The 72,089-nt window shown below is 37.9% G+C and overlaps 3 protein-coding genes and 4 non-coding genes across 14 annotated transcripts in view; 5 read left to right on the top strand and 2 right to left on the bottom strand.

Annotated features, from left to right (window-relative positions):
* Positions 1-5,431, top strand: part of LOC106086004 (histone-lysine N-methyltransferase PR-Set7) — a 10,709-nt gene extending 5,278 nt beyond the window's left edge. For all 3 annotated transcript variants that reach the window (XM_059364032.1, XM_013250501.2, XM_059364033.1), the window contains one exon: positions 3,246-5,431. In XM_059364032.1, the coding sequence (XP_059220015.1) occupies positions 3,246-5,362 (2,117 nt within the window). In that variant the 3' untranslated portion in view covers positions 5,363-5,431. The remainder of the gene's footprint in view (positions 1-3,245) is intronic.
* A 16,233-nt stretch (positions 5,432-21,664) lies between these two features.
* On the bottom strand, positions 21,665-40,900 carry LOC106086005 (mitochondrial dicarboxylate carrier). 3 transcript variants are annotated; one of them, XM_013250505.2, is made up of 5 exons: positions 40,772-40,900; positions 35,306-35,496; positions 25,064-25,571; positions 24,858-24,990; positions 21,665-22,755 (listed from the first exon to the last, which is right to left on the bottom strand). In XM_013250505.2, exons 3-5 carry the CDS (start codon positions 25,474-25,476, stop codon positions 22,432-22,434), a joined length of 870 nt encoding a protein of 289 aa, XP_013105959.2. In that variant the 5' UTR covers positions 25,477-25,571; positions 35,306-35,496; positions 40,772-40,900; the 3' UTR covers positions 21,665-22,431. The 3 variants fall into 3 exon arrangements, with proteins under 3 accessions (XP_013105959.2, XP_013105956.2, XP_013105958.2); XM_013250502.2 differs by lacking the exon at positions 35,306-35,496; XM_013250504.2 differs by lacking the exons at positions 35,306-35,496; positions 40,772-40,900 and adding an exon at positions 25,903-26,181.
* LOC106086006 (uncharacterized) lies at positions 26,303-56,490 on the top strand. 4 transcript variants are annotated; one of them, XM_013250506.2, is made up of 2 exons: positions 26,303-26,430; positions 55,573-56,490. In XM_013250506.2, exon 2 carries the CDS (start codon positions 55,595-55,597, stop codon positions 56,354-56,356), a length of 762 nt encoding a protein of 253 aa, XP_013105960.2. In that variant the 5' UTR covers positions 26,303-26,430; positions 55,573-55,594; the 3' UTR covers positions 56,357-56,490. The 4 variants fall into 4 exon arrangements, with proteins under 4 accessions (XP_013105960.2, XP_013105961.2, XP_059220017.1 ...); XM_013250507.2 differs by lacking the exon at positions 26,303-26,430 and adding an exon at positions 41,082-41,171; XM_059364034.1 differs by lacking the exon at positions 26,303-26,430 and adding an exon at positions 46,042-46,142.
* Trnai-aau (transfer RNA isoleucine (anticodon AAU)) lies at positions 54,625-54,698 on the top strand. Its single transcript has one exon. It is a non-coding gene; the product is annotated as a tRNA-Ile (tRNA).
* Trnai-aau (transfer RNA isoleucine (anticodon AAU)) lies at positions 55,090-55,163 on the top strand. The gene has a single exon. It is a non-coding gene; the product is annotated as a tRNA-Ile (tRNA).
* Positions 56,491-62,274: 5,784 nt separating the features above from the next.
* Positions 62,275-62,346, bottom strand: Trnac-gca (transfer RNA cysteine (anticodon GCA)). The gene has a single exon. It is a non-coding gene; the product is annotated as a tRNA-Cys (tRNA).
* Positions 62,347-68,787: 6,441 nt separating this feature from the next.
* On the top strand, positions 68,788-69,006 carry LOC131995390 (small nucleolar RNA U3). The gene has a single exon (XR_009397454.1). It is a non-coding gene; the product is annotated as a small nucleolar RNA U3 (small nucleolar RNA).
* Positions 69,007-72,089: the final 3,083 nt, after the last annotated feature.

Below are 72,089 nucleotides of genomic sequence, written 5' to 3'. Positions count from 1 at the left end.
GATTGCAGGGTTGCTCTATATGCCGCATACTTGGCTTCAGTAGCATCTCGACACTCTTGGTCGTACCATGGGTTTTTTTAGAGGAGGCTTTCGGTACCGAAGTACGGATTTCGCGGCATTTTCCATGGAGTGGGCAATAGTTTGCCACTGCGCCATTATATCATCGGAACAAGGAGTGCTTTCATCAAGCAGTTGGGTCAGTCGAGTGGAGTATGCCGCCGCCATTTGTTGTGTCTGCAGCTTTTCAATGTCCAGCTTCCGTGCAGTGTCAGATCGTACTTTCCTCGCCATGTTCAAACGGGTGCGAACCTTTGCTGCAACAAGGTAATGATCCGAATCTATATTCGCTCCACGGATCGATCGTACATCTAACACGCTGGATGAATGCCTTCCATCTATCACAACGTGATCAATTTGGTTTCTCGTGTTTTGATCGGGTGACAGCCATGTAGTTTTGTGGATATTTTTATGTTGAAATCTGGTGCTACTAACTACCATGTTTTTTGCCGCGGCGAAATCTATCAGCCCCAACCCATTACTGGACGTTATCTCGTGGAGGCTAAACTTTCCGACTGTTGGACCAAAAATGTCTTCCTTCCCTATTTTCGCATTAAAATCTCCCAGAACGATTTTAAAATCATGGGCGGGGCAGCGGTCATACTCTCCCTCTAGGCGCTCGTAGAAAATATCCTTGGTCTGCTCGTCTTTGGCTTAAGTCGAGGCATGGGCACAAATAAGGCTGATGTTGAAGAATTTGGCTTTTATGCGGATTGTGGCTAGCCTCTCATCCAACGGAGTAAAGCTGGAGACTAGGTGTTTCAGTCTCCGACTAAACACAAATCCGCAGCCAAATCCATGCCTCGTGTTATGGCAGCTATAGTATAGTTCATCACCGTTTGGTGTTGTAGTGACGCCATTCCCAGTCCATCGCACTTCCTGTAAGGCGGTTATATCTGCCTTGTACTTCTCTAATACATCCGCCAGCGCGTATACTGCACCTTCTCTATAAAGAGTGCGGACATTCCAGGTGCAGATCCGCAAATCTTGGTCCTTTTTTTCGTTTGAGTGGGTCGTCAACGTTGGGGGGGTCCGTTCTTACTATTCCTTTGTTTTCCATAGTAGTTCTATGTTTTCCGGGGGCGGTTTACTGGCCCAGCGCCCCAACCGCATGCGTCTCTGGGATTGCATGTATCCCTCGTTGTGGCGAGCCGCTTGCTCCAAGATCCGACGCTTGCCGCCAGCCGCCCCTAACTTGGGAGCAGACGTTGATGTTGGCTATTGGTTATTTGAAGGCGCCAATAACTCGCCTTGTCATCTCGAGTATCATTGGCACTCAGTATTTAATTAAGAGCCAGTGCCACCTGACTCCTCACTGAGACTCTCCTCTCGAAAATCGCTGACTGCCCGCGGCCGCATTTCGAAGGAGTAAAGCTAGCCGCTTGAAATTTTGCACAAATACTTCTTATTAGTGTAGGTCGGTTGGGATTTTAAATGGGCCATATCGGTTCACGTTTTGATGAGTTTTGAGTCTTGACTTCTTGAGCCACTAGAGGGCACAATTTTTATCCGATTTGGCTGAAAGTTTGCATGAGGTATTTTATTATGACTTTCAACAACTGTGCTGAGGATGGTTCAAATCGGTTCATAACTTGATAAAGCTGCCATATAAACCAGTCTGGGGTCTTGACTTCTTGAGCCACTAGAGGGCGCAATTATTATCCGATTTGGCTGAAATTTTGCATGAGGTGTTTTGTTATGACTTTCAACAACTTCGCTAAAAATAATTCAAATCGGTCCATAACCTTATATAGCTGCCATATAAACCAATCTGGGGTCTTGACTTCTTGAGCCACTAGAGGGCGCAATTATTATCCGTTTTGGCTGAAAGTTTGCATGAGGTGTTTTGTTATGACTTTCAGCTGATGCGCTAAGTATGGTTTAAATCGGTCCAAAGCCTGATATAGCTGCCATATAAACCGATATCATGAGCCTCTAAAGGGCGCTAGTATTATCCGATTTGGCTGAAATTTTGTACAACGCCTTCTCTCATGACCTTTAACATACGCGTCGAATATGGTATAAATCGGTTTATAGCCTAATACAGCTCCCCTATAAACCAATCTCCCTATTTTACTTATTCAGCCCCTAAAGTGGGCAATTCTTACTAGATTTGGGTGAAATTTTACACAATGACTTCTACTATGGTCTCCAATATTCAATTCAATTATGGTGGTCCGAAATGAACCATAGCTTAATATTGTTCCAATAACACAGCAATTGTTTTCGTTTATCCTTTGTTCGTCTAAAAAAAGCTACCGGGAAAGAACTCGACAGATGCGATCCACGGTGGAGGGTATATAAGATTCGGCCCGGTCGAACTTGACACGCTGTTACTTGTTGAATTCCTAGTGCTTTAACACTTTTTGTACGTTTGAGTTTATTTGATGACTCTTTTTGCTAGATATGTACTTGTCTCATATCAATGAGTGCAATCCGATTTTAGGTTACTAATCAGCAACCCGATTCCCAGCGATGCACTGCTTCAGGGCACCCCTAAATGGCTCAATATATATCACAAACGCCACTAGCATTAACCATTGCAAGATTTATACTGAACATGTTTTCTGAGGGTCCACCCGGGATTTTAACCTCGTCATACCAATACTGTGTGAGGCGTTCGCCGGGTTTGTAACCCCTTTTTTCAAAGAAATTCCCAATTTGTGATTTTTTTTAAATCCCTTTTTTGTATCCCATTTCAAAATATCCCAACGGTAACCCTGGTAGGTGCCTGCAGATCGTAGATAGCTACTTTTTGTTCTGGTTGCATTAATTTTTATCCTGGGAGTGGTAGAGCCAAAAACTTTTTTAAACTTCCGTTGCTTCAGTGAGTTTTTAAGCGTCAAACGCAAGGCGTCAAATTCCCATTTTGTGATTTTTTTTTAAATCCTTTTTTTGTATCCCATTTCAAAATGTCGCAACGGTAACCCTGGTAGGTGCCTGCAAATCATAGATAGCTACTTTTAGTTCTGGTTGCATTAATTTTTACCCTGCGAATGGTGGGGCCAAAAACTTTTTTAAACTTCAGCTGCTTTCAGTGAGTTTTTAAGCGTCAAACGCAAGGCGATTTTTTTAAATTATGTTGGTTAATATTTTTAGTTAAAATCACTATTTTCGAGTTATTATTTTTGTCTCTTAACACCAAGCAGCTATAAGTAATTCTATGTTTGTTAAATTTCTTCCAAAAGGTGTTCCCCTTGCTACTCGTTCTCAGACGCGCACCATTGAGAATTTCTTCAAGGCCAGCGCTGCTGCCAAACAGAATAAAATTACCAATTATATGCAGGGTGCTGTTGGTGGAGATTGTGATGATTGGACCAACGCCGCCGAAACACAAAAAATCATACAACAGCCGATGTTGTCTGCTTCTGTTACACCGCCACACATGAATAAACTGCAAGAGCACATTGAACAGCAAAATCGTCAAATACACGGTGATCATAACTATCAGCAACCACATCAACTTCCAATGGTTATAAGTCGACGCAGTTTGGATCATGTTTTTGTGCCACAAGAGTTCATATTTGATCTCAGTGAGGACACCAATGATAGCCAACAAACAGATATATCCGAGGAGGCACCGCTACTGCATATAGACTCGGTGCACACTTCTGCCGCTGTAGTCATAACAAATGGATTTGATTTCACCACACATCGTTCTTCGCAACGTTCGGATAGTCATTCATCGTCGCACAGTAGTTCGAATACAAGTGGCACTGAAAACATATTCCTGCAAGAGCCTGTATTGACGCTTAACGTAGACAAGTCTCCCAATCAGGCGTCATCGATAAAGATAAATAAAACTCTAGAAGTACTACCGAAATTCTCTTCACCCAACAAAGCCTCGTCGTTGTTAACAACTCAAAGTCTAGATATGCAGCCAAAATTTCCATCACCGACATCTCTAACTGCCGCTGTCCTGCATCGACGTTTCAATCAAGTTGTAACGATGAATACGTCGCCTTGCAAAACCGACCCGTATGTCTCGTACGAGAGGAAACATTTGGAATTGAATTGTCATGATTACGCTATGATGATGATGCCAGAAAATGACAATAGTTCCTGTGATAGTGGTGTGGCATTCCACACAACCGTCACCACCACCACCACACAATCGAATGATACCGCAACAGTGGAAGCAGCAGCCCATGTAGCTTCCCCTGCAGCTGCAGTGGCAGCAAATCGCAGGCGCAAACCTGCAACTCCACATCGCATAGTCTGTCCATCACCAATAAAAGCGCCGGAAAGGGTCATTTCGCCGGCTAGCTCTCCATCGCCCCGGAAAATGGCTTCGGCTCTATCGCCTCGAAAGTCACAGAGACATGTAACAACCACAGCAATGGCCGCAGCCGGTGGTGGTGCGGCCGCTTTTATGCCAGTTACCAATAAAACAAGACGAAGACTGAATGTATCGCCTCAGAAAGAACAACAATCTGCCTTAGAAGATGATCAAGGAAATCATTTGGTTAACGGTCTAGCCATTGAGCAGGATGATGACGCGGTGGTCGTGCTGGTTGACGACGAAGTCGAGGTGGACGACGATCACGATATTGAGTGTGAAAATATGACCTCAAATGCCACAGATATGAAATTTACCCATCCCTCCCAAATCAATGGTGTGACAAAGTCAATTTTAAACTCTGCCAAACATCCCACAAATCAACAAAATGCCACAAACAACAAGGGCAGGCCGAAGGGTCACCATAAAACCAAATACACTGTACAGAGACCACATCATGCGGCTCTGAAACATCAGGCCCCTCAACCTCTGGCGGCCACAAATGGCAATCGTGAAGTTCTGCCTGTGCGACGAAGTGTACGAAAGACCAAAACTGCCGTAAAAGAGGAAATGATGCGCAACTTGGAACAGGCCATTCTCGAGGAACGCTGCGAAGGTCTAAAAATAGCCCTCTTTGAGGGCAAAGGGCGTGGTATTATATCGGAAAGGCGTTTTGAACGCGGCGAATTTGTCATCGAATATGTGGGCGATCTCATATCCACCACCGAAGCGGCCGAACGTGAGAAACGTTATGCCCTGGACGAAAATGCCGGCTGCTACATGTACTATTTTAAGCACAATAATCAGCAGTATTGCATAGATGCCACAGAGGACACAGGAAAACTGGGACGCCTGGTAAATCATTCTCGCAATGGTAATTTAATGACCAAAATCGTGGTGGTCAAACAGAAACCTCATTTAGTGTTAATAGCCAAAGATGATATTGAGGCAGGGGAGGAACTGTGTTACGATTACGGAGATCGTTCCAAAGAATCTTTGTTGCATCATCCGTGGTTGGCTTTTTAGGAAATAAATACGCATTGTTACCTACATTCTTCTTATTTAGACGCAAGCAGACAGAAACCAACAAAACAACAACCATTAACAATAACATTATTTTTTTTTTTTTTAATGTAAGAAGAAAAACAAAAGTTCTTAGAACTTGAAAATGTCTCACATCCATTACACACCCACACACACACACAAACTTACACCAATTCTTATTAGAGAAGTTTGATTAACATTAAACTAGATTATTATTATTATGTACAACATTAACACCACCACCACCACCACCACCACCACCACCACCTTTGTTTGTATGATGATCATGTTAAAGTTAAGGCCATAGACATAACATTTCTCTGAAGACATGACATAAGCAGCGGCATATGCAAAAAGTAAAAGAGAGTGTAGAAGCACTCAAAGTCGTTCAGTTTTTCACTGCACATTTGCGTTTTCTCAGCTGCTTTCAAGTTTCACAATGATAAAAAATCACCCATCAATTCCACCATTACTCCCAAAAACATAGTTAGCCAACCCACACCGACCCTAGTAATTTTTAAAATTTTATTTTTATTTTTATTTGCATTTTATGTTTTTAGGTAGAAGAGATAGAGACTTAAATTTTATATTTGTAGACCCCTTTAGAAAAAAAATATTAGCTACATGCTTTGCCATAAAGTCTAAACATTTTCAGTCAATGACAGCGATTTTTCATTCATTGGGGACGTTATTTTTTTACCACACAAAACTATTTTCTATCAGTCCAAAAACTCTATCCGTTTTGGAACAATGGAAAACTCACCTAACAACAAGTGATGTTAGATTCAAAATTTTTTCAATAACGGTTATAAGTTAGGTTATTTAATTTTTAGTCCATTGTGATACCACAGTTGGCGACAGGGCAAAAGCTATGGTGGGTGTTGAAACCACGACGCCTGCGTTGGGTAGATAAACTGCATAACACCACTGCTATCGAAGCCTATCTAATGGCTCAATTGATTTAAAACTTGACGGAAGGTCCTACTACGCAAAACAGTTGGTCACAGGGTCTTGGAGAGTCAGCCTGCAAACCACGGTGCCAGTCCGCGCCTTATTCGCACGATTAGTGATTCGCTTCGTTTGCCGCCTTTCCATTATGGCCCGGGAACCAGTAGAGCCTGACATCCTTGTCCATGGTTCGAAAAAACTTTGCATATCCTATCGAGTCTCGACCTCCAATGGCCATCGCCATCGCCTTTAGCCACCCACCTGACATTCCACGTATACCTTGACAGTCCGATCGGGCATCTGTTCTTGTACAGAATTCGTCTTCAGTGCATTCAGACTCCCCAACTAAAAGACTCTGCACTAGTCCAAAATCTTATATGACTTCATTAGACTAGGAGCTGAATGTAGACTACAGTCCCGCTGCCACAATCCACCAAAGGTAATGGGTTAAGCATATACAGAAAATCTTATCGGCAAGTCAGAGCTAAAACTTTCTAAAAACCTGATGTTCATTGTTATGGAAGCGCTACGTTGGTATAATACGTGGAGTCATGCATGTCTTCAAACCACCACATAAAATATGGCTCGAATAAGAATATCATCAATAGAAAAGTCAAATTAGAGCATCAATTTTATAGATGCTCTAAGTTGACTTTTGGATAAACCTAGAAGGGTTTTTGGCGTCCGCCAAGGACTGAGTATATTCGCTCGGTAAAATGAGGTCGCGGAGGCCAGCGTAGCGCAGAGATTACCATGTCCTCCTATGATGCTGCACGCCTGAGTTCAAAACCTGTTGAGTATCCAGATCAAGTAATTCTGCGACTAAGATGGAGTGCGTGCAGAGGGATCTGGGTACTGCTGAGCAGTTAAACAGGTGACGTGTGTCGTGTCGTTCGTCTGCTTGATTCTGTCGAGTATCCAGATCCAGGAACTCTGCCAAGAAGCTGGGGTGCCTCCAGAGGAATATGGGTTTGAGACGAGTGGTTGGCTGGGCAGAGGTGACTTATGTCGTGTGATCCCAGATCACCATCGGGGCACATATGCTGCAAGTTGGGATCAATCCTTGCTCTGAAGATGTTGAGGCGGCAGCATCTGCCGTATCGTAATTGAGCTACAACTTCTCTGGTTTGCCGGGGGAGGTGAATTACTTCAGGGTCAATGGCAAGCGGTGGCTTTTCAACGCATCTGCTACCATGTCTACATGAATGTTGTCTAGCCCCGCTTGATCTACAAGATGATGATTTGGATGACCTCTGCGATAACAGTCCAGAAGATATTGCTTAGACAGCATGTAGTTATGTCTTCCCACGGGTAGCATCTTTGTGATACCACAGACCCTAGACCTTAAATTGAAAGCCGATCTGGGCCATAATACAGAGAGATGTCGAGGGTCCTAAATTAATGCATAACTTACCACAGACCGGCCAATTGCTTTCTACGTTGTCAACAAGGTCTGTTTGTCAGCACCCCAAGTGCTGCCGGCAAATGACTTGAGGAATTTGTTTCTGCTTTAGATTTTTTCGCAAATTGCTGCAGCATATGGGGAGAATGTCAAATGTAACGCCAAGTACTTTGGCACACTTGATGGTCGGAATCATTTCTTCCATCGACCATCGCATTCACCTCACGCGTATTTGTGGTGAATAATGTGCCTGAAGATTTGGTAGCAGATATCTTTAGATCTTTTGCAGCGAAATAAGAGTCAAGTTTGTTGAGGTAGTCTAACCTATCGCAGATGCCATTAATGGGTGGGGGACTGATGCCATGATCGCTGTCTGAAGGGGGTGGAATGGAGGGTAGTTGGCTACTGGTGGGAGAAGCGACACCGGTCTGTATGATTGAGCTTAAATTTGTATGGGACAGCACACATTCATATGGGAAAAGTTTGCTCCTGCTCCTCCTTAATGGATTGTTCATTGGCAAATTTGCATTTGCATGATGAAATCGCATTGATTACAGCATCCAGGTGTATATATATCCAGCAAACCGCTTTGATTGCTGCGGTTGTGAGTGCATCGACGAGGTGTGGACGAATGGCATCTTAAGCATCCAAATATACTTCTTATATAACATTATTAATTTTTTATGAGTTATATATTAAAATATCCTAAACAACTATTGTTGTGTAGATTGTCCCTCGTCCAACATATTATCTGTGCAGATGTAGCAGATGTAGATGATGCATAAGTGTTGAACACTCTGCACAAACTAGATTGTTACAGGAATGGCATTAGGCCTTTGTTTTCCACTGCCGTCTGTACTCAGAACGGCATAGACGACATGACGGTCTGTTCGTTCTAAACACAAATGACGGTGCAGCTCCTTCTGCAGGCCTTGATAATATCTAAACAAAACAAAATTATGTAGTTATTCTGCTTTTGAACATTATAATTGTTTCTTCTTACCTTTACATTAAAAGATTCCATTGCGTTCCGTATCCTAGGACAAACAGTTATGAACATATAAATATATCGCCTTCGTTGAAGTCGAACAATGTGCTGTTGATAGGACGCGTATGAGTTTTTTTGGAATTCCCGAGGCACACATGTATTATTCTTATCTCTGCTAAAGTTGAAGTACAACATTCTGCCCTTGATTCATCTCTCGTGCCTGGTCAGGCAATTTCCTAGAGTAAATCATTCCTTTGATAGAATAAAATGATTTTGAGTCGCCGCACTTGGCAGGCTCCGATGGAATGTATTGTGTGAAGCTGGTGCGGGCTTTGTATGGGAATAACTGCCCATCAACGCTTACTGCATCATGCAGAGTGTAAGCTGCTGCCAAGTTAGACTGCAACATTTTCCAAATATCATCAATAGCCGCAGTTTTGCTGTTGATAGGTCGCTGTTGTCGAGTATTTCCATTGCCGAACCGAAGGCATTGTTTTATGCACTTCATACGATCAAATGATAATGCAACTTTATATATTGTACAGCGCGTTGGGCCCCATAATCATAGTCATATCGAGCCACACAACCTCTCACTGAGACTCAGCGCTATACCGCTGATTGTCCGCGAATCCCAACTGCTCTGTATGAAGCATTCCACCATCCGCAACTTGTGGACGCGCCCTGTAGCTCGCTGCTTAGCTTTTCGTGATAGTAATGGACACCACGCAGATTGGACTTCAATGTTCCAGTCTATGTGATGCCCACAACTATCCCATGCCGTGCCTTTGTGTTAATTGGATTTGCCGTTCACTTCCCTGCCTTTCCCGGTAGCTCCCAGCTTAGCTTTTCGTGACCGCAATGAACGGAAATGAGCGGAATATGGTAAAGAGATTATATGTGGTTCCTACTGGTTCCGTAAAACAAGCCAAAAAACAGTGCATTTATTAACGATTTCTTGGAATTTTAGTACAAGCGGATCTTGTCACACGTTCTTAGTACTTGAACGTGTGACAAGATCCGCTTGTACTAAAATTTAAATCTCAATAGAAACTATTGATCGGATCGCTTTGAAATTTTTTTAAACAACTCTGGATAAAATTTCCTTGGAATACATATAGAGGTCGAGTATACTTCCCATGGACCATCAAGAAGTAATTTCAGTTTGAAAATCACAAACGGGCCCCATGGACCTTCTCACCCGCCAGAGGTCTTTTCTCGTAGATGGGCATTGTTTGTCATTTAGGTCCTTACATATCTCCACTGTGTTTTGCTCACACTGCAATCCTCACTGGAGCGGCGTAATTCATTTCTGGTCGGGGCCTTTTCACCTGCCGGAGGTCTTTTCTCGTAGATGGGCAGTGTTTGCCATTTAGGTCCTTACATTTCTCCACTGTGTTTTGCTCAATCTGCGATCCTCACTGGAGCGGCGTAATTCATTTCTGATCGGGGCCTTCTCCCCGCCGGAGGTATTTTCTCGTAGAAGGGCAACGTTTTTCATTTAGTTCCTTACATTTCTCCACTGTGTTTTGCTCACCCTGCAATACTCACTGGAGCGGCGTATTACTTATTGGCCATGTAACGACTCTTACAAATTGGCCAGTTTTCGGAGGTAAATATTTATTTGTTCACATAGCTTATCGATGCCAGGATACAACACTCATCCGCATATGATATTTTCGTCTTCATTTAGCCAACAATCGTTGGCTAAATTAGATGCTTCCAGAGTGTTCTGATAGACAGATTAATTGTGTTGTATTGTCCCTGGTTGCATGCGGGCCACACATCCTGCATATTGGCGTTTTCCCTTGCCAAAAGGGGTTAAGGTGGCTGAATCGTAATACAGAGGTTTGCTTCTCCTTCGTTGTCATAAATGCTGTGTTGTGCCTGATACGCCGTTTTATCTAAAGGCCTACTTTAATGGAGATAGAACTTGAAGATCTAATCGACATTTGCGGGCGGCGGCCGCTTTTCTTGATGGTTGGGACGCCTGCTGCCTATGGATTTATTCTTTCTGCTGTGGAGTAAATGCTGCCAAATGTGACGCCAAGTATCTTTGAATAATTGCCCGCAAACATTCCATCAAGGAGCAGGCAGAAGACTTCTTGCACATCCTTGAGTGCCGCCAGATTGTACTTAAAAAAAAAAAAAAAAAAAAAAAAAACATTAAAATTCACAATTTTTATACCCTCCACCATAGGATGACGGTATACTAATTTCGTCATTCTGTTTGTAACTACTCGAAATATTCGTCTGAGACCCCATAAAGTATATATATTCTTGATCGCCGTGGCATTTTATGTCGATCTAGCCATGTCCATTCGTCTGTCTGTCGAAAGCACGCTTTCTTTTCGAAGGAGTAAGCTTTACTCCTTCCTTAAGCCGCTTGAAGTTTTGCACAACATATCGGTCCATGTTTTGATATAGCTGCAATATATACCGATCTTGGGTCTTTACTTCTTGAGCCTCTAGAGGGCGCAATTCTCACCGGATTTGACAGAAATTTTGCACGTGGTGTTTTGGTATCACTAACAACTGTGCTTAATATAGTCTAAATCGGTCCATAACCTGATATAACTGTTATATAAACAGATCTGGGCACTTGACTTCTTGAGCTTCCAGAGGGCGCAATTCCTATCCGATATGGCTGAAATTTTGCATGACGTGTTTTATTCTTACTTTCAACAACTGTGCCAAATAGGGTTAAAATCGGTTCATAACCTGTAATAGCAGCTAAACCGATCTGGTATCTTGACTTCTTGAGCCTCTAGAGGTCGCAATTATTATCCGATTTGCCTGAAATTTTGTACGACGCATCCTCTCATGACCATCAACATACGTGTTTATTATGGTCTGAATCGGTCTATAGCCTGATACAGCTCCCACATAAATCGATTTCTCTATTTTACTTCTTGAGCCCTCTTGAGGGCTCAATTCTTATTCGAATTGGCTGACATTTTACACAGGTCTCCAAGGTCTACCATTTCTTGATATCGCTCTAATAGCAGAGCAAATCTTTTCTTATATCCGTTTTTGCCTAAGAAGAGATGACGGGAAAAGGACTCGACAAATGCGATCCATGGTGGAGGGTATATAGGATTCGGCCCGGCCGAACTTTGCACGTTTTTACTTGTTTATCCTAGCTCCCTTTTATTTGTTTGGGTGAATTTTTCCCAAGTTTTACCGTCTCATTCTCCCTTTTATATCGATTCAGAATAGCTACTTTTTTCCCCGGGAGATATTTTCCTTTTTCAAAGTTTGTTTAGAATTAGGGAATAAACTCCCAGGGAATTGTTATTCAGAATAGGGCTGATAGTGTTGCTTTGTCTATACAACTCTTGCATTCACACTTAGCACTGGATGAAGTCATGTTAACGAGCCAGTAGAAGCCGATGTGTGGTTATGAATTGTATGAATCTGCCTAGAAGAGTATTTAAACAATGGCAAGCAGTGTTCTGGTCTGTAGTCCCCAACATTTACCTTCGCTTACACATTACAAAATATACTGCCTATTGACTGAATGAAAATCGCTCAATTGGATTTTCCCAATTCTCAAATGAACTTTGTTGTCCTAAGAGTAGATAAACCAAAAAAAAGCATTTCCTCTTAGCCCCCTAGTCCCTTTCATTCATTCGTCTTTCAATTGTTTGCAATCATTTCACCACATTTTCCTTTTACTTGGAGAGAGAGAGGGAGAGATTTCTCTGTCTTATTTCTTTGAGGAGAAAATCTTTAATTAATTAAATAAATAAATGATGGTTCTCTTATAAGATGCCTAAGCCTAAAGTAATACCTAAATTATTGAAGAAGAATTGAAATAGAATTAAATTTAGTTTTTACTAACAAAACACAAACACAAAATAAACATAAAATAACAAAAATAAAAATAAAAACTATATTATTTGAATTAGATTAAAGATGTAAAGAAAACAACAAACAGAACAACAAAGAAAAAACTGAAAGTAATATAAAATAAATACTATTAAGAAAAAACTTCTACGTTTATATAGAAAAAAAAACAAATATATATATATTTAATTGTTAATACAAAAAAAGCAAATAAAACGGAAACGAAAGAGAAACATTTTCGCAAACTCTAGACTTTAAGTTAAATTAATAAAAAAAAAACTTAACACAATCATCATTATTATTATCATTAATTTTTCTAGCATTAATTTCATTGTTATAAAATTTGTTTGAATGCAAGAAAAGAAAAACCGAAAAGAAAAACAACATCTCAGAATTGTAAAACATATGCACCGAAATGAAAATGTTAAACAAACAGGAAGATGTTGGTCTGGTACCTTTGTTTTCCATGAAAAACTCTTTTTTTCTTGTTATTTCTTAAGTTAATAAGCTTTTGCTCCTCTTCAATTTCTATTGAATGTCTTGGTATACCATAAATGTTTGAGAAGCTTCATTCATTCATACGTTTGTACGCATCCATCCAAAAGGAGGGAGGTGAAGATGAATATGTTGTTCTATTAACATTTAAATATATTATTATTATAGACTTTGATCTTGGATTCAATTCTCGCTTGTAGATTTGTAACTATCGTTGGTCGTTATCCATGCTTGGTCCCCACCTACTTCCCACTCACTTCACTTACATATATTCAACTTTTTACTCTTATTCTCACTATTTACTAAAAAAAAACACACACATACAAAAACTTAAATGTACAATAAACTCAAATATTTTTATTAGCATTGACATGTATAAGTGATTATTATATTATGATAAAATGATTGTTTATAATTTTATTCAAATTTTTTGTTTAATTTATTAAATATTTTATAAATAAACCACAAAATGACACATAAGTTTTTGCTCTTTATTAAATATGGCCCACCCAACAGAAGCAGCCCCCTACCTATAATTTCAAATTGTCTTGACTTCAACTTGATTGAAGAATAAATCTCATATGGCATAGATTTATTTTAGTCAACCCGTATTGCACCAACCAACCAGCAACAATCATTCACAATAAATCTTTCATTAGTTTTGCTCTAATATCATTTACTTCTCTGCTGCTTTTTCTTACGCACCCCCACTAGGACAAGTTTCTTTCTATTGCAACCCCCTACCTATAATTTCAAATTGCCTTGACTTCAACTTGATTGAAGAATAAATCTCATATGGCATAGATTTATTTTAGTCAACCCGTATTGCACCAACCAACCAGCAACAATCATTCACAATCATTCACAATAAATCTTTCATTAGTTTTGCTCTAATATCATTTACTTCCCTGCTGTTTTTTCTTACGCACCCCCACTAGGACAAGTTTCTTTCTATTGTTTTTTTTTGCACTCTCCATTTCTTTGGTCGCAAACACATTTCATTTAATTTAATTTTGAATAAAAAATAATATTCTATTGTAGATTAATTTGCAACTGCGTTTGTTTTATATTCATCTCTTATTGATTTGATTTACGTTTCTTTTTTCTAATTTTAAGCACAAAAAAGAGAATAATTTATAAATAATATGAATTAATTATTAAAGATAAAAAAACAAAACAAACGAAATAAAACTGAAAAACCAATATATTTAATAATAAAGATTACAAAAAGTTTTATTAAACCACCTCCGGCGGGTGAGTAGCTGTCTGGGGTGCCTTTTTCATTTTCAAACCGAAATTACTCCTTGATGGTCCATGGGAAGTATACCCCACCTCCATATGTATTCCAAGGGAATTTTATCTACAATCGTTTAAAAAAAAGTGAAAAGGCGTTAAGTTAGGCCGGGCCGAACTTTGGATAGCCACCACCTCGGGTATATATGTAAACCACCTTTCATCAACATCCGGTGAAAATTGCATACCTTATGTGCCATAGCAGTTACATCGAAATATGTTCCGATTTGGACCAAATACTAATTAGTACAACTCATTGTTCAATTGTGTATAACAAAATATTGGTCTTTATAGTAGCTATATCTAAAAATAAACCGATCTGAACCATATACCGCAAGGATGACGAAAAGCATAACATAAGTCTCTGTGTCAAATTTCAGTGAAATCGTATAATAAATGAGCCTTTTATGGGGCCAAGACTTTAAATCAAGAGATCGGTCTATATGGCAGCTATATGCAAATCTAGACCGATTTAGGCCAAGTTGCAGAAAAATGTCAAAGAATCTAACACAAAGCACTATCTCAAATTTCGGCGAAATCGAACAATAAATGAGCCTTTTATGGGCCCAAAACCTTAAATCAAGAGATCGGTCTATATGGCAGCTGTATTAAAATCTGGACCGATCTGTGCCAAATTGAAGAAGGACGTCGAAGGGTCTAACACTACTCACTGTCTCAAATTTCAGCGACATCGGACATTAAATGCGCCTTTCATGGCCCCAAAAACTGAAACCGAGAGATCGGTCTATATGGCAGCTGTATTCAAATCTGGACCAATCTTGGCCAAATTGAAGAAGTACGTCGAAGGCCCTAACAAAACTCACTGTCTCAAATTTCGGTTACATCGAACAAAAAATGCGCCTTTTATGGGCCCAAAACCCTAAACCGAGAGATCAGTCTATATGGCAGCTATATCCAAATCTGGACCGATCTATGCCCTATTGCAGAAGTATGTCAAGGATCTAAACTTAACTCAATGTCTCAAATTTCGGTGACATCGGGCAATAAATGCGCCTTTTATGTGCCAAAAACCCTAAATCGAGAGATCAGTCTATATGGCAGCTATATCCAAATCTGGACCGATTTGGGCCAAATTGACGAAGAATGTCGAAGGCCCTAGCACAACTCACTGTCCCGAATTTATGCAAAATCAGATAATAAATGTGGCTTTTATGGGCCTAAGACCCTAAATCGGAGGATCGGTCTTTATGACAGCCATTTCCAAATCGGGACTGACCTGGGCCAAATTGACGAAGGATGTCGAAGGACCTAACACAACTCACTGTCTTAAATTTCAGCGACATCGGTCATTAAATGCGCCTTTCATGGCCCCAAAACCCAACACTGAGAAATCGGTCTATATGGCAGCTATATCCAAATCTGTACCGATCTGTGCCATATTGCAGAAGTATGTCAAGGGGCTTAACTTGCCTCATTGTCCCAAATTTCAGCAAAATCGGATAATGAATGCGCGTTTTATGGGCCCAAAACTCTAAATCGAGGGATCGGTCTATTTGGCAGCTATATCCAAATCTGGACTGATCTGTGCCAAATTGACAAAGGATGTCGATGGGCCTGAAACAACTCACTGTCCCAAATTTCAGCAAAATCGGATAATAAATATGGTTTTTATGGACCTAAGACCCTTAATCGGAGGATTAAGGTAGCTATAACCAAATCTGAGCCAAATTGACGAAGGATGTCAGAGGGTCTAACACAACTCACTGTTCCAAATTTCAGAAAATGTGGCTTTTAGTGCCCTAAGACCCTAAATCGGCGGATTGGTCTATATGGGGGCCATATCAATATATAGTCCGATATCTTCTTCGAACTTAACCTGCTTATGGACAAAAACAGAATCTGTGCAAAGTTTCAGCTCAATATCTCTATTTTTAAAGACTGTAGCGTGATTTCAACAGACAGACGGACGGACATGGCTAGATCGTCTTAGATTTTTACGCTGATCAAGAATATATATACATTATAGGGTCGGAAATGGATATTTCGATGTGTTGCAAACGGAATGACAAAATGAATATATCCCCATCCTCCGGTGGTGGGTATAAAAAATTCAAAGCGATCCAACCAATAGAAGGTGTGAAAAGGTTCGCTTGTACTGACATTTCAAGAAATCGTTAATAAATTTACTATCTTTTGGCTTGTTTTCCAGAACCAGTAGGAACCACATATGATCCACTTACCATATTCCGCCCGCTAATCGCCAAAGACATGGCGTACCTAATAATATGCGAATCAAATCGGAAAGGGAGGGAAGTGAACGCTGCATGGAATTTGGCGAATCTAACTAACACAGCCGAGCGGGGCGGCCCGATATGACTAGGCGAGTTATTGACGCCTTTAAATAACCAATGGCCACCATGTTCCCGCGGCGATCGGACCTTTGAACCAGAACGAGCTTCCTCTCCTACAGGAGATTGCTGAGAATCGCCACCTCCACATGAGAATGTGGCTACAAAAACAACACAAAGGAATGGAAACCAATCACTTTGAAAGAGTTCAATGCTTTTTGGCTATTATTTTGTATGCTGGACTCACTAAATCGAATAGTGAACCTCTTGAAGAGTTATGGGGCCCAACGCGCTTGCCAATATATAAAGCTGCATTATCATTAGACCGTATGAAGTGCATAAAACAATGCCTTAGATTCGACAATGGAAATACGCGACAGCAGCGACTAATCAACAACAAAACTGGCGCTATTAATGATATTTGGCAAATTTTGCAGTCTAACTTGGCAGCAGCTTACACTCTGCATGATGCACCGACCGTTGATGAACAGCTATTCCCGTACAGAGGCCACACCCGCTTCATACAATACATTCCATCGAAGCCTGCCAAGTAAGGTATAAAGATATGGTGGTTGTGCGACTCAAGATCATTTTATCCTGTCAAAGGAATGATTTACTCTGGGAAATTGCCTGACCAGGCACGAAAGGTGAATCAAGGGCAGAATATTGTACTTCAACTTTCGCAGAGATATTTGAATACAGGCCGCACAGATCAGGAAGAACCCCGCATATATTAGAACAGTGCATTCGAATAAGACAAGTGTGACTCTCAAATAAGACATGTGTGTTATTTTGGATTACAACGCTAAGAAATCGGGCGTTGATACAATGGACCAGATCTACACCTGCACAGATAATATGTTGGACGAGGGACAATCTACACAATAAAATTTTTTAGGCTTTTGCGTATAAAAATCATTAAAAATTAATAATCTTATATATAAAAATATGTAAAAGCGTGCTAAGTTCGGGCGGGCCGAATCTCGGGAACCTACCACCATCGATTCTGTTAAAAATTTATATAAACTAAATCTAGTTGATGCGCATAATTTTTTTCTACATACTAAACTTTTGTTAAACGAGCAAACATTTAAGCTTCTTGGAACCGAACAAGGTTGATCGAGAGATCGGTTTACATGGGAGCTATATCAGGTTATAGACTGATTTTAGCCAAATCGGACAAAAATTACGGCGTATACTCAACAAAAATTACGGCGTTGACTCAAGAAGTCAAATCGGGAGATTGGTTTATATGGCAGCTATATCGGGTTATAGACCGATTTGGCTCAGTTGTTGAAAGTCATAACAAAACACTACATACTCAATTTCAGCCATATCGGACGGAAATTGCGGCTTCCAGGGGCTTAAGAAGTCAAATCGAGAGATCGGTTTATATTTTGGAGCTATATCTTAATCTAAACCAATATGGCTCATTTGCAGTCCCCAACGACCTACATCGATATTAAGTATCTGTGCAAAATTTCAGTCCCCAACGACCTACATCGATATTAAATATCTGTGCAAAATTTCAAGCGAATAGATTTTCGCGTTCGACAGACGAACGGATGGACATGGCTAAATCGAATCGGAACGTCGAGACGATCAAGAATATATATATTTTAAGGGGTCTCAGACGAATATTTCGAGGTGTTGCAAACGGAATGACTAGATGAGTATACCCCCATCCTATGGTGGTGGATGAGAAATAATAATAAATCAAAACAAAAAAAATTTAAAAAAATACGCTTTCATATAAAATTCCTGTGGACCTTGTACTTTGTATAAGGGCAACGGATAGCTCAACCGTCGGGGTTTTTAAGAGTCTCATTGCCAAACAGTACTGAAGGCACTGACCTGCGTCGACCCGAAAGACTACCAAGTTTACTGAGGGTATTTCCCTTACTACGCTATGCGCCGGCACCCAAACGATGCGGATGGTGCCGTCCTCAAATAATGCTTTAACTTCCTTTCTACACTGCAAGACCGTCGGTGTCCTTACCACCCCTTTTTTATAGCTCTGATGGCCATCGTATACTTCCGTAAAGATGTTCACAATCGACATCCTCGCTTTAACACCACACTAATTCACGCACTCTGTGTGCATCCGGACCTCCGTATGCAGGACCGTGTTGTCGTCAGGCAGTAGGAAACAAAGCTCTTTGCTTTGATCCATCCGTTTAGCATGAACTAGAGAGCAATACCAGAGTTCCGTGTGAATATGCATACGTTGCGGCTAAGCGGGTAGGTGTATACATGCACGAATCAAATTTCCTAAGCCAGATCATCATACGGACATACACACTACAGCATTCCAGATACAGGGTCTATAATAAAAACATCCACCGTAGCGCAGAGGCTAGCATGTCCGCCTATGACGCTGAACTCCTGGTGTTAAATCATGACAAGAACATCAGAAAATTGGTTAGTGGCGGTTATCCCCTTCCAATGCTGGTGAAATTTGTGGTGTACTTTGCCATGTAAAAACTTTTCCCCACAGAGGTGTTGCACTGCTGTGACACGCCGTTCGGTTTCGGCTATAAAAAAGTAGGTCTCTTATCATTGAGCTTAAACTTGAATCGGAAAGCACTCATTAATATGTAAGAAATTTGCCCCTGTTCATTAATGGAATGTTCGTGTGTAAGTTTGCAGTAGACAAGGTAAAGAAGCCAGTTGGCACATACTGTTTTACCTCCCCCCCCTCTTTTTTTTTGTTCTCTAAGCAAAAATGCTGGCACCCATGTTTTTACATTTCTTGCTTCATTTTATGGATTAATCATTACTCATCCTCTGCTTGTCTCACGATATCTTTCCAATACACTACGTATTGCTACTGATTGCATATACTACTATATTAATTTCGTCATACCGTTTGTAATACCTCGAAATATGCGTCTAAGACCCCATAAAGTATATAAATTCTAGATCGTCATGACATTTTAACGTCTGCACGCTAACTTTCGAAAGAGTAAAGCTAAACGCTTAAAATTTTGCACAAATATTTCTTATTAGTGCAGGTTGGTTAGAATTGTAAATGGGCCAAATCGGTCCATGTTTCGATATAGCTGCCATATAAACCGACTTCTTGAGCATCCAGAGGGCGCAATTCGTATTAGATTTGGCTGAATTTTTGCACGTTGTGTTTTGGTACTGTGTTTCCAACAACTGTATTAAGTATGGTTAAAATCGGTTCATAACCTGATATAGCTGCCATATAAACCGATCTTGGATCTTGAATTCTGGAGCTACTAGAGGGCGCAATTCTTATCCTATTTGGCTGAATTATCGCATGAAATGTTTTGTTATGACTTCCATCAACTGTGCTAAATATGATTCAAATCGGTCCATAATCTGATATAGCTGCCATATATACCGATCTCCCGATATAGAGCATTGAGCTCAAAAAAGGAGAAATTTTCATCCGATTTGAATGAGATTTAAAACAGTGCGATTTGATAGACCTTTACACTTGTTTGTTGAATATCGTCCAGATCGGACCATGTTTGGATATAGCTGCCATATAGACCTATCTCCCAATATAGAGTATTGTGCGGAGAACTTGATCCACATTTCCCATATCCCAATCCAATCTGGACGAAAAAAGGGATGCCAAAACGCAGTGTTTCAAATTTCATCAAAATCGGATGAAAAATGCTCGTTTTATGGGCTCAATACTCTATTTCGGGAGATCGGTTTATGGCGAAGCTATATCCAAATATGGTCCGATCTGGACGATATTCAACAATAAGGTTTAGAGGGGTACCGGAACTCGCTATGCCAAATGTCATCGAAATAGGATAAAAAATGCTCCTTTTATAAACTCATTACACAATATCAGGAGATCGGTATATATGGCAGCTATATCCAAATATGGTCCGATCTGTACCACATTTAACAGGAATGGTTAGGGGTCTACCAGAACACACTGTGACAAATTTCATCGAATTCGGGTAATACATTTTTTTATTGCCTTAATACCCTATATCGGGAGATCGGGTGATCGCTCTAAGAATAGCTATATCCAAATATAGTCCGATCTGAATCGCACTTAACAGAAATGAATAAGGATCTACCAGAACTTACTATACCAAATTTCATCGAAGTCGGATGACAAAATTACCAATTTATTGCTTTGTCTATATAGCGGTTATATATAACTTAAATTCGATTTTATGAGATCAGAAGGTCAGGTTTGCATATAAAGAATACGAAATCATGAAAAATTTTTTGAAAAATGTTTTTATAACCAACATTTTTGCAAAATTATAAATACCCAGCTTTTGGGTATAAATGTGTAAACACCGGGGTAGTTACCCAATTTCGGAGGCCAGCGTAGCGCAGAGCTAAGCATGTCCGCCTATGACGCTGAACGCCTGGGTTCGAATCCAGGCGAGATCATCAGAAAAAATTTTCAGCGGTGGTTTTCCCCTCCTAATGCTGGCAAGATTTGTGAGATACTGTGCCATGTAAAACTTCTCTCCAAAGAGGTGTCGCACTGCGGCCGTTCGGACTCGGCCTCCTTTTTATGGCCGAGTCCGAACGGACTCGAGCTTATCATCGAGCTTAAACTTGAATCGGATTGCACTCATTGATATGTGAGAAGTTTGCCCCTGTTCCTTAGTGGAATGTTTATGGGCAAAATTTGCAAATTTTCATTTTGCATTTGCATTTACCCAATTTACCGGGTAAATACCTTTTGGGTGTTTACCCATCGCCTATCTCTACCAATGACTTTTACTATGGTTTTCGTCATTCAATTCATTTATGGTTCGAATCGGACAATAGCATAACAATTCTTATCCATTTTTCTTTGTTTGCGACAAATGCGATCAATGGTGCAGGGTACCTTGTTTTCGACTACGATAGCCGAATGAGAACCTTTGCCGCTTAAAGGAAAAGATCCGACTCTATGTTGGCTACTCGGATCGAGAATAAGTCTAACACTTGGATGCTCATGAAAATAAAACACAATTTTTTTTCCAGCTTTTTTTTATTTCAAAAAAGCAGTCTTCAGTTTTAACAAAAAATTATAGCATTGCAATAAGACACACATACATATAAAAAACACTCAACATAAACCATTTCAATAGCTAACAAAGATGTACTATACAATTGTGGGAACAATATTATTGTTGTTTGTTACAAACAATGGGAAAATAATAAAACAATGTTTTCTTTTCATCAATTAATCTAAACTGAATGTGTGCGCTTGAAGTTACACAGTTACAGAAACGGATTATCACGAATGCTTTTGCAGCAAACTAGCGGCAGTAGCCTACATTTAACGCCAGTAAACTTAATTAACTTAAAATTACAAAACTAGTACTCATTTCAGCAGGAATGTTTGTTGTTGATTTCGTAAAATTACTCTAAGTACAAAGACTCAAAAATGTTCACATATATATTTTTCATTGTTGTCGGTCGGTGTTAAGAAAGTGTACATTTGTAGCCAAGCAAAATGTTTATCCGTTAAAAATGCAAAATATTTGTGAAGGGTAGAGAAAATTAAAAGAAACACAAAAGCAAAAAGAACATTTTTTACATATACGTATAAGTTACTTGTAAATTTACTCTAATGATATATATGGAGTCGGTCGGCCGGTCGGTCAAACAATCGCTACTACTGATTCTATATAAAAATTTGTTCGTTCTGTTTTCCATTCTTCACAAAAAGCGTATAAAATATAATTATTGTTTCTCTTATTTCACATCGGATACACATGGGGCCAGCGTATCTACTTCGTTGATATCACTGTGCAGAACTGTCCATAGTTTACTGGCTCTTTGGCTGGGGTAAAACGCCAAAATTCAAACGTAGCTGTTCCAAAAATACGAATGTGATTATCGTATGGGGACCAAGACGCACGAAGGCTGGCACATAACCCTTAAAGAAACCAAGAGGTCCCAAACGAGCCGTGAATTTTACAATATCCCAGAGCCCATTGAACTCTCCGGGTTTGGCATTCATGGAGCGTGTTTTCAACACATCTAATGGCTGAGTTAGAGTTGTAGCAATGGCTCCAGCCGCCAAAGAAGCAGTGAAATGTGTCACCAGATTATCCTTGAAGTGGGGCGTTTCCAGCAACATTGATTTGATCTGCAAAAGAAAATTTCGTTTTATTTATCAAAAAAAAGAAAGATGTATTTTTCTATGTTTTAAGTATCTTTGTGACAATTTTTATACCCTACACCACTATTGTGGACCAGGGTATTATAACTTAGTGAATTTGTTTGTAACACCCAAAAGGAAGAGAGATAGACCCATTGATAAGTATGCCGATCTGATTCGATTTAGCTATGTCCGTCTGTCCATGCAGTTTTTTCGGCCTAGAGATGAAGCCCATTGAAATTGGAAAAGAATCGGAACAGTTTTGGATATAGCTCCCATATATATGTTCGTCCGATTTGCAAATAATATTGCAATAAAATGGCCTTTTGTAGATTCTCTCAAAATTTAGCAGGAAGGCTTGTGAATTTCATGGAAATCGGTTCAGATTTATATATAGCTCTAATATATATATATATATTGGGTTGCCCAAAAAGTAATTGCGGATTTTTCATATAGTCGGCGTTGACAAATTTTTTCACAGCTTGTGACTCTGTAATTGCACTCTTTCTTCTGTCAGTTATCAGCTGTTACTTTTAGCTTGCTTTAGAAAAAAAGTGTAAAAAAAGTATATTTGATTAAAGTTCATTCTAAGTTTTATTAAAAATGCATTTACTTTCTTTTAAAAAATCCGCAATTACTTTTTGGGCAACCCATCCAATTTTAACTTCTGGAGTCAAAGCAAGCGCATTTATTGATCCATCTTGCCAACATTTTGCAAAAACACTTTCCTCGACGACTGCCACAGTATACGAGAAGTTTGCTCGAAATCGGTTCAGATTTAGGTATAGCTCCCATATATATGTTCGTCCGATTTTACGAAATATTGCAAGAAAGTACTCAATTTTAAATGGATTCTTTCGAAATTTTGCAGGAAGGATTTCCTTATGGCTCTCAATATTACTGGTGAATTTTATAGAAATCGGCCCAGATTTAGATATACCTGTTTTATATGTATATCGGCATATTTTCACCCCAAGAGCAACTGCAAGCGCTTTGTTTGACCAATCTTGCCAAAATTTTGTACAACGCTTTCCTTGACGACTACCACATTATTTAAGAAGTTTGCTCGAAATCGGTTCAGAATTAGATATAGTACCTATATATATGTTCGTCGGATTTTGAGCAATTTGCAAAAACGTTGTCATTTGTCAACCGTACTTATTACAGTTTGAACATATTTGCTCGCCGAATCCTATCAAAATTGATTCAGAATGGGATATAGTTCTCACATTGTACTTATAGGGTAGGTGTAGGGTATTATACAGTCGGCACCGCCCTACTTTTGTTCTTCCTTACTGGTTTTCTTTGTTTCTTGGAGGAGTCTTGTGAGGATATAGTGTATATCTTATCATTTGCAGCCGAGCATTGAAAAAACCCATCAGACTAGGGGTTTAGGTCAATTGTTACTTCACAACCACTCTAAGGCAATGAAGATAGGTCTTTGAAATCTTGTAGAATACCTTAACTCAACAGGCTGGAGGCAGTTTATATATAGGCGGTAAATTAACGTACGTATACACCTTACAGGCCACCGTAGAGCAGAGGTTAGCATGTCCGCCTATGACGCTGAACACCTAGGGTCGAATCCTGGCGAGACCATCAGAAAAAAAATTCAGCGGTGGTTTTCCCCCATGTAAAATTTCTCTCCAAAGAGGTGCCACACTGCGGCACGCCGTTCGGACTCGGCTTTAAATAGGAGGCCACTTATCATTGAGCTTAAACTTGAATGGAAACTGCACTCATTGGTATGTGAGAAGTTTGCCTATGTTCCTTAGTGGAATGTTCATGGGCAAAATTTGCAATTTTGCACGTTACAAAACATGAACCTACTTAGGTAAGTGGCATGGAAAACAATTAAGCTTGGGGATCTGGCCACCAACTTAACTAATCATCTTGGTCTCATCTAACATTTACTTCACCCAATATATATAAGATAGAGTTGCACACTGTCAGAACTTATCGCATGTACCCAAAAAATTCGAACGGTTTAACATATACTCGGAGAATATTTTGTTTAAGTTTCTATAATTTGACCCATTTTATCAGCGGAAAAAGGCTTCCACCTATTCCATAATATTACAAATACTCACCTGATCATAGAAGGCAATTTGGCCGATAGTCATTAGGACACCTCTTCCGGTTGCAGTGGTGGCGCCTGAGAACAAACGTTTGAAACCCTCATGACGATAAACCTTTATCAGGCCATCAAAGGCATTCTTATAGCTGAAAACCAAATACAAATCATATTAAATGTATTGTATGTACAATTATATAACTATGCTTTGGTATTACTCACTTTCTTCTCTGCTCAGGCGGGAGCTTAACATCATTCTGCATGCGTACATTCACCATATCAGCAGGTGTGCCAACAATGCCACCACAAGTTCCAGCCAAACCGGCCAGTGAAATTTTGCCCACAAAGGTGTCAGTGTTGATATATGGTTTGCCTACCTCGTAGATGCCAAAGCGGGTCATTGAGTATGTCATCTGACGCAGTATCGAAGCCGATAGGCCATTATATAAGGCAAAGACACCTTGTTCCCTGACCACTTTGGCCGTTAGCTGGACAACGGATAGCTTTCCTTGTTGTGTCTGCAGTGTCACTTTGATCAAATCCAGTGGATGTGTACACATTGCTGCTCCAGCACTGGCGATACCTCCAAAATACCAACGTCCCAGACGTTTCGAATTATCATTGGCCGTAGACATTTTTGTGCGTTAATAATAATAGCCAAAAATAAAATGTATAAAACTAAAACAGCAAAGTCTTGGATGTGGAGGAGCGAAGTGATTTCAAAAGAAAACTGCAACGATATAAAATGAAATATAAAGGTTACATTAGATTCCAACCACATACATCACATGCCTTAGTTTGTGTATACAATTTGATTTCTTCTAGTTCAATAATAGAAGATAATGATAATGACCTCACACTTGTGTGGATTAAAACATAAACACGTCATCATCACCAATGCCCATAGCCACAGCCCTGCCCACCCATATTCTCAAGTGGGATTTATTGGTTTCAACTACACTCTAAAGAAGGGGTCTTTCTCGCAAAAAAGGAGGCCTTAAGATGACCTTTGAAATATGCATTAAAGGCGGAATATTTCAAGTGCCATTGGCAAGACTTACTCAATTGAATTCTTTTAAAATCAAATCCTAGTGCATGGACGGACGTTGGAGGTATGCAGAAATTATACAGCCATTGTAGAGCGCGATTTTTCAGATGCTTTCAGCTATCCGAAGAGTGAAGGAATGTGTGTCTGTATATGTATGGGGCTGATTATATAAAGGAACCTCTGTATTTGGTTTTACTGCATCGTAAGCTGTTAACTTGATCAGACTTTTATCGACCCAAAGATGTGATGTATTTTTGGGTGGTTTAAACCAACCACCTCTATGAAGTTTTCAATTACAACAAATATAAACAACAACATAAACATTGACGTTGCCGCTGTGTTGGGAAATGGTTCTTTTTGCCTTGTTGGCCTTCACTTTACAACACTGCTTTTGAAATTGTCAAATAGAAATGCTAAAAACAGCTGTTTTAGTTTGAGCTGCTAGTTTGCAAGTTGCTCGTGCCGATATTGTTTTTATCAGTAGCAGATTAATTATTTAACAATTATTCCATTTTTAATACTTGTGTCGTAAGAAATATTGGTAAGTGTGCATAGAAATATCGAAAATACAAAAAGTTTGAGGCAGCTTCACCAATTAATGAATGTATAGCAGAACACAAATTTTGCTGTTGTTTTGTAGTTTGCTTATGGGTGCCTACATACTCGTGGAACTTGCGAGTAATACAGTTAAAGTGCAGTATATGAGTGTGAAAAATTAAAAAAAAATATTTGATTCTTAAAAACGATTCTGACGAAGGAGCAGTTGCTGGGAAAATTAAAAAAAAAACCCTTTCACACCGTAAATACGCTATTAACCGTAAATACGGGCTATCTTGAGATAGTGAACCCCCCAAACTATTGGGTTGCCCAAAAAGTAATTGCGGATTTATTAAAAGAAAGTAAATGCATTTTTAATAAAACTTAGAATTAACATTAATCAAATATACTTTTTTACACTTTTTTTCTAAAGCAAGCTAAACTTAACAGCTGATAACTGACAGAAGAAAGAATGAAATTACAGAGTCACAAGCTGTGAAAAAATTTGTCAGCGCCGACTATATGAAAAATCCGCAATTACTTTTTGGGCAACCCAATGCGTATGAAATGAAAATGGGTATGAAATGAAAAAAAAAAAAATAAAATTTGTTTATGTTATGGGACAAGAATGGAAAAGCTGCCATTGAGATTCGTGTTCCTGGTTCAGAATTTCAGTGAAATCGGAGGTGCGCCCTATAAAATTCATTTTATCTTAAAATGACCCCAGGAACACATATATTTAGGCAAATTTTGGGGCTCAGGCCTAGGTGGGAGCTCCCCAATTTAAAGAAAATTTTGAGTAGTCAAAAGATATAAAAAAAGAGACCCTACGTCTGGTAGGGGGGAATTGAAGTCCTGGTTTGGCGCAACCAAGTTAAATGACCCCGAATATAGCAATGGTGAAAGAAAATTTGTGTCGAACACGAAAATGCCCCAGGCGTTGAAGTGTTACCCCAAGGAGTCCACCGTAGCGCTGAGATTAGCATGCCCACATATGACGCTCAACGCCTACGTCCGCATACTGGCAACAACATCTGAAAATTTTTTTTCCTCCTGGCCTTCATGATACACCATTCCGTGCAATAGAGACCTATCTCGCCTACGTATGGCGCTAGTGACCCCTACATGGAGTGCAAGGGGATAGCAGTCAGGTCCGGTACTGCCGAGATAGAGCTATACAACGTGTACATACCGCCCGTTGGTAGCTGTGTCCTTAGCCTTAAGGTAAATCTACATGATCTTAAGGTGTTGGTAGCCTTAAGGTAGATCTCCATGATCTAGAGCGTGAGGTTCAGCACTACAAAAGAGAAGCTCTATATCAAGCGGCATATCAAGCAGGTCTAAACAACATTTATGCAGACACGGTACCAGATGCGGTAAATGGCTACCGGGTGAATGAAGTCCTTGGAGAACGAACGCCTCTCATTGCACCTGAAGAAATTGACCTCCCCCGGCAAACCAGAGTAGTTCTGGCTCAATTACGTTCCGGCAAATGCAGCCGCCTCAACTCCTACAGAGTAAGTTTTGATGCCGACGTGCAAGATGTATATCCCAAATGTAACTAGGGACCGCACGATACACGTCACCTGTTTAACTGCCCGGCCAGACCCACTTGACTCAGACCCAGATCCCTGCGGACGCACCCCATCTTAGTCGCAGAGTTCCTGGGTCTTAACACTCAATAACATCTAGCAGACGAAAGATAGAACACAATAAACTGCTACAACAACATCAGCGGTATCGAGTGGAGAGTCTTAGTGAGAATCTGGGCTGCACCGGCACTTTCTTAAATACTGAGTGCCTTCGATGCTCGCTACTATAAGGCGAGATATTGGCGGCATCAAATAAGCAATGACCCTCATGTTCCCGCGGCGATCGGTCGTATAGACCAGAATGAATATGCTCACCTATAAGAGCTTGACAAGGATCGCCACCCCCACATGCAAATGTAGCTACAACAACAATAACAACTAATTTCCTCTTTCCGTTTTGTTACTCATCGACATATTCATCTTAGTTATGTGTATAACTTCTTGATCGTCTTGACATTCTAGCTCAACTTGATATAGCTCCTTTATATTTGAAAAAGTCACGCAAAGAACTTGTCAAATGCGATCCATGGTGGAGGGTACATAAGTTTCGGCCCAGCCGAACTAAACATTCTTTAACTTTTTAAATATATTTTTATCCTTCCGTGATATGTTCAGATCTTTAGTCATTTGATTGACACTACGCTGTGGATTTCATTGAATTCGACTATACCCGTCGAGCCATTTCAGGTATTGTCGCATTTGTTTTCATTTTTGACCACCGCCATGGCAGTTGGCCACTCAAACAGCATCATTATAACGATTTATGGTGGGACACGCAAACATTTTGTTGTTAGAGTTCATCAAAAATAGCCGGTTGTAATTTTCAGCCAAATAAATGCTATCACATTATTACGCTAGATCTCCATCACAAATAGCTTGCATTTTAAATAAACTCAGAATCAAACACACAAATTTACCGACCAAAGTAACATGGGCTTGAAGCGAAACGTATTTGGAGTAGAGCACGAATACGACATCCACTTTCGGGACATGGCTGGGGGCCGCCCCACTCCCAAAACACCCCCCAAATAGGAATAGTATTTACCGACCAAGATAAAATGGAGCTCAAATAAAAGGTATTTGAGAGTAGAGCACAAATCTGATTCTTATTTCCATTGCCAAGTGTTTGGTTCATATAATTTACAAAATAATATGTACCATATTTCGAGCTACAGAAGAATAATGTTGTTTCGAATAGCAAATGAACAGAATTTTTTAAAACTATGTCAAATGTAAAGACGAAGTTATTTCCCCCTATAAGGCTTTACACCATGCCTTAACAGTTAACAATAGGGTTTATGTAATAGGTACCTTAATCCATATACGGGGTATTTTATACCGGTTTATCCGTCCGTGCGCTTAAAAAATATTCTATTAAACGGAATGAGTATCATATATTCAAGCCTAACCACCACTCTGTGGATATAGAAATGCCATATGACACAAATGCAAAAATAATTTAAAATAAACAAAACAACGAGTTAACAATTATATTAATAATGCAAATGAAATAGACAATGGAAATGTAATGCACACAAATAAATACCAAATGCCACATAACAAGTAATGAAAGGCAAAAGTCGGGCGGTGACGACTATGAAATACCTTATACCTACCCTATAAGTTGAAATTGCGAGCTATATCTAATGCCGAACTGAAATTTGATATCATTCGGTGGAGAATAATATGTGCCACTTTTCGATCACAAAAATGACAAATTACCACTTTATTACAAATTATTCAAAGTGGGACGAACATATATATGGGAGCTATATCTAAACCCTAGCCGATTTCGACCAAACTCTTTAGATATTGTGGTAGGCGACGAGAAAAGCGTTGTGCAAAATTTTGGGGATAAATTTGCTTTTAGTGGTCCAGAAGTGAAAATCGGGCGAAATATTATAGGAGCTATATCTAAATCTGAACCATTTTCTTTGTTGACTACAAAGCCGCTTTTGATACCCCTATACGTTCAAAGGTATTTCAAGTCATGTCCGAGTTTGGTATCCCGGTAAAACTAATAAGACTCTGCAGGATGACACTTGCTGATACACGTTCCTGAGTAAGAATAGGAAATAATCTCTCCGAAACATTTAATACCAAACGAGGTTTCAGAAAAGGAGACAGCCTATCGTGTAATCTCTTTAATATCCTGATGGAGAAGATTATACGAGATGCAGATGTGCATAGATATGGCACACTAATCACAAGAGAACACCTGCTACTCGCCTATGCCAACGACATCTATAACATTGGTCGTCACCGGATTTTGTAACTGCAGCCTTTGGAAGAATCGAAAGAGAGTTAACGAAAATGGATCTGGCAGTAAATGAAGATAAGACGAAATGGATGATTTCAACTCCCAAAACGCCTTGTGCAACCGACCAGATAAAAAAATTGAGAAAGTTGGGAACCACAACTTTGAAATAGTCAGTCACTTTATCTACTTCTGCATCGCCGTAACCGAAACAAATGACACCAGTTTTGAGATAAAGCAAAAAGATGCTACTTTGGACTAAGTAAGCAGTATAGAAACAAGTTCACCTTTCGACAGACGAAGATTACATTATACAAGACACTGATACTACCCGTGTTGTTAGATTGGTTTGAAGCATGGGTACTTGTGAAAGCAGACGAGGCAGTGCTTGGAGTGTTTGAGAGAAAGATTCTTCGTTAATGGAGAATATAGGCATCGTATGAACCACTACGAGAACATAGTTACTCGTATTAAAATACAACGGTTGCGTTGGCTAGGGCATGTTGTCAGAATGGATGAAGAAGCTCAAGCTAAGAAGTCTTTTGAAGGCAAACAGGGTGGTACACGCAAACCGGGACGAGTAAAAACCCAACAGAAAAATCAAATGGCGGGAGACACCTCGAAACTTAGTGTCAGAGATTATAAAATGAGCGCAAAAGTTCGAGACGGTTGGAACGCTATTTTACCATCATAGCCAATTGAAATAAAGTAAGAGAGTTAAATTATACGCAATTAGTCAGCATGATTTTTTGGTTCGAACATCTTTTTTGTTTTTTCACCAAAAATGAGCAAAATTTAAGAGCAATTGTCATATCATTGTAATATAATTTCGTCATTCCGTTTGCAACACATCGAAATATCCATTTCCGGTCCTAATAAATAAAGTATATATATTCTTGATCAGCGTAAAAATCTAAGACGATCTAGACATGTCCTTCCCTCTGTCTGTTGAAATCACGCTACAGTCTACAAAAATAGAGATATTGAGCTGAAACTTTGCACATATTCTTTTTTTGTCCATAAGCAGGTTAAGTTCGAAAATGGTCTATATCGGACTATATCTTCATATAGCCCCCATATAGACAGATCTGCCGATTTTGGGTTTTAGGCCAATAAAAGCAACATTTATTATCCGATTTTTCTGAAATTTGGGACAGTGAGTTATGTCAGGCCCTTCGACATCCTTCGTCAATTTAGCCCAAATAGGTCCAGGTTTGGATATAGCTGCCATGTAGACCGATCCTCCGATTTAGGGTCTTAGGCCCAAAAAAGCCGCATTAAGTACCCGATTTTTCTGAAATTCGGAACAGTGAGTTGTGTCAAGCCCTTCAATATCCTTCGTCAATTTGCCCTAGATCGGTCCAGATTTGGATATAGCTGCTATATAGAGCGATCCTCCTATTTAGGGTCTTAGGCCAATAAAAGCCACATTTATTATTTGATTTTTGCTGCAACGCCGTTTTACTTTGTTCTCCTCTTTGGAGAGAAGTTTTACTTGGCATATTACCTCACAAATGTTGCCAGCATTAGGAGGGGAAAACCACCGCTCAAAATTTTTTTCTGATGGTCTAGCCAGGATTCGAACCCATGCGTTCAGAGTCATAGGCGGACATGCTAACCTCTGCGCTACGGTGGCCTCCCTCACGGCCGGTGATGGAAGTTATATCCAAATCTGAACCATTTTCGACCATACTCCTTAAACATTGTGGTAGTTGTAAAGAAAAGCGTTATGGAAAATTTTGGGGAGATTGGTCAATAAATGCGCTTGCAAAGGCTCAAGAAGAAAAAACCAGCCGATATATTATGGGAGCTATAACTAAATCTGATCCGATTTCGATGCAATTCATTGGTAATATCGAAAGAATAAGATAAGTGAGACCTTCGTGCAACATTTCGTGAGAATTGACTGACCTTTGACAATATAATTGCAATATTAGGTCAAATCGTACCCCGTAGTGGTGTAGGGTATAAAATAAATATAATTTCAAAGTTGGACTATCATCCCATGCCTTTGGAGGTGGGTATAAACAAATTGAAACTTTGTAAATGCAGTACTCATGCCAAAACGAGAATACGAAAAAAGCTTGTAAATATATACAGTGGCATACATGGCACAGAAAAGTCTACATACCACACTGAAAAAAACACGATTTACAAAAACAAAATTTATGAACGAAAAAGTTTTTCTACTAAATATCTATTGTTGCCAAAATGGTTTATCATTGTTTCCAGTATTATAATTAGTAAACATTTTTAGTGTAAATTTCGTCCTAACTACGTTACGGGGGGTTTAAGTAAACGCTTTTTTTTCTAAAAGGTAGGTAGACATATCTGTGCCACTGTATGTATACAAAGGGGCTTGTTGTTTGTCTTTTTTTCTTGTTTCCGATTCTCTTTCTACCGTTCATTCCCCTCTTTGGGCATGAGCGAAAAAAAAAAACGATGAGCAAAAAAAAAAAACGACGGTGTGCTCATGATATTGATGACGCTCAATAGCTACGTTAGCTTTGTCGGAATTTCAGACATCTCTAGCTAATGTTCAACAATATTTCCTCGGTTTTGACATTGACCACCGGATGGGTTATGCATATGTGAGTGTGTGTGTGTGTGTGTGTTTATATAGATTTGAGAGCAAATCACATTCAGCTAAAGCACATCAGCATGCGAATATGTGGATATATCTCTATGGTGCATAGCTATATAGTACTCGTATTCAGTTAGAGACTTGATACAATGGTTTCAAGTGTTATGTGGGGGAGGCAATGTGGGAAATCATAACAAATTTCTAGCACATGTGCCCATGGCGTGGAAATGATGGAAATAGTTTTCAATATAAAACACATGGGAAGTGTGAAATTGCAACAGATGTACCGATGAAAAATTCAATAGAGCAATAATTCAATTCTAGAAACATACATTCCAAAATAATTGGGGAAATGCTATTTTCATTCTCTATCAATACCTAATAATATTTTCTTGTTATATTTATTCAATTTATCTTTGCCAAGCTACACATATTTTCATTTATTTGTAATTAGCATTTAAATGTTATAAAGAATTTAAGCAATTATTTTAACATTCACGGTATAGATTAGCACCCTAGGTTGGTTTTAGTTCATTTAACACATTGCAATCAAACTGAAAAAACTGATTAGATAGCATGAAAGATAGATGGCGTGTCTAGATCCTTAGCTGGCAGTGCCTTTGATAACTGGATTATCTGTTGGTAAATTATTCTTGACTACAAATTCAATAGCATGCCAAATATGTCATAATTAGTCGGCAAAGTTTAAATTATATCTTGCTATAAAAATGGAAACAAGATAAACCAAAGTCATAATATGACCAGTGTTAAAAAAAGAAATTTCGGTGTCCACAGAGCTGCTATCTATTGATTTCGGGGAAAAAATTTAAGGTATGTGTAGTTTCTTTTTATACCCACCACCGAAGAATGGTGGTATATTCATTTTGTCATTCCGTTTGCAACACATCGAAATATCCATTTCCGACCCTATAAAGTATATATATTGTTGATCAGCGTAAAAATCTAAAACGATCAAGACATATCCGTCCGTCTGTCCGCCTGTCTGTTGAAATCACGCTACAGTCTTTAAAAATAGAGATATTGAGCTGAAACTTTGCACAGGTTCTTTTTTTGTTCATAAGCAGGTTAAATTCGAAGATGGGCTATATCGGACTATATATTGATATAGCCCCCATATAGACCGATCCGCCGATTTAGGGTCTTAGGAACATAAAAGCCACATTTATTTTCCGATTTTGCTGAAATTTGAGACAGTGAGTTGTGTTAGGCCCTTCGACATCCTTCGTCAATTTGGCCCAGATCGGTTCAGATTTGGATATAGCTGCCATATACACCGATCTCTTTATTTAAGGTTTTGGATCCATAAAAGGCGCACTTATTGTCCGATGTCGCCGAAATTTGGGACAGTGAGTTAGGTTGAGCCCCTCGACATACTTCTGCAATATGGCATAGATCGGTCCAGATTTGGATATAGCTGCCATATAGATCGATCTCTCGATTTAAGGTCTTGCGCCAATAAAATGCGCATTTATTATCCGATTTTGCCAAAACTTGGGATAATGAGTTGTGTTAGGCCCTTCGACATCCTTCTTTAATTTGGCCCAGATTTGGATATAGCTGCCATATAGACCGATGTCTTTATTTAAGGTTTTGGATCCATAAAAGGCGCACTTATTGTCCGATGTCACCGAAATTTGGTACAATGAGTACGGTTAAGCCTCTCAACATACTTCTGCAATATGGCACAGATCGGTCCAGATTTGGATATAACTGCCATATAGACCGGTCTCTCGATTTAAGGTTTTGGGCCCATAAAAAGCGCATTTATTATCCGATGTCGCCGAAATTTGGGACAGTGAGTTATGTAAGGCCCTTCGACATTGTTGTTCAATTTGGCTCAGATCGGTCCAGATTTGGATATAGCTGCCATATAGACCGATCTCTCGATTTAAGGTTTTGGGCCCATAAAAGGCGCATTTATTGTCCGATTTCGTCGAAATTAGGACAGTGAGTTATGTAAGGCCCTACGACATTCTTCTTCAATTTGGCCGAAATCGGCCCAGATTTGGATATAGCTGCCATATAGACCGATATCTCGATTTAAAGTCTCGGCCCATAAAAGGCGCATTGTAATCTGATTTCACTGATATTTGACACAGTGACTTATGTTAGGCTTTTCGACATCCGTCTCGTATATTATTCAGATCGGTTTTTTTAGATATAGCTATTAAAAAGATCAATGTTTTGTTATACACAATTGAACATATTTCGATATAGCCGCTATGGGCCATTAGGTATGCATTTTTCACCGGATTTTGACGAATGGTGGTTTACATATATACCCGAGGTGGTGGGTATCCAAAGTTCGGCCCGGGCGAACTTACCGCCTTTTAACTTGTTATTAGTAACCTACTCGGATACTGCAAACTCTAGTCCACTTGTCATAAATATTCAGCTACAAGAAAATATCAAACATTATTATTACCCATTTGCGGAATTGTTTGTTGTATAGCATTTGAGTGTTGCCTCCAATTGCCATACGTGTTCTCCTATGTTTAACGTTATCATTTATTTGCTTTACGAGTTTTCTGTTATCATACATTCATGTATTATTTTACTATTATTGCATATTGTTGAACAAATTGTCGATTTGGTGTTTGGTTGCTTGGCTGTCCCCTAAAAAAAACAGAATAGTACTTCTGGCTTATCATTGTAAACACATGCAAACAGGTCATTGATTACAATGCACATGGGAATTTACACACATTTCGATTATGAAAGGGCTACAAAATAACAAGTATAACATATGTACTGCAATCAATCATCTGAATTAAAAATAAAAGTAAAAACGTTCTTAGTTCGGCCGGGCCGAATTTTGGGAAAGCAGCAACATAAATTCTGGTAACAAATTTCTAAGTACCAAATTTCTGGCAAATCAGGCAAAACTAGAAGCATCTAGGGGCCGTAAGAGACTAATCGGGAGGTCGGTTTATACGAAATATCAGACTATAGAACGATTTGAATAGTACTTGGCACATTATTTAAAAATCATAGCAGAACACTATGCGCAAAATTGGATAACAATTGCGGCTTTCAGAACCTCAAAAAAATCGGGAGATCGGTTTATATGGTAGCTATATCAGGTTAAAGGTGTATTTGGACTATACTTTCCACGGATGTTATAACAAAACACTCCATGTAAATTTTCACCCACATCGGACAATCGAATTGAGTCTTCTAGTGCCTCAAGAAGTCAAATCGAAGGAACACTTTATAAGGCAGCCATTGCAATACCCAAAGACCTACATCAATAAAATGTCACTGAGCAAAATTTCAGGTGGATATCTTTAGTTGTTCGAGACCGATAGCGTGATTTCGACAGACGGATAGCCTCGTCTAAGAATGTCAAGACAACCTAGAATATATATGGGGTCGCAGATCAAAATTTTGTGGTGCTGTATTAAAAAGTTATTTAATTATTTTGGTATGGTAGTGGACACCAATTGTCATGATTCTGTTCCTTAAGGTTATTTTATTTTGTGAAGCCTAATCGAGGGTTTAGTTTTTATACAGCATGTATGGTATTTGTGTACTTATTGTACTTCTTCCCTAAAATGTGAAAGTGTCAAGTTGCATAAAATTTAAATTCAATTAAAATCAAATCAAAAACACCAGTAAAAGCGGGCTAAGTTCGGCCGGGCCGAATCTTGGGAACCCACCACCATGTATTCTGCTAAAATATGGAAACTATATCTGGTAATAGACCGATTTGGACCGTTCTTGGCAAAGTTGTTTAGAGTCATAACTTAAAATTTCAGCCAAATCGAATGATAATTGTTGCTTCCAGGGGCTCAAGAAGTCAAATCGGGAGATCGGTTAATATGGGAGCTATTGGGTTTCCCAAAAAGTAATTGCGGATTTTTTAAAAGAAAGTAAATGCATTTTTAATAAAACTTAGAATGAACTTTAATCAAATATACTTTTTTCACACTTTTTTTCTAAAGCAAGCTAAAAGTAACAACTGATAACTGACAGAAGAAAGAATGCAATTACAGAGTCACAAGCTGTGAAAAAATTTGTCAACGCCGACTATATGAAAAATTCGCAATTACTTTTTGGGCAACCCAATATATCAGGTTCTTGACCGATTTAAACCGTACTTGTCAGAGTGGTTGGAAGTCATAACAGAAAACCGCATGCAAAACTTCAGCAAAATCGGATGAAAATTGAGGCTTCTAGGGGCTCAATAAGTCAAATCGGGAGATCGGTTTATATGGGAGCTATATCAGGTTATATACCGATTCGGACCGTACTTGGCGCAGTTATTGAAAGTCATAACAGAACACTATTTGCAAAATTTCAACCAAATCGGATGAAAATTGTTGCTTCCAGGGGCTCAAGAAGTCAAATCGGGAGATCGTTTAATATGAGAGCTATATCAGATTCTTGACCGATTTAAACCGTACTTGTCAGAGTGGTTGGAAGTCATAACAGATCACCGCAAGTAAAATTTCCAACAAATCGGACAAAAATTGCTGCTTCCAGGAGATCAAGTTGTCAAATCGGTTTATATGGGAGCTATATCCAAATCTGAACCGATATGGCCCATTTGCAATCCCCAAAAATCTACATCAATATTAGGTATCTGTGGAAAATTTCGAGCGGCTAGCTTTACGCGTTCGACCGCTATCGTGATATCGACAGACGGACGGAGGACGGACAGACATGGCTAGTTCGACTCAGAATCTCGAGACAATCAAGAATACATATATATAAAAATGCTTTGTTTCTCATGAATAAATTTACTGGTTCTTTATCATTCTAAAAGATTTGTTTTTATTTTTAATTGTAGTTTTGTTTCTAAGTTTGAGAATTTCTTTAACGATTTCAAATAGCATCACAGGTGTTTGGGGTCCAGTTACTGGCAACAAAATTCACTATCACTGCCATGTTGGACTTATGCCATCATTGGAAGGATTTGACGTCAGCCCTGTGTGATTTCAACATGAAAGAATCACATGTCAAGGGGTTAGTCAACCAATGTTTGTCTGCTTGCTTAATGCTGAATCCGATAACTCTTCGATGTGTCAGTATTAGAGACAGCAAGGAACCTAGTCAATCTTCCAATTGGCAATTTTATTGAATTATATTGCCATTGCCAAGAGCAACACTATTTAGTACATGTGGGACACTACATTTCCCAATCGCATGTGATTGATTGATTATTATACAATTGATATCTTTATACTAAAATCATGTGTTAACCCAGATCTGCCATGTAAATTTAGATAACAAAGAACTTTTTAAAATTTATTGAATAATCATTAACATGTCTCGTCAATTGTCATAGAGAACTAAAATTTTGGGTTAGTTTTATGGTAGTTTTGTCAATATTTGATTTTATACCCACCACCATAGGATGGGGGTATACTAATCTAGTCATTCCGTTTGTTACACCTCGAAAAAATTATATTGTTGTAGGTCTTTGGAGATAGCAAGTGGACCATATTGGTTCAGATTTTGAACTAGCTCCCATATAAACCGATCTCCCGATTTGACTTCTTGAGCCCATGGAGGCCATAATTTATGTCCGATTTGGCTGAAATTTTGCACATAGTGTTCTGTTATGACAAATGTGCCAAGTACGGTTCAAATTGGTCAATAATCTGATATAGTCTCAAATAAACCGATCTCCAGATCTAACTTCTTGAGCCCATGGAAGCCACAATTTTTGTCCGATTTAGCAGAAAATTTGCACATAGTGTTCTGTTATGACTTCTAACAGCTGTGTCAATTACGGTCCAAATTGGTCAGGAATCAGATATAGCCATATAGATATATAAACCGATCTCCCGATTTGACTTCTTAAGCCCATGGAAGGCACAATTTTTGTCCGATTTGGCTGAAATTTTGCACATAGTATTCAGTTATGAATCCCAACAACGGAGCCAAGTACGGTCCAGATCGGTGTATAACCTGATATAACTCCCACATAAACCGATCTCCGGATTTGATTTCCTGAGCCCCTGGAAACCGCAATTTTTGTCCGATTTGTGTGAAATTTTGCACATAGTGTGCTTTGTTAACTTCCAACAACCATGCCAAGTATGTTTTATATTTGTGTATAATCTGATATAGATCCCACGTAAATTGACCTCCCGATTTGACTTCTTGAGCCCTTGGAAGCCGCAATTTACATCCGATTTAGCTGAAATTTTGTACATGGTGTTTTGTTATGTCTCCTAACAACTGTGCCAAGTACGGTTCAAATTGGTCAAGAACATGATATAGCTCCCATATAAACCGATCTCCCGATTTGACTTCTTGAGCCCATGGAAGGTCCAATTTTTGTCCGATTTGGCTAAAATTTTGCACAAAGTATTTAGTTATGAATCCCAACAACGGAGCCAAGTATGGTCCAGATCGGTCTATAACCTGATATAACATCCATATAAACCAATCTCTTGATTTCACTTTCTGAGTCCCTGGAAGCCGCAATTGTTGTCCGATTTGAGTGAAATTTTGCACATAGTGTTCTTTTTTAACTTCCAACAACCATGCCAAGTATGGTTTAAATCTGTGTATAATCTGATGTAGATCCCATGTAAACCGACCAACCGATTTGACTTCTTGAGCCCCTGGAAGCCGCAATTTACATCCGATTTGGCTGAAATTTTGTACATGGTGTTCTGTTATGTCTCCTAACAACTGTGCCAAGTACGGTCCAAATCGGTCTATAACCTGATATAGCTCGCATATAAACCAATCTCTTGATTTCACTTTCTGAGTCCCTGGAAGCCGAAATTTTTTTCGATTTGAGTGAAATTTTGCACATAGTGTTCTTTTTTACCTTCCAACAACCATGCCAATTATTGTTTGAATCTGTGTATAATCTGATATAGATCCCATGTAAACCGACCTCCCGATTTGACTTCTTGAGCCCCTGGAAGCCGCAATTTACATCCGATTTGGCTGAAATTTTGTACATGATGTTCTGTTATGTCTCTATTTTATGTGGAAAGCACGCTATCTTACGAAGGAGAAAATTTGTCCAGATTTAGATATAGCTGTTATATATGTATATCGGCATATTTTCACCCCAAGAGCCACTGCAAGCGCATTGTTTGACCAATCTTGCCAAAATTTTGCACAACGCTTTCCTCGAAGATTACCACATTATCTGAGAAATTTGCCAAAAATGGGTTCAGAATTAGATATAACTCCCATTGATATGTTCCTCAGATTTTGGGTAATTTGCATTAATGTTGTCATTTGTGCACCGAAGTTATTACAGTTTGAACATATTTGCTCGCCGAGGTCCTTCAAAATTGGTTCAGAATTGGATATAGCTCCCACATTGTACTTTTAGGGTAGGTGTAGGGTATTATACAGTCGCCACCGTCCGACTTTTGCCCTTCCTTACTGGTTTTTATTTCAATTTTTCAAAATTTCCTATTTCTAGAAAGTTTTGGAAAACTTTATTGATCATAGACAATTTTTGAAAAATTATCAAAACTTGATATTCATAGAAAGCTTTGTCAATATTAGATTTTTGTAAAGAATTTCCCACACAACTGATCACACGAAAATTTGATTTTATCCAAAATTTTTGCTTTACTTGAATTCAATTTATTTTGTTCCCGAGTGTAGTAAGAATACGAAGTTAAAGAGTACGCTAATCTAGGCTGACACCAAACGCGTGATTTCTGCCACATCAAAACAAATCAAACACGAAGAAAACAGAACACTGAGAGTAGCACACTTATCAAGAAAGCTTTCTTTCAGACAGTGGTGTCACTCACTCGCTCCGCATAATCTCAGTTTGAGTAGAAATGTCAAAAAACGTTGACATTCATAAGTGAATCTAAACAAATAGGCGAAGATTTGTGGTAACATTTCAAAAAACAGACAGCATTAAAAAAAAAATAAACATGATTCACTTGAACTTTACCTTGAATGTTTTTTTTTTACAACGAGTAAAACACTAACCAGCTGTAGCTTGTTTTTGAAAATTTTGCACTCGTAGATCAGATGATTTTTGATTAACGTTTTGTAATGGAACTCAAGATGTTTGAGAATTAAAACATTTTCTTATGAATTTTTAATTCCTTTTTTGGATTGTTATCAATAATTATACAAATTAAAACACTTTAAACTAATTTTAATTTTTGCTTTCTACCGCGTTGCTGCTGCTGCTGTTCTTTCTCAAACCCCCACACAACCAACTATGAGATACAAAAGAACGAACGAACGAACCAAACGAACGTTTTGAATCAGACGACCTGCGACCACCAACTAAAGCCAGTTCTAGCAACTGTGCTGTGCGAAACTGAACTGCTTGTTGCCATTGAGTGAGTACGCTAACAACAATACCGTCATCCCACCATTCATCAGGAGAGTCAACAATTCTACCTTAAAGACCACCTCGCTGCCATGCTCGCTCATAGCAAGCACTAGAATGAGTGCCGCAAACCTTAGTGATCATATTCGTGTTGTTTCTTTTGTTTTGCTTTTACAATTCAAGCATTCTACGAGCGTGGTGGCCTGGACACCCAGCCAACCAGCCAGCCATCCGTTCGTTCCCAGCTTTATCAGTAACAGCAATTTCCATTGGATCTCTGCCGCACTCTTCATTTCTGTTTACTAAAACAACACAATCTTCAATTTGTTTGAAGATTAATGGGTGATGCCAGATAGTTAAGTGGCATCGTGTGGAAATTTCAATTGTATTTCCCAGAAAAGAAATTATTTTGTTTATTTAATGTTTACACTTTAAGGGACTGTTTTAAGCAAACAATAGAATAGGGGTGAAATTTTAGAAGTTTAAAAAAATAGAAACGATTAGATTAAAGTGGAGTAGTTTTTTGTACCCACTACCGAAGAATGGGGGTATATTCATTTTGTCATTCCGTTTGCAACACATCGAAATATCCATTTCCGACCCTATAAAGTATACATATTCCTGATCAGCGTAAAAATCTAAGACGATCTAGCCATGTCCGTCCGTCTGTCTGTTGAAATCACGCTACAGTCTTTAAAAATAGAGATAATGAACTGAAACTTTGCACAGATTCTTTTTTTGTTCATAAGCAGGTTAAGTTCGAAGATGGGCTATGTCGGACTATATCTTGGTATAGCCCCCACATAGACCGATCCGCCGATTTTGGGTCTTTGACCTATAGAAGCCACATTTATTAACCGATTTTGCTGAAATTTGGGACATTGAGTTGTGTTAGGCCAGGGGAGATCTTTCTACTACATGGCACAAATCGGTTCAGATTTGGAAAAAACTGCCATATAGATCGATCTCTCGATTTAATGTATTGGGCCCATAAAAGTCGCATTTATTGTCCGATTTTGCCAAAATTTGGGACAGTGAGTTGTGTAAGGCCCTTCAACATTATTCTTAAATTTGGTCCAGATTGGTCTAGATTTGGAGCTGCCATATAGACCGATCTGTCGATTTAAGGTCTTAGGCCCTTAAAAGGCGCATTTATTTTCCGATTTCGCCGAAATTTGGGACAGTGAGTTAAGTTAGGCACCTCGACGTCTTTCTCCAATATGGCACAGATCTGTCCAAATTTGGATAAAGCTGCCATATAGACCGATTTCTCGATTTAAGGTCTTGGACCCAAAAAAGGGTGCATTTATTGTCTGATTTCGCCGAAATTTGACACAGTGAGTTGTGTTAGGCCCTTCAACATTCGTCTTCAATTTCGTTTAGATCGGTGCAGATTTGGATTTAGCTGCCATATAGACCGATCTGTCGATTTAGAGTTCTGGGCCCATGAATATGGATATAGCTGCCATATAGACCGATCTCTCGATTTAAGGTCTTGGGCCTAAAAAAGGGCGCATTTATTGTCTGATTTCGGCGAAATTTGGGACAGTGAGTTGTGTTAGGCCCTTCAATTTGGCTTAGATCGGTGCAGATTTGGATATAGCTTCCATATAGACCGATCTCTCGATTTAAGGTTTTGGGCCCATAAAAGGTGCATTTATTTTCCGATTTCGCCGAAACTTGAGACAGTGAGTTGTGTTAGGCTTTTTAACAAATTTCTGCAATTTGGCCCAGATTGGTCCAGATTTGGTTCAGGTTTGGATGTAGCTGCCATATACACCGATCTCTCAACTTAAAGTCTTAGCACCATAAAAGGCACATTTATAATCCGATTTCGCTCAAATTTGACACAATGACTTATGTTAGGTTTTTCGACAACCGTGTTTTTTATGGTTCATATCGGTCTATATTTGGATATGGCTACCAAAAAGACCAATATTTTGTTCTGCAAAATTGAACAATGACTTGTGCTTATTAGACCACTTAATATCTGTGTTGAATTTGGTTCAAATCGGACCATATGGTTCATAAAGCTGCTATGGGGGATAAATTTTTTTTCACCGGATTATGACGAAAGCTGATTTATATATATACCCGAGGTGGCGGGTATCCAAAGTTCGGACGGCCGAACTTAACGCCTTTTTACTTGTTGGATTTGTTTTCCCTTCCATATCTTTAGGCCAATGAAGGGCACACATTCCATTGAATACCAGAACATTAGTACGCGGGTTTGTAAATGATGAGAAAATGTGTTGCTCAGCACACCGCGGATATAGACATGCAATGAAATCCAGTTAATCCTTTTAGAGACTTTCATCACAAACGAGAATATCTGGAGCAACTAGAAGCGTGAAAAGTCGCCTGTGCTGAATCTTAAATAGCCTTTCCATGCATCGCATAATTAAAACTTACCATCCGCATTCTTTGGGTGCCAGGGAATAAGGGGAATGAAAGGGCAGACGAATTTGCCGTGAAAACCAGGGAACTGCTATCAGAAAAGCTGATAGATCCGATCCCCTTTGGGGCATCGCAGTCCGATTAAGGGTGTTGGCGACAAACGCGCATGTTACACTATGGGACAGCGAAACGGTCGATAGGAACGACGAAAATCATATGGGAAGAGGCTACACCCATAGAAGAAATCAAGCACGGCGTTGACAAAATGGCCATATTCGTTTGTTTAATAAACACACAGATGTTATTAGATCAACAACAAATCTTTATATTCCAACCACATTTATGTTGAACAAAACGTCCACAGAGGTTCACATTCTGACAATTTCCAGTGCACAGTTTATTTAAAGATCACAAAAAGATTTTGTGTGCCGATGAGTACCGAATCTGTGTTCCATTAATCTCATTGTGTATTTACAAACGTCTCACCACATTGCATCACGGCCAGATATACACATACAAGGTTTTGCATATTTCGAAGGGATGTTGTCCACAACGGTCATTGCATGAATCAACAACGCTTGTTCACAAAATCATTCACGCTTGTTGACAATATTTCCATCAACGCCAGTGTATGATAATGGCAATGTTGGTGCATGATTTTGAAACATATTTTTCCTATCTGTGTAATACTGGAGAACAATCGGGAGTTAGCGAAAAGCACGGAATTCTTGCTGCAAAGTTGCAGCCAATACCAAAACACCACGTGCAAAATTTCAAGATCGGTTTATATGGCAGCTATATCAAAACATGGACCGATTTGAACCATGCTTACACAGTTGCTGGAAATTATACCAAAATTTCACGTGCAAAAATTCAGTCAAATCGGACAAGAATTGCGCCCTCTAGAGGCTCAAGAAGTCAAGACCGGTTTATATGGCAGCTATATCAAAACATGGATCGTTTTGGCCCATTTACCATCCCAACCGATCTACACTAATAAAAAGTATTTGTGCAAAATTTCAATCCCAAAACCGATACCATTTCGCTAAGAACCATCTCCCCATGACCCATGAAGTTCTTGAGTGTCAGTCCCTGCCTCATCTGTAGGTCTATCAGTCTTTCTCTTGTTTTTTCAATAAAAACGGTGACAGACTAATGGATCAAAAATCCTTGCTCTGAAGATCCGATGTATTTATGGCAGGGTAACTCCAAAGGATTCCTGCAATTGCACCTGGTTTATTCCGTTCGGTCCGGTCAATCAGTTTGCAATTCGCCCGCATTCACTTTTCCTCATCAACAGTGTTACCGATAAAATGCCATAAAGGCAGCTACTGTGGTTATTGTCTGCCTTGTAAATGTGTCTTCATCAGTCGTTCCAGCACCTCGTGGTTGCTCTTTGTGTAAGATCCGCGAACTGAAATCCTTATAGCATGCTGTGCAAACTAAGTGATGTCCTCAAATTCGCCTAGAATTTTTTTTGCTGTCCTCGTTTACTTCTTTAAGCTACACGATGTTGCCGAAATTTGGGACAGAAAGTTAAGTTAAGCCCCTCCACATATTTCTGCATTTGGTCTAGATCGATCAAGATTTGCATATAGCTGCCATATGGACCGATATCTCGATTAAAGTCTTGCCCCATAAAAGGCGCATTTATAATCCGATGTCACTGAAATTTGACACAGTGACTTATGTTAAGCTTTTCGACATCCGTGTCGTATATGGTTCAGATCGGTTTATTTTTAGATATAGCTACTAAAATACCAATATTTTGTTATACACAATTGAACAACGACTTGTACTTATTAGTATTTGGTCCAAATCGGATCATATTTCATTATAACTGCTATGGGGCATAAGGTTTGCAATTTTCACCGGATTTTGATGAAAGGTGGTTTACATATATACCCGAGGTGGTGGGTATCCAAAGTTCGGCCCGGCCGAACTTAACACCTTTTTACTTGTTAGCAAACAAAAGACTTATCAGCAGTAGGTCTGCTGTACGGAAATTGCAGCACTACTGCTGTTAAGGTAGCATTATTAACTACCTACAGTCAGGAGACAGTGTTTTCTATATTCAGCAGGCTTTTTTCTATGAGTGTGGGGAAAAGATCAAGCTTTCGTCATCAAACCAAATACTTGCTAATGCACCCATCATATGTTTGCGGGCTGTAACAGTAGCGAACAGAACTCAAATTTATCATTTTTCCCATTTCAAAAATAATTTTGATACATGTGGCAACCTAAAATAAAATAATCGCGCTTGGTTTTACTCTCTCGGGAAAGAAACATGGAAGCTTTTTTTTCAATTTACCATCTGTTAATTTAATAAAGTCTATTTAACCTAACACTAGGTCACTGTGTATGGCAAATCGCAGGTCTCTCCCTTGAAGAGAATTTCAATTGCTAAAGAGATCTTCACATGCTCGCAAAAATGTTGATGGTGAAATGTAGTGTACTTTCTAACAATCGGTATTGGGGGGATAGTTTTAGTTATAAACTCATTTAAAACAAGCAAAGAGCAACATTTTGTGCGTGAATACTAACACGAATTGCTTTGAAATCGCTCGAATATCTGCTGTCATCGGTTAGTTTAATATTGAATTTATATTGCATAAAGTGTGAGTGTGAGATAAAAGTTGAGCGCACATTCGTTGGGATGTGCTATTGAGAGGACGTCTTTTATTAACACGTTTATAAAATCCCCACATATTTATAGATTACCGGCACTTTTCATGTACACATGCATGTACTTGCAAATGTTCTCAGCTTGACACTTGACAACAACGCGATAGAGAAATGTCAATAATTATTAGCGCTGTTCTTGTATAAACAAAAACAAATAAAAAAGAAACTAAACATAAGTACCTACATATTTATTAATTTGCCATCATTCTCTACAACTGTGTGTGTGTGTGTGTGTTAACTTATCTCTCGGGAGAACTGTTGACAACTTGTATGTGCGACATCTTTACATTTTTTTAAAGTGTAAATAAAAAAATGTGAAGATCAGCTGCGAACGTTTTGTTTATTAGTCGTGTGTCATGTGTTTGCACTGTCACCATGCACATGAAATAAATTTAAATACGGGAAGTGTGTTAATTCATTATCGAATCGAATGGAATCATTTGTTAGGAACAAAAAACATCGAATAGTATTTAAAAACTTTTAAATGTTGAAACAGCATTTTTGTAATGTACCTACATTTCTTTTCTTCCGATATGACCTTATTTTGTACTGCTTTTTTTTCTAGCAAAATAGCAAATGTTTCCAAAATTGATCATATCGAGACAAAAAATGTTAAACACCAACTCTTAAAGTTGAATAAATTATGTTTGCTAAAACAACAGCCTTCGTCTGCAGAAAATGGGAAAGCAGACATTACTGCCGTTTCAGCAAACATAGGGCTGCTGGTTTAGCAACCATTTCGGCCAGCTAAATCAGCAAACAAAACTTGCTGCTTTAAGTACAAAAATCTGCTGAAAATGCTATGCTATTTTTTATGTACGCCTGTTACTTGTTTTGATTACTTTAAACATTTTTTAAGATTTTTTTAGAAATTTTATGATGATTTTAATTTGTGTAATATTACTGTAAATATGCTACCTTATGATTTGAAATGTGGCTAAGCTTGCTCGCATTTTTATACCCACCACCATGGATGGGGGTATACTAATCTAGTCATTCCGTTTGTAACACCTCGAAATATTGATCAGGGACCCCATAAAGTATATAAATTCTGGATCGTCTCGACATTCTCATTCGATCTAGCCATGTCCGTCCTTCTGTCGAAATCACGAGAGCGGTCGAACGCGGGATTGCAAATGGGCCATATTGGTTCAGATTTGGATATAACTCCCATATAAACCGATCTCTCGATTAGACTTCTTGAGCCCCTGGAAGCCGCAATTGTCATTCGATTTGGCTGAAATTTTGTATATGGTGTTACGCTATGACTTTTAACAATTGCACCAAATACGGTTCAAATCGGTCAAGAAACTGATATAGCTCTCATATAAACCGTTTTCCAGCTCATTCCCATTAGTTTTTTGAGTTTTTCTAGCCAACCAGGAGTACTTGCATTCCGAATTTATGTTTAGTTTTACATGAAAATATTTGGCCTTTTAATTATCATTTCGCTTAAAATTCACAATCAAATTTTATGCCAAGCCCTGAAATTGTTAAATTTGATTCAAATCTTTCGAGATGAAACCATTCGTATGTTGCGAAATCAACTTTTGAAAGACACTATTTTTTTCAAACCATCCATAGATTCACTTCTAGAGAAAAATTTTACAATTATTTCCTTCTTTTTTATTAAATCGCGTGCAGTTTGCTTGCCAACACCATATTTTTTGATGAAAAACCAATGGACAGGTTTTTGCTATGATCTTTAATTAGCTCTAATTTTTCCTGAATTGACAGATCTTTTCGTGTTTTTTTTTCTCCTTTGTTGTTGGAGCCATTTTCGAACAAACATCTTAGCAGGTCAATTTTTAATTAGCGACTGAATGTAATTATACCCTACACCACTACTGTGGTACAGGGTATTATAACTTAGTGCATTTGTTTGTAACACCCAAATGGAAGAGAAATAGACCCATTGATAAGTATACCGATCGACTCAGAATCACTTTCTGATTCGATTTAGCGATGTCCGTCTGTCCGTCCGTCTACCCATGTTAATTTGTGTACAAACTACAGGTCACAATTTCAAATTTGGTATGGACATGTTTTTCGGCCTAAAGACGAAGCCTATTGAAATTGGAATAAATCGGTTCAGATTTGGATAAAGCTTTCATATATATGTTTGTCCGATTTGCAGTTATAATGCAATAAAATGGTCATTTGTAAAAGGATTCTCTCGAAATTTGGCAGGAAGGATTTTCTTATGACTCTCGATATTACTGATAAATTTCATAGAAATCGGTTCAGATTTGGATATAGCTCCCGTATATATGTTCGTCCGATTTCAAGTAATACAGCAATAAAATGGCCATTTGTCAACCGATTCTCTCGAAATTTGATAGGAAGGATTTTTTTATGACTCTCAATGTTACTGGTGAATTTCATGGAATTCGATTCAGATTTGGATATAGCTCCCATATATATGTTCGTCCGATTTGGAGTAATACATCAATAAAATGGTCATTTGTTAACCGATTCTCTCGCAATTTGACAGGAAGGATTTTTTATGACTCTCGTTTTTAAAAGTGGGTATTATAGAAATCGGTTCAGAATTGGATATAGCTCCCATATATATGTTCGTCCGATTTGCAGTAATAAAGCAATAAAATGGTTATTTGGTAACCGATTATCTCGAAATTTGGCAGGAAGGATTTTCTTATGACTCTTGATATCACTGGTGAATTTTATAGAAATCGGTTTAGATTTAGATATAGATTATATACCGCCTGATTTTCACTCCTAGACCCACTGCAAGCGCATTTATTGATCAATCTTCCCAATATGTTGTGCAACGCTTTCCTCGACGAATTCCACAATATCCATAAAGTTTGGTCTAAATCGATTCAGATTTAGATATAGCTCCCATGTATTTGTTCGTTAGACTTTGGATAATTTGTTGTCATTTGTCAACCGTAGTTATAACGCTTTTGAACATATTGGGTTGCCCAAAAAGTAATTGCGGATTTTTCACATAGTCGGGGTTGACAAATTTTTTCACAGCTTGTGACTCTGTAATTGTATTCTTTCTTCTGCCAGTTATCAGCTGTTACTTTTTAGCTTGCTTTAGAAAAAAAGTGTAAAAAAAGTATATTTGATTAAAGTTCATTCTAAGTTTTATTAAAAATGCATTTACTTTCTTTTAAAAAATCCGCAATTACTTTTTGGGCAATATTTGCTTTGCTCGATATTTGATACAGGAATTTTAATAATCTATCTGGATACAACCGCCGAGGTCCATCAAAATTGGTTCAGAATTAAATGTAGCCCCCTCTTTTGTGTTTATAGGGTAAGTGAAGGGTATTATAAAGTCGGCACCGCCCGACTTTTGCCTTCCTTACTGGTTTAATATTCACCTTAAACTAAAAATAAAAAAGGGGAATACCAGAATTTTACATCAAACAACCATGTGTGTGGTGCGCGGATTATCGAGGTAAAGCACGGTTAATAGAGATTCAAAATCAAAAGCACAGCATGCCGGTTAACTGGGATAACCGGTTAACAAGGGTAACCGGTTAATAAAGGCCCGGATAATTGAGGTTCAACTGTATACACATTTCGTTTCTGAATAACATGAAAAGCCAAGCGTTCAAAGTTGTTAAAATTGAAGCGTGTGTTAGACTTTAATCATGTCTAACTTTAATATTTGTTAATTTATAAGTCGTTACCAAAAAATTAAAAAAAAACAAATTCAAACCTATTTATTAATTAAGCAAAACAATTTATTTTTAGTTTCATTTAACATTGTACGAATTTCAATTAGCTAAAAAAAATTATTCTGAATAAACAATTATGTTTGCAAATAATATTAGCAAGCAGTTTACGAAACCACCAATACACATGAATAACACAAAATTTTACATGAGTGTGGCTTTGTACTCATTACATATTTGCAATTGAATAGCTTTTATAACCATTCAACGAAAATATTTGTTTTTATTTAAACAAGGTTAACATACATATGTATGTGCATACATATGTATGCTGTTATAAATATTATCGTTTGTTAATTTAGAAGCAATTATAAGTGGCTGTAAATTGAATTTGAAAATTTTATATGTTTTGCAGTTTTATTACATTCGATTGAAAAAAAAATAATATTTCACAAAAATAACCGAGTTATGTATTTGTCATTTGCCCAGTTGCAATACTGTTTATCAATAAATTAAAAAATAAACTTTACCTTATTGTACTTATTATAGATTAAAGAAAACATTTTTCTTTATCTAAGTTTAAGCTATAATCATACACTTCGATAAACATTTTTACAATAAACTTTGTTGGGACTTGATATTAGCAACATGATAAGAAGAACAAATTTGAAAACGAGGTGCAAATTGAAAAACATTTAATTGTGTAGTCCCAAATTCAAAAGGAACACGCGAAAATCATTGGTGGCATGGGGATTACATTGGTTTTAGTGAAAGTAAGTGAATATACAGGGTGGCACATCTAGCGAATTGGAACATTCACGACTTCAGTGGATGTCAAAAATTCAAAATTTTGGGTCGGGTCGAATCTTGAGAACCTACCACCATGGATTCTGCTAAAAATTTATACCAAATAAATTAAGTTGAAGAACATAAATTTATTCTACATACCAAACTTTTGTCAAACTAGCAAAAATTAAAACTTCTAGGAACCGAACAAGGATGATGGAGAGACCGGTTTACTTGGCAGCTATATCAGGTTATAAACCGATTTGGACCGTACTAAGTACAGATGTTGGAAGTCAGGAAGTCAGAAGAGTTGTTAGAAGTCATAACAGAACACAGTGTGAGAAATTTGAGCTAAATCGGACAAAAGTTGAGGCTATTAAGGGCTCAAGAAGTCAAATCGGGAGATCGGTTTATATGGGAGCTATATCAGGCTATAAACCGATTCGGACCGTACTTGGCACAGTTGTTGGAAGTCAGAACAAAATACTACATGCTAAATTTCAGCCAAGTCGGACAAAAATTGCGGCTTGTAATGACTCCAGAAGTCAAATGGGGAAATCGGTTAATATGGGAGCTATATCAGGTTATAGACTGACTTGGACCGTACTTGAGGCAGTTGTTGGAAGTCATAAAAGAACACTATCTGCAAAATTTCAGCCAAATCGGACAAAAATTGCGGCTTGTAAGGCCCAAGAAGTCAAATCGGAAGATGGATTTATATGGGAGCTATATCAGGTTTCAGACCGATTTGCACCGTAGTTGCCACAGTTGTTGGAAGTCATAAGGAAATACCACATGCAAAATTTCAACCAAATCGAACAAAAATTGCGGCTTCCAGGGGCTCAAGAAGTCAAATTGGGAAATCGGTTTATATGGCAGCTATATCAGGTTATAGACCGATTCGGACAATACTTCGCACAGTTGTCGATGGTAATAGCAGAACACTAAATCCTAAATTTCAGCCAAATTCCGGCTTCCAAAGGCTCAAGAAATCAAATCGGGAGATCGGTTTATATGGAAGCTATATCAGGTTACAGACCGATTTGGACCGTATTTGACACAGTTGTTGACAGTCATAACGGAACACCACATGCAAAATTTCAGCCAAATCAGACAAACATTGCAGGGGCTCAAGAAGTCAAATCGGAAGATCGGATTATATGGCAGATATATCAGGTAAAAGACCGATTTGGAACATAGTTGTTGGAAGTTATAAAAAACATGACATGCAAAATTTCAACCAAATAGGACAAAAAGTGCGTCTTGTAAGAGCTCAAAAAGTAAAACCGGGAGATCGGTTTATATGGGAGCTATATCAGGTTATAGACCGATTTAGAACACACTTGGCACAATTGTTGGAAGTCATAACGGAACCCCACATGCAAAATTTCAGACAAATCAGACAAAAATTGCGGCTTCCAGAGCCTCAAGAAATCAAATCAAGAGATCGGTTTATATAGGTTAAAGACCGATTTGCACCGTAGTTGACACAGTTGTTGGAAGTCGTAACGAAACACCACATGCAAATTTTCAGCCAAATCGGGCAAACATTGCGGCTCAAGAAGTCAAATCGGAAGATCGGTTTATATGGAAGCTATATCAGGTTAAAGACCGATTTGGACCGTAGTTGACACAGTTGTTGGAAGTCATAACGAAACACCATATGCAAAAATTCAGACAAATAGGACAAAAACTGCGGCTTGTAAGGACTCCAGAAGCCAAATCGGGAGGTCGGTTTATATGGGAGCTATATCAGGTTATAGACTGATTGTACTTGACGCAGTGGTTGGAAGCCATAATAGAACACTATCTGCAAAATTTCAGCCAAATCGGACAAAAATTGCGGATTTTGAGGCCTCAAGAAGTCACGTTGGAAGATCGGTATATATGGGAGCTATATCTAAATCTGAACCGATATGGCCCATTTGCAATCCTCAACTACCTACATCAATATTAAGTATCTGTGCATAGTGATAGCGTGTGTAGGGCATGCGGAGAGGATGATGAGACGTTGGAGCATTTCCTTTGTCATTGCCCGGCTTTCGCGTCTAAAAGAAACCAGCACTTAAGTGGAAACACAATACCAGACATGAACCAACTTAGGGGAGTGATATCGAAAACAATTAAGGATTTTGTAAGTATCACGGAATTCCTTAATTAAAATTTTCGATTTAGAGGTTGCTTTATTGATTTTAAAGCGCACGACAAGCCGATTACTGGCTTGGTGTATGTCCATAGTGGCCTGGGGTGGATCAATATCTGCACCCTCTTTTCAACCTAACCTAAGTATCTGTGCAAAATTTAAAGCCCCTAGCTTTACGCTCTCTCTCTCTCTCTCTCTCTCTCTCGACGCGCTATCGTGATTTCGACAGACGGGCGGACGGAAATGACTAGATCCACTCAGAACATTGAGACGATTAAGAATATATATATATTATGGGGTCTTAGACGAATATTTCGAGGTGTTACGAGGGTTACCTTTTATATTTCGGGATTAGTGAACGCAAAAACAAAATTGTATGGGATCCAACTCGAACAAATTTTTTTTTTGACGGTATGCTGGTCTGACTTATGCCTAGGGTTGTCTCAATCTTACGGTAGGTCACATGACGATCTTGCAAGATCAGTTGGCGCACAGCATCAATGGTTTTTAGAACAACTGATTTTGGACGACCTCCACGAAATTCGTCTTGGGGTGAACTAAGAGCTCTGTTGAATTCACCATACCATCGATAAACACTGGTCCTTGGTGGAGCGTCATCGCCAAAATTTAAATTAAGTTCATCCATGCACTGTTACTGTAAACAACACAAATAGCGCTCGTATGTCAAAACGTTGTGAGTTCCTTTAACCTTAAAAATGTAAAGCTTTACGATATAGTTGTCAGTTGGCAGATTGCAACGCAAGGGTTGTCCAATCTTGAAATATAAAAGGCAACTCTCGTATGGGAGCTATATCAAAATGTGAACCGATTTTATACAATTGCAATAGGGTTCGTCTCTAGGCTCAAAAAAATGCTTGTGGCAAATTTGAAGACGATCGGATGAAAATTGCGACCTGTACTTTTTACACAAATTATTTAGCATGAACATACGGACATAGCTAAATTGAATTAGAAAGTGATTCTGAGTCGATCGGTCTATATTTCTTCTTTTTGGATGTTACAAACCAATTCACTAAGTTATATGGTTTACAAATTTCTGCAAATTGTAAAAAAGTCGCACTTTTGCAGAAAAAGTATAACAAAAGATTTTTATACTCACCACCATAGGATGGTGGTATACTAATCCAGTCATTCCGTTTGTAACACCTTGAAATGTTCGTCTAAGACCCCATAAAGTATATATATTCTTGATTGCTCGAGGTCCAAAGTCGATATAGCCATGTCGGACCGTCTGTCGAAATCACGATAGCGGTAGAACGCGTAACGCTAACCGTTTGAAATTTTGCATAGATACCTAATATTGATGTAGGTCCTTGGGGATTTGAAATGAGTCATATCGGGTCAGATTTAGATATAGCTCCCATATAAACCGATCTCCCGATTTGATTATTTGAGCCTAAGGAAGCCTCAATTTTTTCCGATTTTGCTGAAATTTTGTATGCGGTGTTCTTTTATGATTACAATAACTATGCTTAATACGGTCCAAATCAGCCTATAACCTGATTTTGCTCCCATGTTCGGTTCCTTGAAGCTTTAATTTTTGCTGGTTTGACAGAAGTTAAATTAAATTTATTTTGTATAAATTTGTAGCAGAATCCATGGCTCGGCCGAACTTAGCATGCTCTTACTTGTTAACTCTCATCTCTTTGCTTTCAATAGTTGAAATTTTTGCAATCTTTGCCTGGAAACATTTGAGATGCTATGCTGCTAGCACACTGATGTGATTTGGGACCTTTAACGGTATTTGTAGCTGTAAGGAATTGAGCAACGCAGTGAGCACCGGCCCATTAGCTCAGTTGGTTAGAGCGTCGTGCTAATAACGCGAAGGTCGCGGGTTCGATCCCCTCATGGGCCAATATAACATTTTAATATTTGAAAAATCTTCTTATATGTAGACAGGAATATACAATAAAAACAATTTTATATTAGTAGTTTACATTTAATTATTTTAACATTATTGCAATGACAAGTAATAAATTGCTTCCACCTTTTAGATTTATTTGCTTGCGATGTTGCGCTTCCTATTGTAAAAATATGGTAGGGTGGCCCTATATGACAAATTCAATATTCGTCTACTTTCGTTGCTGTCGTAATGTGCATCAGACTACTTGTTAACCCTGACACGTGCTGTTAAAAAGCTCATTTGTAAAAAAGCAAAGTTGAGCTTTCAAAGCTTATTGTCTTTTATTTCTCTACATGCTTGTATTGCGATAAACAAGTAAAACAAAAGACAGGCGGAGAGCATCGGCCCATTAGCTCAGTTGGTTAGAGCGTCGTGCTAATAACGCGAAGGTCGCGGGTTCGATCCCCTCATGGGCCAAAATTAACTTTTTTCCAATATTTTTATAGAAAATTTTTTTAGTTATAAAAATGATTTCGTTTCTTTAAGTTTTTTAAAGGGGAGGGAGGCGAGCTAATATGATAATGATATTAAATAAAGGATTTTAAATTGCTTACTGATAAGAAATTGCCAGACAATATATGTATGGACAACACACAAGCTGATCATGAGTACCAGTTTGCCTTTCTCTAACATCCTGTCTGTAGCGCCGATTCTCTTAATTTGTTGTACTTGAACGTTTCCTGTGGAAATTATAATCGATTACGAGCTGACCTGACTTTGAAAAAAAAAATTCAAATTTTCTCCAATACTATGTTCCCAAATGTTGGATAAATTTTAACAAATTTCTTTGGTTTGTTTATCTAATAATTTACCCTTTTCTTTTCAGACTTTAACTTTTCCACCCAACTATGGCTGCTTCGGTATTATTTGCTTGCGGTTTGAATGAGCAAAAGTTGCCACCCTTTATACACATCAGCGAAGAGTCAAATGTAGATGGCAGTTTCCTCATAAGCTCAATTCTAGGGCAACGCCTGCGCATATCGAATGCCGGTACTTTGCTGGTGTGTCTGCAACATAATTATCAGCATTATTTTAATGCCGGCATGCGTTTGGGGTACAACTGCAATATTTTCCTGGGGAAAACTTTGGGCGTTATCGACCCCTCCAACGATATGGCCAAGGATTTCCTTAGCTGCAAATGGCTATCGAAGGAGAACAAGTTAACCGATTTGCTGCTGAACGATATCAGAGAACAACTTACCTCGGGCCCCAATTTCACAACACGGATCCATAACACCATCATCATTGATAATTTGTCGATCCTGTATAATTTGGGTGCCACCAAGGAGGACATACAACAGATGTGTCATGGCCTCGTAGCCTTGACTAGAGAATTTTCTGATTTGACCATCATTACCAAAATGAGCAACTCTGATCTGTATGCTCTCGATGACAATAATGTATCGAAATTGGGATCGGTGCACATTCAAGTGATTAAACTTAAAAGTGGTGTATTCCGTGAAGTGGATGGCAAACTGTTGATCAAACGTTTCCAGGAGGATGAGGATAATTGTTTTGAAATGAACTACACCACCAAGGAAGTCTTGTATAAAGTTAACGATCGCAATGTGAAGATTTTCAATCCTGGAGAGATTGGTTTGAAGGCATAACAAGCAGGGGCTGCGCAAACCGTTTCGATTGATAATGTAATGTTGGTACAACCTATTTTACACACACACACAATTTAATGTAAAAAAATTTAAATATTCAAAATAAAGCAGGCTTTTTGTACATAAAATATAAACTATACTACCAAAGTAGTCCAAATCCCATTTCATTGTGGCATATTCCATATGGCAAAATCAGCAATGTTAAGTTGGAGGTAAGAGGGCACGAGTCGTGAGTAGGTATCTCAGGCTCAGCGGGAACTTGATTGTCTCCTGTCTCCACATCTTCATTGCATGTAAAGACAGCTTTCAGTGGGTCGACATAAATGTTCGTTGGTTTGCCGTTGATGTTAAGCTTGAAGTATTTGTCATTTCCTTTGATAACAGGAAACGGACCTTCATATGGCGGTTGCAAGGGACGGCGTACTGCATCGGTTCTAAAAAATACTGCAGATAATGTGTGCAATTTGTTTTCGATGAATGAAATCTCCTTTGCGTTTGCGGTTTAAGACGTTGCATTATCGATCTCAGACTGTTAAGAATCTCTCGGAAACCTTTTATCTTGTTGTAGTTTCCCATAGAAACTCGCCAGGCAGTCGTAATGTGCATTCCTAAACTAATTCAGTTGAACAACTTTTAATATCCTCTTTATATGACGATCGTATTCCTAACAATATGAGAGGTTATACCTCAACACATTTTTCGGTTTGATAGCATTTGATGGCTGTCTTAATAGTACGGCGATATCGCTCTATCAACCCGTTTGCTTCGGGATGGTAAGCGGTTGTTCCTAGATGGTTGATGCCCAACAAACGATTCAATTCACGAAACAAATTGGATTCGCATTGTCTACCCTGGTTGGTTGTAATTCGTTAGGGAGTACCGAAGTTGGTAATACATCGTTGATAGAATGTAAATGCTATCGTTTCGCTTATCATGTCTTCCATAGGGTAGGCCTTAACCCAACGGGAGAAACGGTCGATGGAAGGGGCCCCACAATATCGATATGTTCGAATCTTGTTGGTGGATGATTGTAGCTGCTGATAGGCGCTTTACAACCCCGTGGAATCCTAGCCCCCTGACATGCAATGCATTTTCGGCACCATAGTCGGCAATATTTTCTCATCTTAGGCCATATGAAACGTTCTGAAATCAACTTTATAGAATTGGCGGTTCCAGGATGACTTATGTTGTGGATAGCGTTGCATGCAATTTTGCAAAAAGGATTTGTCAGAAAAGGTCGTGCCTTAAAAGATGATATTGGGTTGCCCAAAAAGTAATTGCGGATTTTTCATATAGTCGGCGTTGACAAATTTTTTCACAGCTTGTGACTCTGTAATTGCATTCTTTCTTCTGTCAGTTATCAGCTGTAACTTTTAACTTGCTTTAGAAAAAAAATGTAAAAAAAGTATATTTGTTTAAAGTTCATTCTAAGTTTTATTAAGCAACCCAATATATCATACACAAATTTCTGTTCAGAGCCTGGAATAGTTTCATATCGTTTTTTCTCTCACACCCTAGAAAAGTTTTCAGTTCCTCACTTTTTGATAGTTTCATAAAATCCGTGTAGTCTGATATATGTAGTGCGTGGAATTGAGAAAAGGCGTCTGCCGCGATATTTTCATTGCCAGGTATGTAACGTATGTCGGTGATTAACTGAGCCAGAAAATCGAGATAACGTTCTTGTCGAGGCGATGCCTTTTTGAGTTTTTATTGAGAAGCGAACTGCAAAGGCTTTCGAACGGTGTAAATGCAAAACTCACGATCTTCGACCCAATGTAAGAAAAATTTGACAGCTCTGTATGCACCAAGCAATTCCCGGTCATAGGTACTGTATTTCCGTTGAGCATCGTCTATTTTTTCGGAAAAAAATTCTGGAGAATGCCACTTATTATCATCAAATTGTTGTAGAACGGCTCTAATTGCTATTCCGGAAGCATCCACTGCTTCCGGAATAGCGTTTTGCTGCGGAAAAACTAAAACGGTGGCCACACTCAGCAAAGATTTACATTTTTCAAATGCCTGTTTCGACTCGCCAGACCATTTAATAACCTTTTGGTCATTTTTCTTATTACCCCGCGTATAACTGCATAAAATGGACTGGTGTTCAGCCGCGTTTGGTAAAAATCGATGGAAAAAGTTCATCATTCCTAAAAATCGTCGTAGATCGCAAACTTTAGTATATCCACGAATTTTTTCGTTTGCAATTTACCTCTCACGGTAGCGCTAACCATCCACAGTTACGTTACGATTCGCTTCATCTTTGAAGAAGACGGTCCAATGATGCCACCAGCGCATAGACCGAACCAAGCTGTGACTTTTTCTGGATACATTGGTAGCTCCTGCTATGCTTCTGGCTGATCTTCACTCCAAAACCGACAATTCTGCTTATTTACGTACCCATTGAGCCAAAAATGAGCTTCGCCGCTCAATGGAAGAAGCGCGCGATGACCTTTCTTAACAGAGCACGCATTCTGATAATAAAAGTCAATTTTTAAGCATTGTTCGTTTGTTAGACGATTCATGGTTAAATTATAGACCAAACTGAAGATGTTTGACAGTGAAACAAAACACGAAACGTGCATGAGCTGTTGAAACCGCTGTTGCCAAAAAGATAATCACTCTTTAGCATATATTTTTCTATTTTTAAACGTTTCTTCTAAAGCATAAAAATTAATTGATACAAATATACGTATGGCGTATGCAATTAGGCAAAAGTTTTTTTTTTATTTCTGCTACAGCTGATCAAGTGTTGCCAACGAAATGTAATGTAATGAAATGAGCCTGTATATGTGGTAGGCATATGTAACTTTTGCAACGCAGGACTATCTTTCACGTTGCACTCTGACTTAGCCAATAAGATCCCACGTTATGGCTGGTACTTATTTTTTTTTTTTGTTTGCTTTAAAAACTATTATCTAAAACAAGTAATCGGCGAAAAATATCGCGAAAAGCGAAAATATAATAGTACCAGCCCAAGGCAGATTAAAAAAGGTTGTCTCACGCGAACAGCTGTTAACAGCCGGCCGGGTTTGCCATTGTAACATCAGCGGGACTGCTGTGGACATATGTGTGTCCCGAAAAATCCAACTCAGAAAGAACATATTGAAAAGCTTGTTTAGTCAATCTGAAGCGCTGTCTAGATCTGTAATAAATATTGGGTTGCCCAAAAAGTAATTGCGGATTTTTCATATAGTCGGCGTTGACAATTTTTTCACAGCTTGTGACTCTGTAATTGCATTCTTTCTTCTGTCAGTTATCAGCTGTTACTTTTAGCTTGCTTTAGAAAAAAAGTTTATTTGATTAAAGTTCATTCTGTCTTATTAAAAATGCATTTACTTTCTTTTAAAAAATCCGCAATTACTTTTTGGGCAAGCCAATATGTTAATTAAAGTACGTTTACATTGGCCACTAAATCCTGATTTACGGTCTTTTCAAGATTTAAGTGCTAACTCCTGTGTTTTTTGCAGGTTTTACCATAAACATTTACCATGTGTGTCGAATGGTCGCAAAGTTAAAATATAGTAAAAGGGATTAAAGGATAGTAAAAATATGACGAGGTGAATAATTTTTAAGTAGCCCAGGGGCTAGTAAGATTTTTGACAGCACAGCAAATTTTGACGTTTCATTGAGCAAAGTCCAATGTCAGTAATTGTAAATTCATTTGCGTTTTGGTAACCAACTTGCGTTCGGAATAATTTAGACGCCTTCATTATGGACAGAAGTCACTAATTTTAAACGACTTATTTGGCATAAAATAGGTAAAAATATTGTTTATTATCATTGGCAACGGGATTCTAAAAGGTTGTTATTTAACAATAATGGACAAAAGTACAGTTTGATGTTTGTAATTTATTGAAATTATGGCGCCATCGTTTAGTGATTTTTCTATAACGGCGTCAATAGTTTGTTTACCTGGCATCAGTTACGTACATCATTTTTATGTAAACGATAGAAAAAATAGAAGCAAATTTGCATTCATTTTTCGTGAAGTAATGTTTCGTGAAGAAGGTTCCATGTACAAAACTTCCTAAAATTGAGAAATAATTAATACAAATGTCTTTAAAATAACATTACCTGTTTTACTCGCCTTGTTTTCCTCTTTTCCAAAGCAAGACCTAAAATATCTCCATATTGCAACGTTTACATTTGCAATACACCTGCTAGCAGTAATGAAAAATATTTTTGAAAAATATTCACTACGTAAATAATTAGTTTCTGGCTTTTTCCTCAATATTATGTGGCGCGCACATCTTGTTTACTTTTGATTTTTGACAAACGTCAAAATTTGTCAGTGTTTGAGAAAATGGTCGATTGGCACAGCACAATGAAATTTTTTCTCACCAGTGTAAATAACAACCACCTAAGTCATTTTTACATCATAGGAGATTGCTATCATTCGACACACGCTCTTTATTTTTAAATCCCAAATAAACCCGATTTCGTGACTGAATAATCGATAAAAGTACCAAAATATGCAACTGTTTTCAAAAATTGTGTATGTATGTGTGTGATATGCACGTTCATGTAAACGCATGTACGCTTGTGTACGTCATTACAATCGCCAAAAACGCAATGTAAATGGACAGGATTTGCTTTTAAATTTAGTTAAAACCAGATAATACAAATTTCAATGTAAACGTGCCATTTTCCATTAGAATTTCACAGAACTTGGATTACTTACGCTGATTCAGGCTATGATAGAGGATCACTAAATGCTTGGATTTTCTTTCTTATTTTGGTAATTTTATTACCATCCTCGTCCTCCGAGGAAGATATTAAAAACAAACACCATTCGTCCATATTGTAAAGAATAGATTTCTAAGTTTATTTTTTTTTGTATTTATTTGTTGTTTTCATTGTTTGTAGTTTAAATCAATATTTTTAAGCCAATGAAAATTAGTTTTGTTTACTCTGAGATGGAAAACATATGCTATGAACAGTGTTGCCACTCAAGAAAATTATTTCCGACCAACATTTAAGAACTACCAGACTCGACCAAAACCTACCAATTCTTCTAAAAGGTGTATGTTTTCATACCCGCCACCGGAGATTAGGTCATTTTGCCGTTCCATTTGAAACAATTCAGATTGTAAATTTTCAACGCTACAAACGATCTTGTACCGTCGTTATTCATAAAGGATCCAGCCATGTCCGCCCGCCTGTTTGTTTAAATCACTCTATAGCCTTAAGTTCAAAGATGGCCTATATCTTGATATAGCACCCTTTATACCCGTATTTATCCTCGATTTCAATGAACAACCATGTCGAGTTTGGATAAAGCGATCTGCCGATATCCGACTGAAATAATGCACCTGGATTGTGTCAAGCATAGGTTGAGGGAGATGGAAGGAGATCAATCGCTTCTCATGAATAGATAGACTAGAAACAAGTTTAAATGTTCAATTAATTCACTTTACAATGTGCAAACCCACACACAGAATAACTGACACGAAGTGTTACCAATTCACACGACCACAATTTTTTTTGTGTGAAAATATTTTTTATTGACCCACATGTGTGGAAGTTATCTTAATTTCAGAATCCATTACATTTACTCGATATGACCACCTTTTGCCTTAACTTTACTCTGATTCGGCAAAAAAAAACAAGAGTTGGAAGCTGAACGAATTTAATCTTTCGGTATTTTAGCCCAATCCCGTACAAAGACTTCCTTCAGATCATCCATGCTGGAATATTTTTTTTTGTTCTTTTATTGCTTTTCAAAATTGTCCAAATAGAAAAGTCCATTAGATTGAATTGTTGGTTGATAATGAATATTTTTTTAGAGGATCATATTGTTTTATTTGCAAGTCAGCGAAAATTTCTTAAATAAATTGTGCTAATTAATATTTTTTTTTAGTGGCTACATTTTGTATAAAATTATATTTTATTATGAAGCAAAATAAAATATCAAAAACAGGGGACACCCGGGTTTGAACCGGGGACCTCTCGATCTGCAGTCGAATGCTCTACCACTGAGCTATATCCCCGCATACTGAACGGTTGTCTAAACATTTATTTCAACGCCAGCTACTGCTTTACTGTAGTGTAAAATTGTTGAGTCATTTCTTTGTTTAAGATATTTTAAGATTCAGTCTTGCTACATTATCACATTTTATTCTGGTGGTGGGTTTCAATTGAATGGCCGTATTAATGTTGTTGGTTTGGTTAACACGTTGTCATCATTTGTACATTAGAGTGTCAAGAACAAAATAAACACTCATTGGCAACGAAAAATATTTTTTAAAAAAGTACGAATTTTATGGTTTTTTGATCAGATAAGAGAATTTATTAAATAAAACAGACATTTCGACAGAATTTTCATCCAAAATCAAATTTTGGTTATGAGAAAAAAAAAATTAAAGTAATTTCAAAGCGAATCTATTAAAACAGTGACTATTTTTGATGAATGATATTTGCGAATCGAGAATCAATCTGGCGGAATTTTTTTTAAGGCCACATGTACACATAGTCCATAAAATCTGCGTTCATGCGACAATTTCTTATTTAATGATTAAAAAACAACTAAAAAATAAATAAAGTTAAGTTTTGGTGTATATGTTGTTTCTTTATATTTCTTAAATTAGAAAACAAAATCAAAAATACATGTTTGCTTTTGCTTTTTTGTTCTAACGGTACTTTTGTCTCATAAGGAGAAATTATGACAACCAAAAAGTCTGCGTTCACTCTGTTTACTTCGAAAGTACAGTTACTTTTTATGATGCTTGTTCTTATTTTTGATCAGTTTCAGTTCATTATCATAACAAGTGATAGTTACTCGTGTTTTTTTTTTAAATTAATAAATTTGGAAACATGGAAACTAAAGGAAAGGAAATATGCATATCTGAAAGAAAAATAATTATTAAATTGTGGAAAGAAGGACAAAGCTTTAGAAATTTTGGTGGAACATTTGGAAGAACGTATTCTTCTGTCCAGCGCGTAATTAATAATTACAAAGAAACCGGCATTATAACTTCAAAGCCTCGGCCTGGGCGTCCAAAAAAATTATCCGTTAGAGAAGATCGCAAAGTGATTAATATGGCAAGCAACAACCCTCGTATAACATCAACCAAAATTGTTGAAAATATTAAAACAATGTTTAAAAAAAGCATCTGTGCCGAAACTGCCAGAAAAATATTACATAGAGCTGGATTTCATGGAAGAGTTGCTCGTAGAAAGCCGTATATTTCAGTCATAAACAGATAAAAGCGGATTGCATTCGCTAATACTTTCATCAATAAGCCTTCTGAATTCTGGAAACAAATTATTTTCTCCGACGGGAGCAAATTCTGTATTTTGGCATTAAAGGTCGGCAAATAGTGGGACGCAAGTCCCGGACTGAGCTGGAAAAACAAAATTTAGTTGGAACGGTGAAGCACGGTGGTGGTGGAGTTGTATGGATGGTGTGGGGGTGTATGGCTGATAGTGGAGTGAGTCAATTACAATTTATTGAGTCCAAAATGGACAAATGGGGTTATCTCAATATTTTGAAAAAAAAATTGAAACCAAGTGCTGCTAAACTAGGGTTAGCAACGACATTTTAGTTCCAACAAGATAACGATCCAAAGCATACATCGGAGGTTGTTAGGCTTTGGCTTCTATATAACACTCCAAAGCAGATTAAAACACCACCCAAATCACCAGATCTCAACCCAATTGAGCATCTTTGGGATCTATTAAAAAAAAATCGGGTAAAAGTATGAACTTTATAAACACAAGACGTTTTTTGCGAGAGATCAGTCTATGTAGCAAATGTGTGGACATTTTTAAGTTTGGTTATGTTTGGTCATTCCATTGGATTTATGATAAGCTCAATTAAAATGGTTATTAACTCCATAAACTAATTATTTTAAAGTTTCCCTTTCTTTTAAGCAACTTTTTTACTGTTATTATAAAATATATAATTGATATTTTTCACATGAACATAAAACTTTTTTTAATTGGATTAAATTGGTTATAAAACATGAAATATGTTGATAAAAACAAATATACATATATTTTCCAGTTAATGATCCCAAGCTTTGAAAAAAGTAGAAAAATTTTATCTATTGTGAGCCTCTCTTCATTGTAGGGGACATGGTCTACACACTAATTTATATACATAAATAAATTGAATCACAATAAATACAAATCTTAGCATTTTGCGCACAATACCACGAAATCTAGATCCACTTATGTTATCTTCAGTCGTCAGCACCGTTTGCCAAGTCAATATAATCTCTATATGGATAAAAAAAATTATTAAAATATATATACTATCAGTAATATTTGTATGTTATATATACAACGCAGGATTCACTGAATAAGGTTAAGCCAAGCGATCAGCCGATATACTTTTTTTTTAATATTTGGCAGTACTTGGCATTGAGGATGTCAACTTGTTCTCTTTTTACATTCATTCTTTGTTTACGTTTTCTCCTATATGATGACATTTTCAATAGTCAGATTTGACATCCTTAATGATGTTTATGGGGCCTATCCACTTTGTGTTTTGCATGTGACCTAACCTTCTATTAGTGAATCCTGTATACAACGTTTGCACTATAAAATGTCCACCAGTTTGTTGCGTTTGTAATCCATCCCTTCTATTTGTTCACATCCTAACTTTTCCGCTTTTCACTATTTCAGCGTAATGTTTTTAAAAATAATTTTTCTTTACATGGAAAGTATAAGTAAATGAATTATTTTTTATGGAGAGGTAAAAAAAAATATACATTCTTTTTTCCTTATATTTTTTTTTGTCTAGCTACGCTACTTTGTATCTGTATATGATAGAAGCGAGACATATGTACATATATTTGATTCATTCTCACTTCTTTTCGCATTACATATGTGTGAAAGAGAACACAATTGATCATGATTAATCAATGCACAATTTATATTATTAAATAACAATTTAATTCGTACAATTAAAAATATGTTCCCCGTATGCCTTCTTTACCCATGATGAAAAGAAAATCGAATTTCATGTCAACAAATATTGTATTAAAGTAATTAACAATTGTTTGAAAAGTTTTTTTTTATAAGTCCATACCATATTTAGTCGGTAAAATTTAGGTCCATATATTTTCCGTGTTAGGCTTGTCTTTTAGTTCCTACCGTTGAACCAACCAACAAGCCCAACAACTTGCGAATGTACACATCCGCTAAATCAGATAGGTTCTCAAAGAAATGAGAATCTAAAATGAAACTCCTATTGGCTGTCAGTGTGGGACACACGCACAGAAGGTGTCTTCTTTGATGTCCTCACAGCTTCTGCAAAAGTCGTAACTGGCAAAATTCAGTCTGTTAGCATGTTTACCTATTAGACAGTGTCCTGTTTGGGGAATACAATAACTGAGACGTCTGTTCTAGCCAGTGACTGCTAAGCGTTAGACCTCTTCAAGTCTAGAAGTCTAGATTAGGCCACATAATTTTGGAATGATCACAGCCCCTCTTTGTGACCATTCGTTGTCCTTCGGGCCTGGCCTTATAAATTAAGCTTACTTGTTGCTAGAGACATACCCACAGATTCCAGTTCCCCCGGTAATGTGTAAGTTTGTTCCTGTTCTACAATTCCCTGGGATATCTCTGTGGTCCGACACCCAGAACAGGTGAATTTTGAGAGGAGCTTTGTTACAAATATATATTTTAATGACAGTTCTTTCTGTATTACCAGGCTTTCCTAAATCAACGTATCTGTGGTATTGTACAAAAGGACATAAAACACATATGCCGTATTTCAAAAGATTATGACAAATTTTGCGAAGTCCTTTTGACAAAACTACACATTTTGTAGCATGCTCCTCAATTTTTTTTAAAGGGGCTTTTGACAAAACAACATGTTTCGATATATTTTACAATTGTGAAATTGAAAATTTGATTTTGAGGTAACATAATTAGGGATGTGGTTATACTACCTAGGATGGGGTTATACTAATCTAGTCATTCCGTTTGTAACACCTCGAAATATTAATCTGCGACCGCATAAAGTGTATTCTGGGTCGTTTCATTATTCTGAGTCGATGTAGCCATGTCCGTCCGTGCGTCCGAACGCGTAAAGCTAGCCGCTTGAAATTTTGCACAAATAGTTAGTTTCACAAGAGGGTGCGGATATTAATCCGCCCCATGACACATATATGGATATACACCTAAGCCAGTAATCGGTTTGTTGTGCGCTCTAAATACAGATACTTAGTATTGATGTAGGTCGTTGGGGGTTGCCAATGGGCCATATTGGTTTGGATATAGCTCCCATATAAACCAATTTCCCGATTTGACTTTTTGAGCTCCTGAAAGGCGCAATTTTTGTCCGATTTAGCTAAAATTTTGCATATATTATTCTGTTATGACTTCCAACAGCAGTGCCAAGTATAAATCGGTCTATTACCTGATTTAGCTCCCATATAAACCCATCTTCCGATTTGACTTCTTGAGCCATGAGAAATCAAAATTTTTGTCCGATTTGGATTAAATTTTGCACATTGTGTTCCCTTATGACTTTCGACAACTATGCCAAGTTCGGTCCAAATCGGTCTGTAACCTGATATTGCTTCCATATAAACCGATCTCCCGATATGACTTTTTGAGCCTTTACAAGCAGCAATTTTTTGTCCGATTTAGCTAAAATTTTGCACATAGTTTTCTTTTATGACTTTCAACAACCTTAGTAAAGTCCAAATCGGTCTATAACCTGGTATAGCTTCCAAATAAACCGATCTGCCGATTTGACTTCTTGAGTCCATACAAGCCGCAATTTTTTTCCGATTTGGCTAAAAATTTAGCCAAGTACGGTGCAAATCAGTCTAAAGCCTTGTTCGGTTCCTAGAAGCTTTAATTTTTGCTGGTTTGACAGAAGTTTGGTATGTAGAATAAATTTATTTATTTTGTATAAATTTTCAGCACATTCCATGGTGGTGGGTTTTCGTGGTTTCAGTAGTCAGTTGGCCTGTAATTTTCAATGTGACAAAAGCACATTTATTGAGATATGTTATTTATGTCACAATTAAAAAAAAATTTTGTTTATATTTAAGTCTTCTTGTCAAATGCGTTTTATAAAAATCAATCAAATACGTTGTTTTTTTCAGCTTCCATAGTGCCGGAAGTTTGAATCCTAGCGGAAGAAAATTTTCAAAGACTTGTTTATATTTGGTATGTTTTATTTACCAGCATATAAAACCATCTTCCCGCTAAATGCTTTGTACTTCAACTTTGGTAGTTCTCAGGATTCACTAAATAAGATTAAACCAAGCGATCAGTCGACATACAATTTTGTTTAGTTTTTGGCAGTACCTTGCATTGAGGATGAGCACTTGTTCTCTTTTTACCTTCATTCTTTGTTTATGTTTTCTCCTATATGATGATATTTTCAATCGACTGATTTGACTTCCTTAATGATGTTAATGGGGCCTATCCACTTTATGGTTTTGCAAGTGACTTAACCTTCTATTAGTGAATCCTGGGCAGCACTGAAACACATTCGCAATAATCAAATACCAACAAAAGAAACAAAATCAGTAATTTTAATTTTAAATAAATGTTTCTCGGAGTTATTAAATGTAATTTTTTTGAAATCCTAAGCAATTTTGCCATTCTAGAACGTTTTGGCCTCTTTAAGTTCTGCCATTCAAATTGAATGAACACATCATATATTTAGTTCAATAAACGGCGATAGTAAGCAGCGATAAGTTTAGCTGCTTAGCTATGTAATTAGGGATAGCATTTTTCCCCACACAAACTAAGCCAAAAAATCCACATAAAACACACGTATTATTAACCCTTCGTAGTTGTTTTAGGTTATACACTAACAATTTCGTACGATATATTATGTGTTTTTCGCTCTCGTGTAAATTTTGCATCTTGGAGATATGTATGTTGGTTTGTCAAATGGACACAGACATCCATAAATTTCTGTATAAATTTCCCTTATTCATCAAATACATTTTTATAGTTTTAAATCAAATCAAAACTTTGTGTAAATTTTACATGATTCAACGCGTGCAATACATGTTTCCAAATGTTTTTCATTATACCATGATTTTTCCCTTTCAATATGGTAGATGGTTTTAATAAATGATATGTTACCTTATCGTAATTAAAATTTTATACCCATATTTTAAGCATATGCTTCTTTACACCCTAATGTATGTTATGAATAACTCATAGCAACAGAAACGACACACAGTAGTGCTGCCTCTGTTGCTAAATACGTAGCACAGCTGTAGGTACATACACACACGGCATGGGATGTATGTATGTATGTTTTTGTTTAAAAACCCACAAAAGGCCTTTTGAAGAGTTTTCGAAGAGAAAACTGTCGTATTTTCATTGTTTGTTATTTTACCATTCGTTGTATATTTTTTGGTTGCTATTGTGCTCATGTTTTGCTTGTTAATCCCATTGCAATCAAAGAACCAAGTATAGATAACTCTGTGTTATAGCGCTGAAAATTTAAGACTATACTTCACAGGATCATTTCTGTAGTCAGTCTTCAATTACTTTCATTGCAAAATGAAAAATCACACACCTGCGATGAGGAGGTATATCGCACTATCTGTAGCGTGAGGTTTTGAACTTTGCCATTCTTTTTGGGTCTGCAAGGCTTGAGTTTTTGGTGGCAATGTTTCTTCGATGATCGCTCGATTAAACGGATAGTGCGACTTCTGAGTGGTGTCAAAAATTTTAACTTAATCAATCTGAATTTAAATAAAGTTGAAGTGCCATTCAACATTGGCGATGAATTAAACTTACATGGGTGTAATAGAGAGATCCAAGGGGGGAGACCTTTCTTTTAAAATGGCAGATAATTTTCAAAATAAAATTCGGTTATTTTCTTATGTCGTCACATGGTCCCGGCCCTTTTTTGACAGTTAACATTTTCTTTGATTTATGTCCACTTCCACTTGTTCCAGCATGAAACAATGTTTTTACATATTAATTGCAGTGATTTCCTTCCATTCAGCTTAGCCATACAATCTGGTATGCTTCTCACCCCAGGGATTTAAGTTAGCTTTTTTGTATTCATACATGAAAGAGTCTGGTTTTCTTCAGAAAATTGGTTTCTGAAGTTCACTTCTTGCCTGATGATATTGGTCACGTTTTGTAGTAGCTCGTCTAGTCTATTTCTGCATATTTGATATCCCCTTCTCGCGCATATAAACCGATATGCCGGTTAAGAGTCTGAAGCCAATAAAAGCTCTATTTTTTAACCGATTTCGCTAAAATTTGAAACAGTGGATTAGTTTAAGCCTTTCGACATCTGACCTAAGTATGGTTCAGATCGGATTATATTTAGATATAGCTGCCATATAGACCGATCTGCCTATAAAGGGTCTGATGGGGGTATACTAATTTCATCATTCTGTTTGTAACTCGTCGAAATATTCGTCTAAGACCCCATAAAATATATATCGTCATGACATTTTAAGTCGAATTAGCCATGTCCCTTTGTCCGTCTGTCTGTCGAAAGCACGCTAACTTTCGAAGGAGTAAAGTTAGCCGCTTCAAATTTTGCTTAAATACTTCTTATTAGTGTAGGTCGGTTGGGATTGTAAATGGGCTATATCGGTCCACGTTTTGATATAGCTGCCATATAAACGGATCTGGAATCTTGACTTTTTGAGCCGCTAGAGGGCACAATTCTTATCCGATTTGGCTGAAATTTTGCATGTTTGCATGCATGCAGATGTTTTATTATGACTTCCAACAACTGTGCTGAGTGTGGTTCAAATCGGTTCATAACCTGATATAGCTGCCATATAAACCGATCTGGGGTCTTGACTTCTTGAGCCTCTACAGGGAGCAATTATTATCCGATTTAGCTGAAATTTCGCATGTGGTGTTTTATTATGACTTCCAACAACTATATTAAGAATGGTTCAAATCGGTCTATAACTTGATATAGCTGCCATATAAACCGATCTGTGATTTTGACTTCTTGAGCCACTAGAGGGCGCAATTATTATCCGATTTAGCTGAAATTTCGCATGTGGTGTTTTATTATGACTTCCAACAACTGTGCTGAGTATGGCTCAAATCGGTCTATAACTTGATATAGCTGCCATATAAACCGATTTGGGGTCTTGACTTCTTGAGCCACTAGAGGGGGCAATTATTATCCGATTTAGCTGAAATTTTGCATGAGGTTTTTTGTTATTACTTTCAACAATTGTGCTAAGAATAGTTCAAATCGGTCCATAACCTGATATAAAGGGTGATTTTTTTGAGGTTAGGATTTTCATGCATTAGTATTTGACAGATCACGTGGGATTTCAGACATGGTGTCAAAGAGAAAGATGCTCAGTATGCTTTGACATTTCATCATGAATAGACTTACTAACGAGCAACGCTTGCAAATCATTGAATTTTATTACCAAAATCAGTGTTCGGTTCGAAATGTGTTCATTCACCGTAACGTTGCGTCCAACAGCATCTTTGAAAAAATACGGTCCAATGATTCCACCAGCGTACAAACCACACCAAACAGTGCATTTTTCGGGATGCATGGGCAGTTCTTGAACGGCTTCTGGTTGCTCTTCACTCCAAATGCGGCAATTTTGCTTATTTACGTAGCCATTCAACCAGAAATGAGCCTCATCGCTGAACGGTGAATGAACACATTTCGAACCGAACACTGATTTTGGTAATAAAATTCAATGATTTGCAAGCGTTGCTCGTTAGTAAGTCTATTCATGATGAAATGTCAAAGCATACTGAGCATCTTTCTCTTTGACACCATGTCTGAAATCCCACGTGATCTGTCAAATACTAATGCATGAAAATCCTAACCTCAAAAAAATCACCCTTTAGCTGCCATATAACCTGATATCGGATCTTGACTTCTTGAGCCACTAGAGGGCGCAAGTAATTTCCGATTTGTACAACGTTTTCTCTCATGACCTTTAACATATGTGTCGAATATGGCATGAATCGGTTTATAGCCTAATACGGCTCCCCTATTAACCGATCTCCCTATTTTACTTCTTCAGCCCCTAAAGTGCGCAATTCTTAATAGATTTGGCTGAAATTTTACACAATGACTTCTATGTGGTCTCCAATAATCAGTTCAATTATGGTCCGAAATGAATCATAACTTTATATTATTCCAATAACATAGCAATTCTTTTCTTTTATCCATTGTTTGCCTTAAAAGAAATACCGCAATATTTCGACAAATGCGATCCATGGTGGAGGGTATATAAGATTCGGACCGGCCGAACTTAGCAGGCTTTTACTTGTTTTTTAACAAATTTCAATTCCGACGACTTAGTATGCATACCCAAAGTGTTGTAGGGCATGAAAGAACGGGCAAAGTGTTGTAGGGCATGAAAAGAACCCAACGCCCGTCCTTACTTGTTTGATCTGCAATGAAACTTTTGAATTTAAAACTTTATTTTCTTTTACCCTTTATTTTCTTACCAAAATCAGTGTTCGGTTCGAAATGTGTTCATTCACCGTAACGTTGCGTCCAACAGCATCTTTGAAAAAATACGGTCCAATGATTCCACCAGCGTACAAACCACACCAAACAGTGCATTTTTCGGGATGCATGGGCAGTTCTTGAACGGCTTCTGGTTGCTCTTCACTCCAAATGCGGCAATTTTGCTTATTTACGTAGCCATTCAACCAGAAATGAGCCTCATCGCTGAACGGTGAATGAACACATTTCGAACCGAACACTGATTTTGGTAATAAAATTCAATGATTTGCAAGCGTTGCTCGTTAGTAAGTCTATTCATGATGAAATGTCAAAGCA

This window comes from Stomoxys calcitrans, chromosome 2, assembly GCF_963082655.1.
Source record: "Stomoxys calcitrans chromosome 2, idStoCalc2.1, whole genome shotgun sequence".
Taxonomy (NCBI): domain Eukaryota; kingdom Metazoa; phylum Arthropoda; class Insecta; order Diptera; family Muscidae; genus Stomoxys; species Stomoxys calcitrans.
This window is presented reverse-complemented; position numbering and strand designations above follow the sequence as displayed.

What these genes read in the sequence shown, in the direction of transcription:
- LOC106086006 (XM_013250506.2), top strand. Translation starts at nt 55,595, where the DNA reads ATGGCTGCTTCGGTATTATTTGCTTGCGGTTTGAATGAGCAAAAGTTG.
- LOC106086005 (XM_013250505.2), bottom strand. Translation starts at nt 25,476, where the DNA reads ATGTCTACGGCCAATGATAATTCGAAACGTCTGGGACGTTGGTATTTT. An exon ending in CCGCCTGAGCAGAGAAGAAA is followed by an intron (nt 24,991 to 25,063) that starts GTGAGTAATACC and finishes TTTGGTTTTCAG; the next exon opens with CTATAAGAATGCCTTTGATG. An exon ending in AAATTGCCTTCTATGATCAG is followed by an intron (nt 22,756 to 24,857) that starts GTGAGTATTTGT and finishes TTTCTTTTGCAG; the next exon opens with ATCAAATCAATGTTGCTGGA.